At 41.6% G+C, this 72,089-nt stretch overlaps 2 pseudogenes; both read right to left on the reverse strand.

Annotated features, from left to right (window-relative positions):
- Positions 1–29,355: 29,355 nt before the first annotated feature.
- On the reverse strand, positions 29,356–30,782 carry LOC130853497 (transcription factor-like 5 protein; annotated as a pseudogene).
- A 10,659-nt stretch (positions 30,783–41,441) lies between these two features.
- On the reverse strand, positions 41,442–42,418 carry LOC130854298 (proteasome subunit beta type-3-like; annotated as a pseudogene).
- Between the last annotated feature and the right edge of the window lie 29,671 nt (positions 42,419–72,089).

Genomic DNA, 72,089 nt, shown 5'->3' on the forward strand with positions numbered 1-72,089 from the left:
GCCTGGTCTGGATATCTTGGGAAAGCTGTGTCATCAGTTGTCTTCTGCTTCAATTCTAGGAAATCTTTACTTTCAGGTCACCAGATGATGTGCAGGTTGAGTCATGTTTAGTTGCTTTCTTTAGGTGTTTCAGGTGAATCCAAGAGTCTATTCCCTGGAATTTGGTGGCATGTGGGTTGCTGAGCAGTACCTTTCTAGCAAGGTTGAAGAGGGTTCTTCTGGAGGTGTCTTTTCTAATAAACAAAATCTCCAGGTTGCAAGGTGTGATGCCTAAGGTCTTTATCTCCTGACATATTTTTAATAGAAGCAATTAGACCTTTGCAATATTAGGCTATCTCTACTCTTATCAGTTGTGGATCAAAAGAAGCAGGAGCCAAGTGCACTGGGCATCCTGTGATTATCTCAAAAGGTGAGAGTGTATGAGTTCCAAAAGGTGTGGATCTGAGATTTAGAAGCATTAATGGCATTTTTTTGGCCAAGGTATTTGGAGGGCCTTTACAGATTTTGCCAACTGCGTCTTAATAATGCCTTTAGTGTGTTTGAAAAACCAGAAGATTGAGGATGATAAGCATAATGAAAGTGTTATAAAACCAGAAAACAGTGAGACCTGTTGACGTACATGGCCAGTAAAATGGGTTCCTCAATCACTATGAAGTTGTTTTTAGAAGAGTTTCCCAGATAGGGGTAATCTTTTCCAAGAGAACTTTAGCCACAGGAGAGGCAGTAGTCTGAAGCCTTCAGTCCAGTATGAAAACATACAGACCATGACTAAAACATTATTTATATCCATTAGACAGGGGAAGTTGTGTGAAATCCATTTGCCAGACCTCTAGGCTGTTTAAAATGTTTCTGAGCAGTATGAGCAGGCTTTCCTGGTTTGTACTTCAGACAAGTGGAACAAGTAAGGTAAGCACTTTTTGTGGCCTTGTTAATATTTTCTCACTAATATTGGTTCAATAAGGCTATCACGTTGTCAGTAGACCAGTGGTTTAATGCATGTTCTGTGGTGAGGAGTGGGAATTTTAGTTGTAGGACTGGGTTGTTATTTGGTCTAAACCAGAGCTTTCCCTTTTTGTCAAACCAACAATTGTTGAATTTCCAATCTTGTTTTTGTTTTTGTTTTTTTTTTTCCTTGAGACTGATTGTTGGGCTTCTCTAAGCCCGTTTTTCTAAATTATTATTTGGGGAACTATCCCCTTGGACCATGACAGAGGTTTGGCTGTTTGGTTGGTCCCTTTAAAAGCAGCATTCATTGAGGAAATGTTATCAGCAAGGAGATTTCCCTTAGCTTCTAGAGAGTCAAGTTTAGAACGCCTTGGAATCTTAATAATAGCTAAAGCGGCAGGTAAAGGTATTGCGTTCAATAATTTCTGAATGTAGGAGCCATTTTAAATTTATTTCCACTGGAAGTAAGAAAGTTATATTGCTTCCACAGCATTCCAAAATCATGAGCTACTCCAAAAGTGTATTTACTATTGATATAAATATTGACAGTTTTGTTCTTGGTTAAAGTACAAGCTTGTGTAAGAGCAGATAATGCAACCTGTTGGGCTGGAGTAGCCACAGGTAAAGATGCTGACTCAATGACATCAAAAAGGAGTTGTAATAGCACACCCAGCACAATATTTGCTATTTCATCTTGTAAGTAAGGGACATCAGTGAACCGTTAGAAGTCAGCATTACCCAAAAGATTTTCCTGCGGATTATCATGAGGAATCAGGAAATGGCCTGTCAGTGTTAAGCAGTGGTGAGGGGCTTTGTCCATGACAGAGGGGAGAAGAGTAGCTGGGTTAAGGTTGTTACAACATAAAAGAGTTACGTGAGGAGCAGTTTACAAAAGGACTTTGTAGGAGGTGAGGCAACTGGCTGAGAAATACTGAATATGAAGAGAATTCAGGAAGACTTCTACTACATGAGGCATGAAAATGATTAAAGGGATCCCACATTTTCTCAGTGGCCTTCACCAAAAGGGCAGTGGCAGTAATGGCTCTAAGGCAACGTGTATCCCCATGTCACAGGGCCCAGTTGCTGGTCAAGTTGCTGGTCCCTGTATTCTTAGGTGAGTACCCAAAGACCATTTCCTTCCTTTTCATATGTAAAAAGGAAAAAAGGAATTTGATAATTGGAATGCCAGGGGCAGGTAAGGTTCATCAAATACTCCTTTTAGGCACTGAAGGCTGTGTCTCTGGTTCTTCCCATAAAACTGGGTCATGGTTGTTATTTCTGAGTAAAACATATAGAGGTTAGGCCATAAGAGAGAAATTTGAAATCTAATTTCAGTAATAATGAACTAGCCCATAAAACCTCCAAGCTTTACAAGTTGGCACTTAGTTTTGGGTTTTGGGAAACTTAGGACACCATGAAGTCTATCTGGATCTAGGTGTAGCCCTTGTTCTGATATCAGATGCTCTAAATTGAACCTGGGTTTGGGCAAACAGCAGTTTTCCCTTGGCGACCTTATACCCCTTTAAGGTGAGAAGCTTTATCAAGTGGATACTGTCTTCCAATGAGGAGGCTTGAAACAAATCATCTACATATTGCAACAAAGTAGAACCTGTAGGGAACTTTGTATCATCCAGATCAGCCTTCAGGATTTGCAAGAAATGACTCAGTAAAACCCTGAGGCATTACTGTCCAGGTGAATTGTTTTCCGTCCCAAATGAAGGCAAAATAAATAAATAAATATAAAATTTTAAAAATTGGCTAGCTTCATCACTGGAATACTAAAGAATGCACTGCGTAAATCAGTTACAGTAAAGAATTTGCCTCTGGTGTGAATGGATGTTAGTAGTGTATGAGGGTTAGGAACAACAGGGTGTCGAGGCATAGCAATGTTGTTTATTGAGGTCCTGGATAAACCTCCATCCTTCGCCCTTACGTTTTCTTACCAGTAAAATGAGATCTTGAGCCTTGTAGTCTTCTAGTATGGGTTTGATACCTTGAAGGTCTTTTTCACTTACAGAGTACTGATTAATTCTGGGGAGAGATTTTGAGTGGTCTGTTTGAATCTTGATGGGAGGTACATTGTGAATTTTGCCAACATCAGTTGGAGATTTTGCCCATATGGAAACTGATAACTGATTCAATAGGGTCGGATTATCAGTGTTTCTGGAATCAGCTTTAGTATCATCAGAGATTGAAGAAATAAAAGATGTCAAAGGGTCATTTAATTCACCTGGTTGGTTACTTTGATGACTGCTGTAAAATTTTGGAATTTTTTCCCCCTTTGGGAGAAAGAAATTCCAGCTTGATGCTTCTCTAAGAAGTCTCAGTCTAATAAATGGATAGGGGCAGAGGACTAAGGATAAAAGTGTGTGTATCCCTCAAAAGGCCTAGACAAAAGGAAATAGATTCAGAGACAGGAACCTCTTGAGGTTTGTTGGAGATCCCCACTATTTGAATTATTTTAGTACTCTGAGGCAAGTGCTGTTTTATAGTAGTGGGGTTGAGCACTGAGAGTGTGGCTCCACTGTCAGTTAGGACTGGAACGGATTCATCCCCAATCTGGAGAAATGTTTCTCTAAGCTGATTAAGAGGGTGAATTGGGAAGAACACCTGCAGTTCCTTGGAGGTCCATCATTGAGAATTGGGAGGATGTTGGAAAGACTGGTTAGAGGGCTGAAAGTGCCTAAAGTGCTTAAATTTGTAAAGATCTCTTTTCCAATACCCTAGATCCAATAGCAGAAACTAGGAGGGTTTAGTTTTATTTAGGAGTCTTCATTTGCTAGAGGTGAAGATTAAGAATTTTGGTGGTCTTCCTCTGAGGTCACTGATCTAGAATGCAAGAGAGCTGATCTGCCAGATTAACTAAATCTGGAGTGGAGGTGGTTTCCGGTTCCATCCTGATTCTTTCTACTAGAAAGGAAGGCCTCAGTTCCATCCATTGGTAAAAGTAGAGCAAAAGCTGGTCATGTGGACTCCACAGCTGAAGGAAGACCAGGATTTTCCTTAAAAATAATCTGAAGTTGAGTGTAGTAATTAATCATGAACATATTCATCAGGTTTTTGTGTACAAGCCTGAATTTTATTCCAATCAACAGGCTTTGGAAAAGCCCTAGGAATTACTCGATGAAGTCACCTAGCAATTGTGCAAGCCTGACCAGATAATAAGTGGGCTGGTCTCTCAGTTGTAATTCTAGTGACCTTTCAGGATTTTCTCAATTAGCAGTTTCCATCCACTGGCCTTTACCAACAAGCATACGAATTAGGTGATGTAAGTCAGAGAAACCAGGTTGGTAAATTTGAATGACTATGTTGCATTTCTCAGTGAATCTGTGAAGATCTTTGGTTACTTTGGGAAAGTCTTTGATTATGGCTTGAAGTTCAGCTTTAGCCCAGGGAGTATAAGAAATTAAGCGCTTACCCTCCTGATCCTCAGGAGGCTTAATTTTAAAGGGATAGGTTCTGAAAAGTTCAGAGGAAGAGAGAGTGGGGAGAATTTCAGAGAAAAAGGGAGTTTGGTGAGAAAATTAGTGTGGCAGAATTGAAGTTAAAAAGGAGGTGTTTTTCGGCAGTGTAGAAAGGAAGGAGGAGATGGCACTGGAGGCACAGTTGAGGTGAGAAGCAGAGGAAGAGAGGCAAGGTGGCTCTGGGGGCAGGGCCTGAGACAAAGAAGCTGAGGAGGAAGAGCCTGAGCCTTCAGGAACCACTTTATTTTTCTTAAATTGATTGTTTGCCTCAGTTAATCTTAAAATTTTATTTTGTAGAGAGGCAATTTTAGATTCCTGATAACACTGGGAAACCTCAAAATACCAATTGAAATAAGCATTCCACTCAATTCTGGACACTTTCGAGCTATTGTAGTTCAATTTGGTTTTAAGGAAATTAAGTTTGAGGATTTCAGGAAGTTCCCCATGATGGCCACTGATACTCTAGATTGCCTTTGGTCAAGTCGGCTCTTTTCATTAGAAAAGTGCATGAGGAAGCACATAAAATTGGCTGGAGTCATTGTGTGTGAGAGGGCACCCTCAAAATATTTAGGTAACTGGGGTCCCATATCTCAGGGGTTTTTCTCTAAAGTAAAAGAATAGTTTTCAAACAGTTCAAACAGCTTACAGTTCAATTCAAACAGCTTGCAAGCCTGAATACCAACCAATTCAAAGGAAACAGCTTGGTCCTGGAGGAGTAGCCAGGCTCAAGGCTTTTCCAGCCAGTTTCCAGAAGATAGCCCCTCCCTGAGGAATAGGCCAAAGGCTTAGCGGCCACAGTTTCATTTGAAGCAGCCTCCTCTGAAGGATGAGCCAAAGGCATTTTCAGTCAGCTTTGGTTGAGATAGTTTGACCTAAAGATCAGACCAAAGTGTTAAATGGGTACTTATATACAAAAGAAGACCTTAACCAGAAAGATGAAACCTTAAAATAGATCCCAAGTAAAACCTGGAAATCCTCAAATGCAAAGAGGGAGTGAATTTGGATTGAGGATAAAGATGTACTTTCAGACAGCAGGGTTGGCAAGAAAAGTAGTGAGCAACAGTGGGCTCAATTGTGGGTATTGCACCTTTTTGCTCGTTTGACCCAGAGCTGTCAGGGGTCTTCTTTGGTCCCATATGGACCACTAAAATATTGACCTGAAATAGACTGCCAGATGTTTCTCCAGCAAAGATTGGTTTATTCAGGATCAGCACAGAATTGCAATCTGGGGACTGCAACCATGGTAAGCCACATGCAGGTCCCTGCATGGCAAGGGAAGGAGAACACTTTTATAGAGGGGAAAAGGAAGTTGGGAGGGCTAGAGAAAATGAAGAGTCCATGGCTTTTCATTGTCTGAGTCCTTGCCAGGAAAGAAGAATTGTTCTTATTCTTGTTGGGTTCTGCTATTGTCGCTGGGTGTGGGAACAGTCCCTTCTGGTCTTTCAATTTTATTTAATTGAGGTTTCTGTTTATTAATTTTTTATAGCACACAATGAATAAAAAGTGTTTAATGAAGGTTAGTTATTTAGTTACTTATTTTTAGCTGAGTTGGGTCTTTGTTGCTGCACGTGGGCTTTCTCTAGTTGCGGCAAGTGGGGGCTACTCTTTGTTGCAATGCGTGGTGTTCTCATTGCAGTGGCTTCTCTTGTTGCTGAGCATGGGCTCTAGGCGCATGGGCTTCAGTAGTTGTGGCATGTGGGCTCAGTAATTGTGGCTCATGGGCTCTAGAGCACAGGCTGAGCAGTCGTGGCACACGGGCTTAGTTGCTCCATGGCATGTGGGATCTTCCAGGGCCAGGGCTTGAACCTGTGTGCCCTGCATCAGCAGGCGGATTCTTAACCACTGTGCCACCAGAGAAGTCCCTAATATTATTATTATTATTATTAGCTAGAAAGACCAGGTTTTGGATCCTGGCTCTGTGGTCATTGAGACTAGGGCATTTCTTAAACTCTGCATTTCTAATATGATAAACAGAGATAATGATGATGCTATTTGCCTTGAAGAGATGTTAGGTGTATTGAAGACTGCTGAGATGAGATGTTTAAAATGGTGCCAGCCTCTTTAACATCCAGCAACAGCCTTGGAGCAATTTTTTATTATAATAGGAAAAATCACTAGAGTGCATCTCTTAGTTGTAAAAATATAAGGCCAGTAGATATGTCTTATTCCTGGGGTAATATTATCAAGGGATTTTTGTTTATGGTCTGACAAAAGTAGCCCCTTCACCATAGCCCTTGGTATACAGAATGGGTCTTGACTAGCAGTTGGTATTTTTCCAAGTAGCCAAGGCACCCACTGGAAGGAAAGGGATAAAGTCCTTAGTCCTTCTCTTTTGAGGGTTAATGTCATTAGACATTGATGTACTGGCTGAAATTTATTGGAAAGAAAGAACACCAAGGGTCCTAGAATGCAATTCACCATGGGCATGTCTAGCTTGGATTCAGGGTCTGCATCAGGCTTTCATGAGGCCGTGGGACTGTGAGAAGGGGTGACTCTACAGCACTTGGGTGAGGCAGGACCTTTCTACATCCAGCCGGTTGGATTGTTTCATGCTTAGAGATGATGACTGAGTAGATGCATTTGACTTGAAAGGATGGGTGGAGGCTTGACTGTGGCCTGAGTGAAGCAAAGCCTTCACCATAGCAGGAATAATCAGCCACTGGACTGGGTGGGACTAGTGTCTGGTATGACCATGAGGTAGCCACCAAGCAGTGGTACTGTGACCTAGAAGAACTTTCCAGTTATTTCTCTCACCTGGCATTTGGAAGTATGATTGACTCTTTAGAACTGAGAGAGGCCCTAGGATGTTGTACTCTATAGGGATGAAAGAATGGAAAAGGCCTAGAGGAAGGAATTCCAGATTTCAAGCTGGTAAGGTATTCAGGCCTTAAGCAATTTAACTAGAAGAATAGAATAAATGAAACAGTATTTGTATTCTGAGCTTGTGAAGGATACATCCTGGTTAGTAATAATACGCTAACAATAGCTAAAATTTATTGGGCACTAACTGTATGTCTGGCATGGAGACTGATCTTTGTTCACCAAAATTTGTCCTCTCCTTCCTAGACATGACTACACTAGTTATCCCAATATCCTCTGAGTTAGATGTGGTCCTGTGACTAAATTCAGAAAAGAAACATTGTGTAGCACTTCCGGTCTTAGGCCTCAGGACGATAGGTTTTCCTCCAGTGCTCTCTTTCTCTGCTGCTGGTTGGAACCCCGGCTAGTCCAGCTTTGACTAGGAGGACGTTAGCAATGTCCTAGGGGACGACGGAGCAACGAAAAGGAAGGAACCCGCTTCCCAAATGACTGTGTGGAGTAGTCTTCCCTGCTACCCGGGACTGTTAGTCCTGAAACTGCTCTGTGAGGGAAAAGTAAGCTTTTCTTTTGTCATCTAAGCTCACGTTTCTCAAACTTTAATGGGCACAAGAATCCCCTGGAGATCTTGTTAACATGCAAATCCTGATTCAGTAGGCCTTGAATGGCGGTTTGAGTGGGGCTTGAGATTCTGCCTTTCTAACAAATTCCTAAGTGACGTTACTAATGACGGTTCAGAATCTATAATTTCAGTCCCTCCCCCAGGAATTCTGATCTAATTGATTGTAGCGGGGGTTCTGGGACAGCTGGGGAAAAAAAGCCAAAACAACAAAACCCTACCCAGGTGATTCCAATCTACAGATAGGGTTGAGACCCACTGCATGGGAGGAACATTTTCTGAGGATGAAGGAATTCTTTCCTGGTGCCCTTCAGCAGAGGAGCCAATTCCTTCTAGCTCTTCTAAACAGCCTTGTCATCCTATCTTCTTATTTATTAACCACTTATGGATAATGCTTCTGGTTGCTTGTCTGCACTGCTGGGAGTACTTATCTTCTTAAACTTCATTTCAGCCAGAAACTTCTTTTTTTGACTTCTTGTTTGACATCTTGTTTTGGATGCTGAGCTTTGTCTTTGAACAAAATAATTCAAGATAATGATATATAGAGAAGCTGATTGTTGGCTTTTCCCAGAATCTGCCTTTAGGGACCGCATATTGAACATTTGATCTTCAACACTGCAGCAGTGGTTTAACTTGAGCTTTCAGCCCTAAGACAGACAGACACTCACCATTACTGAGATGGATGATGTAATAATTAAACTACTATTTTGTGCAATCAGTTTCACTTGAAGTTTCCAAAGCCTTAAGAACATCTGGTGGCAATTTGTAGTTAACACAATATTATTTTGCATTTATTAACTGTTGATAATGCAATAGGTGTTGTACAGAATACAGTCCCTACTCAGAGGTCAGGAGAGGGCAATTGGTCCCCAAAGAAAGAATGTGAAGCTTATAATAGTTAAGGATTTTTCCTAAAAACCCCGTCTGTTTAGGTTAGTTGAAACCTTACAATTTTGGAAAAAGCTGTCATTTGTATGTTTTCTGCAGTTTATAAAATGTTTTTACATAGATTAATCTTTATTTTGGCCTCGTTGCATTGTGATTTAGTCAGTAGCAAGCAACCAAAAACCTGACTCAAACTCCATCAAACAATAAGAAAAGCTACCATTGTCATAACTCCAAATCCAGAGGTATCGTGCTCTTGGGGTTGTTCATCCAGTAGGTTGGTGTGGACTCAGGTACTGCTCTCTCTCTTTCCACACTGCCAGCTAGGGCATCAGCTCAAGCCAAGACCACTTTCCCTTATGGTAGTAAGAACTGCGTAGCAACTGGGGCTACCCATCTCATTATTCATGTCTAGCTCAAAGGGAGAAAAATCTCTCACCCAAGTCTGGGAGAGAAGTCTGTCTCTTCTCCTGATGAGTCAAGTTAGGTTATGTGTCCATGCTGTGGTTGGGGGTGGCAGGGCAACGGGGTGGGGTGGTGACCTGTAGTGACTGGTTTGGGTTCCTGGGCCAATTACTGGCTGGGAAGGGTGGGGTTACTGTGATTGGCATAGACCGGTCAGGATCCCTTCCTGAAGCTGGGCAGGGAGTCAGTTTCCCCTGGGTCCTTTGGAGGGGGTAGATGAATGAACGAAGTCAGATCTCTGTTAGGAGATAAGCAGAGGGAAATGGATGCTGGTAGCACTCAACAGGATTTACTGCCAGTATTTGGTGCTTCTTTACAGAGGAAAAACCTGAGGGTTATGGAAGTTGAATGACTGCCCAAGATCGCAAGGTTAAGTGGTGGTAGAATGGACACATTTAATTATAAATCTGTGGTCCACATTAGCAGTAGAACCAACTCAAGACAATAGTCAAAGCAGAGGTTTGTCTGCAGCACCTCCTCCTCCTCTCCTACCCTCTTTCCCTTACAATTTAGAAAAAAGTACTCACGGGCCTTGTTGTGGGGTCCCAGCCTATTGATAGTGATGCTCTCCGCTGGGAATGCCTGAGGCACTCAGCAGGCCTGGCCAGCATTACTTGTAGGGAAACCCCCACAGACATGACCCCAACCTGGGCCCATGTTGTGGCTGGACCAGCCCTTGTGGTTCTTATTATAATTGCAGGATGCACTTCAACCAAGCCTTCAGGGAACTTTGCTGAACAAGATTTATTACTCATGAGTTCTGGAGGGTACACGGCATGCCCGAAGGCTACACAACCAAGTGGAGGGGAGAGATAGAGAGATAGGGAGAGAGAGAGAGAGAGAGAGAGAGAGAGAATGAACCTAGGCCTCTGCCTTTGTTAGGGGCCAAGGGTGGGATATCTAGGGTTTTGTAGGTTAACTATTGGCTAATTTAAAGCATACAAGGGGGAATTAGGGCACAGGAAGGGAGAAGTGGAGTCACTCTAGTGGTCAGTTATCTAGGTTACCCAGGGCTTTCTGAAAGAGGGACCTTCATGGGCGAAGGCAGCCTAACTCCTTATCTCATTTTTTGCTAGTAGCCTTCTTATCTGAGTTTTTGCTAGTAGCCATGTCAGACAGCTGGCAATGTATTTATTAAAGTTGAACGTCTTTGAAATGGATGCCCCGGCAATCAAAAGCTTAATGTCAGGCACTTACATTATAGTAATAAAGATACCGTTTCTGCACTGTCCTGAAGCCTAGAACCTTGGGCACACTATTTTGTTTCTTTGGGCTTCTATTCTTAAAGGAAGGCATTAGAACTGTTGCTAAGCATTTGCTAAGAACTCTAATTTTCATGAATTTTGCAACTCTTTGCTCCTTCTCCTATTTCTCCTGGAGCCTCTGCTTATCAGTGGTTTCAAACTTTTTTGGTAAATACACATGGTAAGATGTGTATTTTATATAACAACTCAATGTACACACACACACACACACACACACACACACACACACACCCCTGTTTCATGGAACAATATTTATCCTTAGTTTAGAACGTGATGCGCTCTTTCAGTATAATCTATTGTAGCCTATATCTTATCTATCTCCATCTATCTTATTTTATTTTTTAAAATTCTGGAGAAAAAGGACTACATTGATTTCATGACCCTCACATGGATTCCAACCTTAGTAAAGCTGTCAGGGTCAACCATCAACTGACTGTTTGAGCCTTAGCTTGGCAAGTCTTCATTTTCCCAATCTCCCCATCCACTACCTGACTCCCAGTAAAATTTCTCAACCTTACATCTCATCTCCTTGGGATCCTGGCTCCTGCTTTCCCCTGTGATCGTTGTCACTTAGATATTCTGACATTTAGCTCAGCCGTGTGCTTACACTTTTTATTCTGCCCAACCCTCTCTAGCCCAAGCAATTATGAAATCGTTTAGATCTGGTGACCTCTGATTTCTGTGCAATCAGATTCTCTTCTCTTTCTACCTCTCCCTCCCCTCTCTCTCCCTCCCTCCCTTCCATCTTTTCTTCTCCTCAGACTGAGGTGCTCAAGTCTAAGACTTAGTAGTGTTTTGTCCCACTTAAATACTAAACCTCTTTACCACAAATGTTTGATGTTAGCTCTGCCTGTAGAACTGTAGCTCTGCCCAGAATCCCTGCAGAAATACTGAATTCGTGCAGGTTCACCATCAACTTTCACCCCCAGAAATCAAGTCCAGTCTAGTTATTCATAAGTACATAAATCATTTTAGGGAAGGTGAAAGTTCATCTGGCCCAATATTTCTCCTCTGTTTTTGGTTTATCTTAATCCCGTTTTGCTATTTTTTCACCACGCCCTCAATCTTCTGTCTCCAAAAGAAGCATAACTGCCCCTCCTTAACTTTTACAAATTCTGTTAGAGCCACTTTCTTCAATAACTTATTCCATATGTTGCAGACATGAACTCCATCAGGATCCTCCCTCCCCCCCGCCGCTTCCTCATTTTTGTCTGGCATCCCTTAGTGTTTGAATCATTACAAGTAAAAGGAGAAAATACTCTCCAGTCTTGCACCAGTGGGGCCTTTCTCCTTGGTGTGTTCTGTGTGTTGCATCATTTCAAAGGTTTTGTGGGAGTTTAACACAGTGAGAGAGAGCTGCTCTGCCTTTACTGTCCTTCTTCTTCCCTTGAAAGCCCCACGTGGCTTGGGTGATGCTGCCCTTCCCTGCCTGCTCAGGACACCATGCTTCGTGGGATGAAGGACAAAAAAGGCCTCCATCTTCCTTAGTGGGGTCCAATAAGAACTCTGAGTAGACAGAGGACACCTCTCTGGTTTTCCAGTTGATTTCCTCTGCAGACATGCTCTCAGATTTCAGCTGTTTTTAACTGCAGCTGGGCATAGGGCCTTTGATTTTTTAAAAATAGGTTTCTTTTCTTTCTCTGAATAACTCCACTTATCTCCATTCTAGTTCTTTTTCTGATCTGTGCCCAGATTTAACTATTCCATGAGAGATGTACTCTTTTCTTGGTTCTCTGCTCTCAGACTAATTATTTCACTTCTCACTGATAATAATTACTTTTACCTTTGTTGACCTGAAATAAATAGATGGCCAGCTGTTTCTTCAGCAAAGATGGGTTTATTCAGTATCAGTGGAGAATAGCAATTCAGGGTCTGCAACCATGGTGAGCCACGTGCAGGTCCCACATGGTGAGGGAAGGAGAACACTTTTGTAGAGGGGAAGAGGAAGCTGGGAGGGCTAGACAAAATGAAGAGTCCATGGCTTTTCATTGGCTGAGTTCTTGCCAGGAAAGACGAAGTCTTCCTCCTGTTGGGCTCTGCTATCATTACAGGGCATGGGAGCTCCCCCTTCTGGTCCTCCAACTCTAGCTGACGTTTCTGCTAATTAATATTTTTACACCTTTCAGGTGGATATAGCATTTCTTTGTAATGAGATCTTTTCTGTGCACCGACGGACTTTATCATCTTTTACCTTTTTCCACATCTCTCTGAAACAGGAGAGGGGGCCTTGCCCGCCTTGCCCTGGGGTGAGGGCCCCACAGGTGCTAGGGTCTGCAGACAGTTCACAGGGCCTGGCGGGGCTGCAGGTGGGGGGTTGCACTTCATTATTGTTGGTTTGTAAGTCTGACCTTTCTTGCAAAGGTAAGCTGCCAGGAAGCTGCTTCACAGTGTTTGCCGTGCCTCACAGCGTGGAACCTGTGCATGTGGCTGGCCTGTAGAGGCTGCGCCAACGCTCATGAGAGGGAGAGTGCTGCCTGCTGAGTATTTTTTCACAGTACCAATTTCTTCCCTTTTTCCCCCTTTTCCAGTCCTTTAAAGATGTCATTGGGTTTGCTCCACAGCTCCAAATGACCACCTCTTTGCAAGTACTGGCCTTATGTGCGCTGACAACCATTGTTGGAGGCACTTCTAAGCCAAAGGGGACTTGATTGTTTCCTTTGTCTCTCATTTGCCCCCATAGTGCATTATTTAAGGGGTTCTTTGTCTGGCCCCATCATATAGTATTCGAGTAAATAAACTGATGCCATACTGCCTGGATAAAATATTACAGCTCTGCTACCTGTTCACTGGGGGTCTTGGGAAAGTTACTTAATCTTTCTGTGCCTCAGTTTCCTTATCTGTAAAATGGAGCTGATAACACTCCTGAGAATGAAATGAATTAATGCATGGGAGTGCTTAAGAGGAGTGCCTGGCACATTGTAAGCACCCAGAATATATTGGCTTTTATTATTTGGCATTTCCATGTTCTGACTCCATTCTACAACCCCCCCACCCTAGGACCACTTCTATGAATAGCCAGTTAGGAGACATTGGTCCTTGGAACTGTATTCTCTTTTTAAATCTCTGGTTTTATTTTGCCAGCTTCTGTGATCCTAGATCTATGCATAGAGTGGACATAGGATTTTTGCATTTGGAGCTCCTCTGATGGGCACAGTGACTCTCAGCAGGGAAGACAAAAGAGGATTTCAGCCACGTCTGTGTCTCTCCAGGGAAACAGCTGTGTCACTTCCCCGGTGCCTTGAGGGAATCAGCAGGAACCAGTGCCATCCAGTTGTCCTTTCCTACCTAACTGCCTGTATTACCTGCTCTGATTTAGCTATCACTTCGGTGTTTATTAATTATGCTGTGGCTGGCCTTTAAGGTATGTCTTTTGTTTATGCAGCTGAGCCGAAATCACATTTTGGGGTAATACTAATTATAGTAATACAGGCACATGCTGTTACTTGGCATTCTAGGCTCTTTCTACACCTAATTTTTAGCCTGTATTGGTAATTTTATGAAATGAGGTAATCACTTTCTAACTCTTGTAGCTTTCCCTGGGTAAACTTCCATTTTAATTTTTTTGGCAAGTGAGCTACAGATAAAGGCTGGGATTATAGCAAAACATGTTTAAACACTTTGACTGAATTGAGCACAAAGTTAACTGAATCTTTTACTACATTGACAAGTTAATTGAACGATTGATTAATTTACTGGTTCCTTCAGTCAACTTTCTTTAATAGTGGGTCTGTTATCATATAGGTAGAGCCTGTAACAGTTTCATTCCCCCTAACCATTTGCAAACATAAGTATTAATTTTCTGTGGTTCTTTGTCAAGCAGTGCTTACTCTTAAAACCCTGCTACTGGGGGTATTTTCAGGTAACAGTACATGGACTGTCTTTGCAACTCTTCTTATTCCATGTGTGAATCAGGTCAGCAGAGTAACAGATTTGTCTGAACTCCCAGATTGCTTCTCTGCCATGAATCACTTGGTTTTGCCCTTAAAGGGTTTGTGTCCTTTCTTTATCACGAAGCAGACCAATGACCAATTCTATAGGGCCTTGGGGGCAAGGGACATCTCAGAAGCTGCATGGGTAGAAAACCAGGGAGCATTGTTGGTCCCTCTGGGCTCCAGGTTACACGGCCTTGGCCATTTTTTGGAGACACATCAGTGGAGCTGAGAGGTGATGCCTAAATCTTGCTCCATGAAGTCTTAGGTCAGTGCCAAGAGTCTGGGTCATGGTTACCAGCTCCACCCTGGGAAATAAGCAAAGAAGGAGCCAAGGTGAGATGCCAAGAGAACCGAGAACCATGTGTGATGTGTGAGAAGTCTCCAAGCAGGCTATGGGGAGGCATTCTGGAAGAATTTCCTGAGCCAGAGTCCAGTGTTTGCCATGGCTTATTATGTGTGCCTCTGGTGTGGGCATCCTGGGAAGAGTTAAAAGAGTAGCCAAAGAGGAGACTTGATTTCTAGGACTCTAGGAATCTTCATGGATCACTCTTCCTCCTTCTAGGGATGTGCTTGGAACAGCGCTTAGACAGTGACCAGAATCAGACCGCCTTCCATCTTGGGTGGATCAGAGTCACGATAACATTCTTTACTCTCAAATTACTTAAAAAAAAAACTTTCTTTTGTGTGGGAAGACATTCGGGAACCTTTTTGAAACCTTGAAAATGCTGAAGTATGTGGGCCGAGCGATGGGATTCAGAATGTCCTGCTTGAGCAGTGGAGGAGCTGAGGGTGCGGGGCGTGGAGACTAATATCACCCTGTTTGGTCCTGAAGGATGGCTGGTTAGCCAAAGACGGGTAAGATTCCTCAGAGGAGGAACAACCTAAGACAGGCACAGCTGCAGAGGGGCCAACAGGGGTGGTGCATAGAACCTTCCTTATATCACCGTGTTTGGCCCTGGAGGATGACTGGTTAGCCAGAGACGGGTAAGATTCCACAAGGGAGGAACAACCTAAGACAGGCACAGTCGCAGAGGGGCCAACACGGGTGGGGCACAGACCCCTAATATCTGAGAGAGGTCTCCTGCCCCCAGGGCTGTTTTGCTCTCCACCCCCAGCTCAAATCCACACCTGCTCAACTGGGACCCAGGAAGTAAACAAAGATAATTGCCTCAGTCATGTGAGGCCTTTGATTGTTTATGAGTGTAACCTGAGAATGTTAGCCCACGAACTCAATAAAAGCAGCCTGGGATGAGTCAGCGGGGCTCTTGATCCTAGAGGTCTTGAGTCCCCCGGTCCCATCTTTCTCTTCAGTCTGTGTCTGTGTCTTCTTCAAGCTTGCGGCACCCGTCACTCACCTCGAGTCGCCGAGCTGGTCTCGGCACTTTTGAAATAATTACAGATTCATAGGAAGCTGTAAAAATAGTACAGAGAGGTCCTTTACCCAATTTCCCCTAGTGGTACTCTTATCTAACTAGAGTATAGTATCAAACCAGGAAACTGACATTGGTACAATCCATTAGAACTTTTTCAGATTTTACCAGTTTTACATGCACTTGTGTGTGTGTGTGTGTGTGTGTGTGAATAGTTCTATGTGATTTTTTCACATATGTAGATTTGTGTGTTATAACACCATCATAATTAAGATACATAACTTTTCCATCACCATAAAGATCCTTGAATTCCTTTTTAAAGAAGAAAAATCTACTCCTGAAAGCACTATTAGCTCATGTTGCTACAATGCAATTGAGCAGGTTAGAGTTTTCTTCATATCCTTTACATTTCATTAATATTTTTGTGTGAATACATCCTATTTACCTCTAAGGACCTAATAACATTTAGTTATTTTTGACTGGATTGGGAAGTTATGTTGCTCCCATTTTCAAAATACCCTTAGGTAAGTCACCTAAGGAGGTGGGAGATTGGTCTGTCTTATTTACCACAGTCTATCTAACACCTGGAACAGGGCCTAGCACACAGAAGGCATCCAATAAGTGTTTCTGAAATGAATTAACTCATTCTATCTTGATTCTTACTAATAATGCTCTCAGCAAGGGGGCCTCCCACAACCTCCTATAGTTCTTTAAAAAAAAAATTGGAGTATAGTTGCTTTACAATGTTGTGTTAGATTCTACTGTACAGCAAAGTGAATCAGCTATACGTATAAATATATCCCCTCTTTTTTGGATTTCCTTCCCATTTAGGTCACCGCAGAGCACTGAGTAGAGTTCCCTGTGCTATACAGTAGGTTCTAATTAGTTATCTATTTCATATATAGTATCAATAGTGTATATATATTAATCCCAATCTCCCAATTCATCCCACCCTCTGTTTCCCCCATAGTATTCATATGTTTGTTCTCTACATCTATGTCTCTATTTCTGCTTTGTAAATAAGATTGTCTATACCAATTTTTTCAGGTTCCACATATATGCGTTAATATACGATATTTGTTTTTCTCTTTCTAACTTACTTCTCTTTGTATAACAGTCTCTAGGTCCATCCACATCTCTACAGATGACCCAGTTTCATTCCTTTTTTTGGCTGAGTAATGTTCTATTGTATATATGTACCACATCTTCTTTATCCATTCCTCTGTTGATGGGCATTTGGGTTGCTTCCATGTCCTGGCTATTGTAAATAGTGCTGCAAAGAACATTGTGGTACATGTATCTTTTGGGATTATGGTTTTCTCAGGGTACATGCCCAGTAGTGGGATTGCTGGGTCACATGGTAGTTCTATTTTTAGTTTTTTAAGGAACCTCCATACTGTTCTGTAGTGGTTGTATCAATTTACATTCCTACCAACAGTGCAAGAAGGTTCCCTTTTCTCCACACCCTCTCTAGCATTTACTGTTTGTAGATTTTGTGATGATGGCCATTCTGATCGGTGTGAGGTGATACCTTGTAGTTTTGATTTGCATTTCTCTAATAGTGATGTTGAGCATCTTTTCATGTGTTTGTTTCATCTGTATGTCTTTGAAGAAATATCTATGTAGATCTTCTGCCCATTTTTTGATTGGGTTGTTACTTTTTTGATATTGAGCTGCATGAGCTGTTTGTATATTTTGGAGATTAATCTTTTGTCAGTTGCTTTGTATACAAATATTTTCTTCCATTCTGAGGGTTTTGTTTATGGTTTCCTTTGCTGTGCAAAATTTGTATGGAAACACAAAAGACCTCTTTCTCCTTCTCAAGATTACTTTTGCTATTGGAGGTCTTTTATATTTCCATACAAATTGTAAAATTTTTTGTTCTAGTTTTGTGAAAAATGCCATTGGTAATTTGATGGGGATTGTATTGAATCTGTAGATTGCTTTTGGTAGTATAGTCATTTTCACAATATTGATTCTTCCAATCCAAGAACATGGTATATCTCTTCATCTATTTGTGTTGTCTTTGATTTCTTTCATCAGTATTTATAGTTTTCTGTGTACAGGTCTTTTGCCTCCTTAGGTAGGTTTATTCCTAGGTATTTTATTCTTTTTTGTTGCAGTGGTGAATGGGATTGTTTTCTTAATTTCTTTTTCTGATCTTTCATTGTTGGTGTATAGGAATGCAAGAGATTTTCTGTGTATTAATTTTGTATCTTGCGACTTTACTAAATTCATTGATTAGCTCTAGTAGTTTTCTGGTAGCATCTTTAGGGTTTTCTATGTATAGTATCATGTCACTGACAGTTTTACTTCTTCTTTGCCAATTTGGATTTCTTTTATTTCTTTTTCTTTTCTGATTGCTGTGCCTAGGACTTCCAAAACTATGTTGAATAATAGTGGCGAGAGTGGGCACCCTTGTCTTGTTACTGATTTTAGAGGAAATGCTTTGTTTTTCACCATTGAGAATGATGTTTGCTGTGGGTTTGTCATATATGGCCTTTATTATGTTGAGGTAGGTTCCCTTTGTGCCTACTTTCTGGAGAGTTTTTATCATAAATGGGTGTTGAATTTTGTCAAAAGCTTTTTCTGTGTCTATTGAGATAATCGTATGTTTTTTATCCTTTAATTTGTTAATATGGTGTATCACATTGATTGATTTATGTATACTGAAGAATCCTTGCATCCCTGGGATAAATCCCACTTGATCATGGTGTATTATCCTTTTAAAGTGTTGTTGGATTTGGTTTGCTAGTATTTTGTTAGGGATTTTTGCATCTATGTTCTTCAGTGATATTGGCCTGTAATTTTCTTTTTTTGTGATATCTTTATCTGGTTTTGGTATCAGGGTGATGATGGCCTTGTAGAATGAGTTTGGGAGTGTTCCTCCCCCTGCAATTTTTTGGAAGGGTTTGAGAAGGATGGGTGTTAGCTCTTCTCTAAATGTTTGATGGAATTTACCGGTGATGCTAGCTGGTCCTGGACTTTTGTTTGTTAGAAGACTTTTAATCACAGTTTCAATTTCTTTACTTGTGATTGGTCTGTTCGTAGTTTCTATTTCTTCCTGGTTCAGTCTTGGAAGGTTGTGCCTTTCTAAGAATTTCTCCATTTTTTTCCAGGTTGTCCATTTTATTGGCGTATATAGTTGCTTGTAGTAGTCCCTTATGATCCTTTGTATTTCTGCAGTGTCCATTGTAACTTCTTTTTCATTTCTAATTTTATTGATTTGAGTCCTCTCCTTTTTTTCTGTTGAGGAGTCTGGCTAAAGGTTTATCCATTTTGTTTATCTTCTCAAAGAACCAGCTTTTTATTGATATTTGCCATTTTTTATTTCTATTTCATTTATTTCTGCTCTGATCTTCATGATTTCTTCCTTTCTACTAATTTTGAGTTTTGTTTGTTCTTCTTTCTCTAATTGCTTTAGGTATATGGTTAGGTTGTTTGAGATTTTTCTTGTTTCTTGAAGTAGGATTTTATTGCCATAAACTTCCCTCTTAAAACTGCTTTTGCTGCATCCCATAGGTTTTGGATCATTATGTTTTCACTGTCATTTTTTATAGGTATTTTTTAATTTTCTCTTTGATTTCTTCAGTGATCTCTTCATTATTTAGTGGCATATTGTTTAGCCTCCATGTGTTAGTGTTTTTTTACAGTTTTTTTTTCCTGTAATTCATTTCTAATCTCATAACATTGTGGTTGGAAAAGACGCTTGATACAATTTCAGTTTTCTTAAATTTACTGAGGCTTGATTTGTGACCCAAGATGTGATCTATCCTGGAGAATATGTTCTGTGTGCACTTGAGAAGAAAGTGTATTCTGCTGCTGTCAGATGGAATGCCCTATAAATATCAATTAAGTCTATCTGGTCTAACATGTCATTTAAGGCTTGTGTTTCCTTATTAATTTTCTGTCTGGATGATCTCTCCATTGATATAAGTGGAGTGTTAAAATCTTCCACTATCACTGTGTTATACTGTGATTTCCCCTTTTATGGCTGTTAGCATTTGCCTTATGTATTGAGGTGCTCCAGTGTTGGATGCATAAATATTTACAATTGTTATATCTTCTTCTTGGATTGGTCCTTTGATCATTATGTAGGGTCTTTCCTTGTCTCTTGTGACAGTCTTTATTTTAAAGTCTATTTTGTCTGATATGTGTTGCAACTCCAACTTTCTTTTGATTTCCATTTGCATGGAATATCTTTTTCCATCCTCTCACTTTCTGTTTGTTTGTGTCCCTAGGTCTGAAGTGGGTCTCTTATAGACAACATATATATGAGTCTTGTTTTGTATCCATTCAGCCAGTCTGTCTTGGTTGGAACATTTAATCCATTTACATTTAAGATATTTATAGATATGCATGTTCCTATTACCATTTTCTTAATGTTTTGGGTTTGTTTTTGTGGGTCTTTGTCTTCCCTTATGTTTCCCTCCTAGAGATGTTCTTTTAACATTTGTTGCAAAGCTGGCCTGGTGGTGCTGAATTTTCTAAGCTTTTGCTTGTCTGTAAAGCTTTTGATTTCTCCATTAAATCTGAATGAGAGCCTTACTGAATAGAGTAATCTTGGTTGTAGGTTTTTCCCTTTCATCACTTTAAATATATACTGCCATTCCCTCCTGGCCTGCAGAGTTTCTGTTGAAAAATCAGCTGATAAACTTATGGGGGTTCTCTTATTATGTTATTTGTTGCTTTTCCCTTTCTGCTTTTAGTATTTTTTCTTTGTATTTGATTTTTGATAGTTTGTAATATGTATCTTGGCATGTTTCTGTATGGATTTATCCTGTATGGGACTCTCTGTGCTTCCTGGACTTGGGTTGCTATTTCCTTTCCCATGTTAGGGTAATTTTCATTTATAATCTCCAAATATTTTCTCAGACCCTTTTTCTTTCTCTTTTTTTTCTGGGACCCCTAGAATTCGAATGTTGGTGTGTTTAATGTTGTCCCAGATGTCTCTGAGACTGTCCTTAATTCTTTTTCATTCTTTTTTCTGCTCTGCAGCAGTTATTCCCACCATTCTATCATCTAGCTTATCTGTTCTTCTGCTTCAGTTATTCTTCTGTTGATTCCTTCTAGTGTATTTTTAATTTCAGTTATTGTGTTGTTCATTACTGTTTTTTTCTTTAGTTCCTCTAGGTCCTTGTTAAACATTTCTTGTATTTTCTCCATTCTATTTCTGAGATTTTGGATATCTTTACTATCATTACACTGAATTCTTTCAGGTAGATGCCTATTTCTTCATTTATTTGGTCTTGTGAGTTTTTACTTTCTTCATCTCCAACATATTTCTTCATCTTCTCATTTTGTCTAACTTACTGTATTTGGGGTCTCCTTTCTTCAGGCTGCAGGGTTGTAGTTCCTCTTGCTTTTGGTGCCTGCCCCAGTGAATGAGGTTGGTCCAGTGGCTTGTGTAGGCTTCCTGGTGAGAGGGACTGGTGCCTGTGTTCTGCTTCATGGAGCTGGACCTTTTCCCTCTGATGGGCAAGGGCAACATCAGGTGGTGTGTTTTGGGGTGTCTGTGGGCTTAGCATGACCCTAGGCAGCCTGTCTGCTGATGGGTGGGTTTGGTGTGGGGTGTTCAGTGTTGGAGCCTGCAGGCAGTTGGGTGGAGCTAGGTCTTGGAATTGAGATGAGACCTCTAGGAGAGCTCTGTCCAAATAATATTCCCTGGGGCTGGTAATTCTCTGGTTTTCCAGCATCCTGGATGTGGTGCTCCCATCCCATAGCTCAGGCCCAACTCCCGATCTGGGAACCAAGACCTTGCAAACTGCATGGCTTGGCAAAAGAGGGGAAAAAAAAAGAAAAGAAAAAAGAAAAAAAACGGGTGGGAAGAAAACAAATGAAAACAAACAAAACCCCAGACAAATGGTAAAAGCAAAATCAAACAAAAACAAAAACAAAGAAGCACAAACACATACAAAATAAGAAACAGAAACAAAAACAGAGAAAACAAAAAAACAAGAGACCAACCAGACAAACAAAAGAATCCCAAAATGAAATCAAACAATTAAAAACAGAACTAACAAAAACAAAAAATAAAAAACAAAAGCAGAATGCAAACTGAAGGGAAAAGCAAACAAAACAAAATAAACACACAAAAATGATTAAAAAAAGGTAAAAAGAGATAAATAGAACAAAGGAAAAAAGATAAAAACAATATAGAACAAAGGAAAGAAAAAAACCAAGGAAATAACACAGAACAACAAAAAAATAGCATAGAAATAGAAATATAAAAAAATAAAAAATATATAAAAATTAAAAAATAAATAAAAATAAAAAATAATAAAACAACAACAGAACAAAACAAAACATAAAAGAATAATAATAATTATATTTTCCTGGCATCTCAGCTGTCAGTGTCCTTACCCCCACCATAAGTCACAACCAATCTCTGCCTCCCCAGGAGGACCTCCAAAACCTCTAGGTGGGTCTCTGGTGTCTCTGTGGGCGCTGTGGGGGCAGCTCAGACTCTGACCTGGCCCAACTCCCACATGTACTAGTCCCCAAAGTCCACAGATGCTGGAGCTAGACGGATTTCAGTTGTGGGAACACTTGTTATCCATTCAGGTATTCCATAGAGCAGGGTTTATGAAGCTGATCACAGGGATTTAATCTGCAGTTTGTGCAGCTGCATAGAAAGACTTTTTTTCTTCTTCCTTAGTCATCCTGGGGCTCATCTGTGGTTTTAGCCCCACCTCTGCATGTGGGCCGCCCATAGGAGTCTGCTCCCAAGGCTTCCCTGGAGCACACAGGTCTGCCCTGGTGAGGACAGGGTGTGGAAGTGGCATGATTGCCTGGGTCACAGGCGCCCTGGCAGCGACAGGTGTGCAGGAAAGCTGCTGGCCATGGGTGTGAGAAATCCAGCCCTAGTGAGAGCCTTTACTAGTGCCTGGTGGCCAGTGTCAGAAGGTCAGCCCTGGTGGGCACTTTCAGACCTGGTGAGGGCTTTTCCTAGCACCTGGTGGGGCAGGGGGAAGTGCATGGGGAGAGAGAGGCTGCAATGGCAGTGCTACCCCCTGTGCGTCACTCAACAGTAGCACCTTGCTTCTGTGGCAGTCTGGGTTTCCTCCACAAGCATTCCGGGTTGTGGACTTCCTCCCTTCCATCACCTCAGGCTGTCTACTCACAGCCAACAGCAGTCCTCCCCTGCTCTCCAATCCTCATGTTCCAATTCTCAGTCCCCATGTTCACCAGCAGACACACATCCCAGTCTGGGGCGTGCAGGGCTGTGGCACAGACCATCTGTGTAGGTCTCACTCTGTCCTGTCTGCCACAGACCAACCATTTCACCCTCTTCCGACAGCCTCAGATGCTCCCCTTCTGTCACAACTGACTTCCTTGTCAGTGAAGGGGCTTCCCCAGGTGCAGGACCCTCTTCTCTGCTTCAATTCCCCCCGGGGTGCAGATCCTGTCCTGCTTCTTCTCTTCTTTTTCCCTTCTTTCTTTCATCCTATCTGTTGTGCGGGGATCTTTCTTGTCCTTTCTGGTGTCCAAGGTCTTCTCCTAGTGTTCAGCTGGTGCTCTGTGAGAGTTGTTCCATCTGTAGATGCATTCTTTGTGCATTTGTGGGGAGAGAGGAACTCCATGTCCTCCTAGTCCTCCCCTATCTTGGTTTCCTCCATACAGTTCTGAATCAGCTTCTTGAATGACCTTAATTTTGGGTCTGATTCAACCCTAGAACTTTTACTGCATTACTATTTTAATGGGTTATAGTCATCAGTGGACTACCATGCACTTTTTTTTTTTTTTTACCATGCACTTTTAACAAAGTTACAAAAATTAAAACAATTTTTTTTCAAAGTCACAGTTAAAAATTGTTTAGTTTCAAGTAAATGTGTTTGACATATGTACATGGGTAATGCTTATGCCTGCCCCCCCTCCCTCCTTCTCTGCCTGCTAGCTTGTTTCTTCTTACAGCTCTTCATTTCATTGGGCTAAAACATCTTCCAACTGAATGACATTCATGTCAACCTGCCTCCCCACCCCCCAATATAAGTTCTCATGAAAATCTCCTCAGCAGAGAGGTGGAGTAAATGACATTTTTTTTGAGTCCCAACTGTTTGAGTTTCTTTATACCTGCAGCATTGCTCTTGTTAAGGAGATGCACATCCAATCACTGGCCACATGGATCAGAGCTTGTTTTCATGACCGGACTAGGGTTATCTCTTAGTTATTGAGTGTCCCAGTAAGAGGGATTGCTGGTTGCAGAGGGAAACCTGCAGGTGAAAGGTGATAGGAGTGAAGAGGGGTGGAAGGCCAGGATGGAAAATCACTAAGAAGCTCACTAAGAGATTTTCTTTGACCACTGAGATAGATACCTGACTCTTCTCTCTGATACTGAAAATCCAGGCAATCTGTTCCTGTGCCAACAAAGTGCAGGGCTCAGATGGACATTGGTTAAACTGCTACTTGAGCTAGCTTTTCTTTCCAGTATTCTCAGTTTGGGCAGACACATTACCTTTTTCTTTTTCTGATAGTTGATATCTGGTTGAAATTCTCTTTGTTTAGTATATTAATTGCCATTGGTTCTTCCCCTGACACAGCCTTCATCTAATGTCTGGATTCTTAAAACTAAATGTCTAAATGCTGTCCTGACTTCAGAAACCTCCGCTGCCTGCTTACACCCCATCCATGCTGCCCATTGTTTTTAGTTGAACCTTTAAAAAACCCTGCTTTAATCAAGAGCCTATCGCTGCCCATTGGATCAAGTCAAGTCAGAACTCCTGTCATTCACAGCTCTCCTCTTTAACCTGACTCCCCACCTTGTGTCCTTCAAGTCTGTGTGCTCCTTTGATGGTCTCCTTCACACAATGCCTGATTCCTATTAATATATACAACAAGGAAGTGGCAGTTAAACGCATACTATTAATTTCCTAGGACTGCCCAGATTTGGCGGCTTAAACAATAGAAATGTATCCTCTCAGAGTTCTGGAGGCCAGACATCTAAAATCAAGGTGTCAGCAGGATTGCGCTCCCTCCAAAAGTTCTAGGCGAGAATCTTTCCTTACCTCTTTTGGTGGCTTCTGGAGAGGGTGGAAGACGGGTAGAAGCAAGGTTTTTAGTAAGTGAGGCAAGAAGGAGAGAAAGCAACTGGGATCAACTGGGGAAAAGAGTGTCCTGAGGACTTTCCTTGGTGGGAAAGTGGGAGGGACTACGAGAGGGCATTAATGCTCTGTCATGCGGACTCACCACCTGCATCAGTGCATCCTAGGAGAAGACAGGCGGGGCTATCTGGATGAAGTTCCAAGGGACCAAAGTCTGGAGGATGTTGCCTTCGCCCCAGGCAGTGAAAGAATCTGCAGATGGAAGGACTGCAGAGCTGGAACTGCAGGAGAAGTAAGAAGACCTTCTGATCCCTGTGGAGTGGGGGTTGGGCTCATAGGTGAAGTAAGGGGCCAGGGTTCAGAACCCTGAAGCTGAAGGTCTGAAGAAACCAGGGTCTTGCAGGACAGGGATGAGGCTTGGGAAGTGATGTGTGGGAGAACTAGAAAGTGAGCTAGTTTGGGGTTTGCTCTTTGGGGCCAACAGGAGGGAAATGCCTAGGCCCAGATTTCAGGACCCTTGATGTGGCATACAAACCTACCAGCCCAAACTCTAGCCCTTCTGAGGCTTATCTGGTACCAGAGCTGCTTTGAGGCCCCAGGCAAAGCCAGGGCTGGAACTCTTCCTGTTTTCCTAGGGTTGGTGGTGGGAGGGCAGGGTTGGAGGCAAGTACAGTGGATGCTGCCCCTTCACTTGCTGCCCTTCCCCTACCCCCGGCATTTTTAAAGTTCCAAACCTATTTCTAGGCTCCCTATCTTAGACCAAAAATGTACCTCAGCCATAAGCACATCGTGATTCTTTAGTTCTCTGATGAGAACTTGAGGTTTGTGTAATGAAGATAGAAATAGCTGTGTTTGGAGTGGTTGCCATGATGTAGGAATAGATGGGGAAAGGACTCTTGTCACGAGGCAAGGGGCTGCCCGGAAGTGAAGACTCAGAATGTGTGACATGTGAGGAGAAAAGCTGCTGTTCTATCCTGGGAGCTTGGTGCCCCAGGAAAATGGGTGAGAATTAAAGCTTCTTCCTGACTTTTAACCTTATTTATTTTCTCTGTTACTGCGTTGGACTGTTTCCACTTTCCTTCTTCCTTGTCCTTTCCTTCCTCCTCTTCCATCCTTCCTTCCTCTTGATGAAAGAGAAGGGGAATCTGGCTTATAATCTGACTTAATGAAGTCTGCCATGCTGTTTGAGAAAATGTGACCTAAATAATTAAAAATAATATATCATAATGTTAAATTAGTAAAATGGACTTGTTATGGAAACAGCATATGCTGAGATTTGTTAATGTGAACAAGCCCCTTTTCAGCTTTGAGGAAAAGCCACAGCTTGCTGTGGGTGGTGGATAAACATAGCACGTAGCACATTGTATATGCCCATGCAATGAAATGAGCCAGAGACAGGTGGGTAGGCCTTCAGAAAAGATGAAATGAATTAGAGGCCAGAGCCTGAAGAGGTAAAAGGGAACTTCTAATTGTCTTTAAGTAGTTGAAGATGATCAAGTCTCAAGAAGAGTGTTTTAGGGAATTTAAGAAGGCACAGGAAAATCAGTATTTTTAGGGGAGCCTTAAAAGGGCATGTCTTGGCTGGTGGGCTTGGCTAGTAGATTACATTTATGAATTAGTAGCTAGGAAATCAAGTACCAAATTCTTTACATCTATTGAAATTTCAAGAATTTTCTCAGAAAAGCTAGAAGCCAAGTCTTACGAATGGTACCCTGAGTCAATACCCCAGAGTCAGATAGGCCAGGCTCAAATTCACTTACTAGGGTGCTTGATCCCAGGCTAAGTTATTTCTCTGAACTTCAGTTTTCTCATCTTTGAAATGGGGATGATTATGGGCATTAAATGAGGTAATAATGTATATGAATGTGGTTTGTAAGGTGCTATTCAATACTAGTTGTTATTCTTCCCAAGTCTTATTTCTAGAATAGAAGGTTTAGTGTGACACTCAGCAGGGTCTCTCGTGTTTGCTTTTCACCTCCACTCAGAGGCTTACATGCAGTGTATTTGCATATCCTTACCCAACTGCCATGGAACCTCTGGGACCTGAGCCTGTGTTTCTCCCCCTTCTCTATTAATGATAACAAAACGAACAATCCTAGTCATTGCAGAATCTGGTTAAAGCCAGACTTTTTCCTTTCCCCAGCTTGAGCTGTTTGGGATGGGAGCTTGTATGGGGATAGTGGGAGGGCTCGGCTGGCTCCTCTGTTTCCCTGTCTTGTTCTTTTACTTCCACCCTACTCCCTCTGCTGTCCTGGGTGAGAGTGAGAGAGAGGGAGAAGGGGCTTGGAAGGTCTTATTTGACCGAACAGTTGGAACTGGCATTGGGGCACCTGAGTGGCTTGGGTGCTGCAGTGCTGATGCGGACTCTTGCAGGAGGGGTGGTTCAGGGAGTCTGGCCTTAACAGTTTCCCACCTGCAGCTCCCTTGATGTGGGTAGTGGCTCCAGCAGTTAGGCATTTGTGACGTTCTCCTCAGATCCTGGAGATCGTCCCTCTGTTGGATCACCTTGACCTTCTAGGGGATCTACTTAAAGCTAACCCCTGGTCTCTTCCATGGGGTTTATAGCTGCCCAGGGAGAAACCTATGAACATCTTTGCCCCATCAGACTTGAGAAAGACTGGCTGTTCCCTTTGTCGTCTTGCCTCTTTGCCACCAGGTAGGATGCTTCAGCCAGCTTCTTACCTTTAATATTTGGGGAACGAGTCAGGTGTCAGTCCTGCCACCACTAGGGAACAAATGACAAACTCTTCAAGTTCTTCTCTTGAAGAATCCTTCATCTGGCCTATGGTGAGTGTTGGGGAGAGGCACCATCTTCTCTCTGGTCATGGTGGGGAGAACTCTAGGGTTACCAACAAGTCTCTTCAAAGAGAATCCCAGCAACCTCCCAGCTTCTTCCTCTCAGTGAACTTGTACATTGCTTTTTACAATATATGGTCTGGAGGTGGGTGTTGGGCTCCCCTGGGAAGAAGAAAAATTTTGGTCACCCCATTGTAAATCCTGCAGGGTGGCCTTGGCATTTATTTTCTAAGCTTTAAGGCGTGGCCCACACTTAGAGATGGGAAGGGAAGGGCCCCATCTGAACACTGTTTCACCAGGGTAAGGTTAAGTATTCACAAAGATGGGGCTGTAAACAGAATTCTTTCAGGGTCCTTCTGCTACCCCTGGATATCTAGAGGCCCTTGGACCTGAGGGCCTCCCTCTGTGTAGCTGCCTCAGAATTCTTAATACAAGTCTCAAGCAATCTGTCCCAACTAATCCTGAACCAAGTTATTAGACAAAGCCAGTCTGGTTCAAGGAAATCACTTAAAGCAAATGCAAAACCAGTGCAGTTAAAAAAAAGGGAAATTCACGAAGGGAAAAAAAAAAAATCCAAGGAGAATTTCAGCATAGAGTTTTTGGCAGATGAAACCAAGATTCTGTCCTGTTGTAGCCACCTTCTCTAAGCTGAGGGTAAGGAGAGAGGCTCTCTAAAGAAGATTTGAGGCACCCTATTTCTTTCCCTGAAGGGGTTCTCTTTTCGTCCCCCCGTTCCCAGTAGTTTGAAGTACCTCTCTTCTGTTAGCACTGGGTCATCGCCAATATGATTCATGTGTATTCTCTGTAGGCTTGTAGCCAGGGCGGTATATGTACCAAAGTGATACCCAGTTTGAAAGGTATGTAGGAAAAAAACCCAACCCGACCACATAATTTTTCTGTCAGCATCATTTAGAAAGTCTCTGCCATTCCCTCCATTCCCTCAACCTCTAATATGACCAGTAGGGGGCACTGCAGGGTGAGATTCCCAGCCGTACCCCTACCTCAAGTTATTGGAACATGAAGTATGGAATATCATCCACTTATTTTAGTGACAGTAGTATGCTTTTAGCTACAATAATTCTTTTTTTTTTTTCAGTTCCAAACACAACAGTTTATTACACAGAAAGTAATGACTCTCAATATGAAAATGAGGGCATTGAAGCAATCCACTGTGACAGTATTTCAGTTGTGGACAAAAGCACCTTTAAAGGCGATCTCTGGAAAATCTCTAGCAAAAAGGTTTAAAACAGGACTGCATCTTGCAATACAGTTCTATGAAGCTAGAAGTCGTCACAAGGGGAAGCGATAAACAAATGAAAGAAAATTTCCAAACTACTTATAGTTAAGAACAATTTAACTTGTTCTAGTCGCTAAGGGGGCATATTTAAAATGTTAATAAAATAAGTAAAAAGCAATGTACCTTTTAAGACTAACGAGATTACAAAGGATGTTAATTCTTTTTAAGTTATCATGTTAAGAAAACATGATGGAATCAGACAGATAATTTAAAAAGTACTTGCAATTGTCAAGATGTCTTCATCCCCAAATGGTCTAAGAGGACATTAATGGGTAAGTATTTTGTTTCAGATAAATATTTTTACAAAATGTGCTTTCAAAGTCCCCACCGGAGTCCCATCAGCTAAGTCATGTCCCTTCAGAATTAGACTATCAGAGCAGAGTTCCAGGGTCCTAGGAAATGTTCATGGGTCACGAAGGAACGGCCGTTTACTTCCCAGGAATCCGTATTCACGTTCAGTCACTTGATCTCCATAGCCGGGCTACTCTGTAGACTCTCCGTCACCAAGGAGTCTGGTCTGGTCAGCTTTAGCCTTCTACCAGTTTTACCGCAAAATACACTCTCGAATTCCTTTTTAAGAGAATCTCCATGTCTCTCCCTGAATATACTTCAGGAAGGCCGTGGTCCACTGCAGGGTCGTTGCCTTATCGGTCTTGGCGTTGCAGAACGGGACTAAAAGATTCAACTCGTCACAACAGATGCGGATTCTGCGCCTTCTATCTCTCTCCATGCGGTTGTGCCTCTCCCTGCGCTGGGACCTGCCTCCCTGGGGCCCGCTCTGCGTCTGCTCCCCGAGGGTGGCCTGGGACGGCTCCGCCTACTGCTAAGCACCCTGCGCCGCTGTGGAGGCTTCGCCCACGTTCTGAATCTCTCCAAGGGCTCTTCGCTGTATGTGCGTGTCCAACTGACGTATCCTACTCCGATTCCTCTTATTTATTGCTTGTTTACATAGCGCTTCTTCTCCGACTTTAATCCAAACCTGCTCCGGCAAAGCTTTGTTTCTACCACCCAAAGTCTGTTTAGTGGATTCAATTTCTTGCTGATAACAGAAAGAAAATGCTCTCGGCAATCCAACATCCTGATGCTTGGCAGCTTCGAGTACAGAACATGAGTTACTAGAACTCTGTGTTTGGGAAAGATTAGAACTTCCACTAGTAGAGCAAGCACTGGTAGTGAACAGAGGGTATGTAAACTGTAAAGCGGTCGTTGCAGCAGCGGTTTTGTTTTTCACCAATGTTGCACATTTGTTTTGCTGCTGATGAAGAGGCACATTCATTAATTCGGATGGATGGCGAATAAGAGTTACCAAATTGCTGAGCGCCATGCCGGGCTCCGGGGGCTCCGCGCCGCGCGGGCCAGGCCGGGCCGGGGTGGGGGGGGCTCGGCGGGGATGCTGTTGAAGCGGTCCTCCAGGCGGACGCGCACGGCCGGCTTGGCCCGCGCCTCGGATGCGCCCTCCGCGTTCTCCTTGCCGGCGCCATCGGGCGCCCGGGGCCGGGGTGCGCCGGGGCCCGGGCCATCATCGCCCGGCGTCCGCTCGATGGCGGGGGCCGCGCCCGCCTCGCTCAGCAGCATGCTGCGCAGCTCCTGCACGTCGACGGCGCCCAGGCATGGGCTGGCGCCCGCGAAGCCGCCGTCGGCCAGCGCGGGGGGGCACAGCACCAGGTACACGGGCGGCGCGCCCCCTGCCGCCGCCGCCAGGAAGGCCGAGCTGAGGCGCGTCTCGAGCTCGCCCTCGGCCGCCGCCGCCTCCACGTGCGAGTAGAGGATGTGCTGCAGCTGCGTGTACTCCACCTCCGTCATCTCCACCAGGCTCAGGTCGGCCGTCGTAAAGCTCAGCCCCGCCTCGCCCAGCGCCGCGTCCGCGCCCTCGGGGCCCGCCGGCCCGCCCGCCTGCGGCGGCTCCCGAGGGGCCCGACATGCCGGCGCCAATGGCTGGGGGCGCGCGGCCGGCCGGCGGGCTACAATAATTCTTGCTGAGCGATTATCTGTAAATTTAAGATCTCAGTTGCTCTTGGGATGTGATTAGCTAAAGAAGGAAGTTTTAGCTTGAAGGATTTGGGATATATTCTGACTGGGTGTTAGGAGGATGTGAAGCAGTGGGCCCTAGTGATTGTCCCTGGAAGAATGGTTCAGACATGACCACTGGGGACCATGATGCATTTGGCTGGGGCACTGAGAGCAGGGTCTGGCAGCCTTAGATGAGGATTTGAGGGAGCCAGAGACGTGAAAGCTGAGTGTTTTAAAACCTCAGGAAGCAGCTATCTTCTACGCCTGACTTTATTGGATACTGTGAACTTGGGCAATTGAACTTAAAGCCAACAGCAAGTTTATTATAAAATAAATGAAGGGACAAATAGTTCTTTTTGTCAAGGAAGGGAAATTGAGGGAAGAGTGGAGACTAAAGAGAAAACAAATGATAGATTTTAAAAGAATCACAGGTACTAAAACAAAAATCCAAGGCAGATTTGGAAACTGGAGCTTTTTTATTTAAAACAAAATTATTTTTCAATCAGGGAACTTTAGGTGATTCAAATAAAAAAGTACGAAGAGGTTGATGATGGGAGGTCTTACACCCCTTTCTACGAGGCACCATTTTCCCCTCTTCATGGCTTTCTAGAGATATTTCATACGTATATACAAATGAAGCATCATCCTAGTTTCCTTTTTTAATATGACTATAACTTGGAGATAATTCCTTTTCAGTCCTAAAGTGTTTCGTCATTCTTTTTTATTGCTGTAAAATATTTCATTGTCTGTGGAGAGACATCTGGGTTATTTTCAGTCATTTCCTACTACAGATGAGGATTTGTTGAACATCCTTAAACAGGAAGCTGGAGCTCTGGGAAGAACACTAAAGTTCTGCACAGCGGCCAATTCAGGATCAGGCTGCTTTGAGGGGGCTACCAAGGAGAGGTACATTCACAGGAGGAGACAAGGCCCCAAAAAGTTCTTTATATACCTACCAACCCAAGGTTGTAAAAGTCTGTGAATCTTGACCTCACCTCTACTCCAAGGCCATTTATAGTTTTTGTGAAGTTTTACTCATACCGTGGTCTTCCTATGTAGATCCCAAGGAACTTTCTGATTTTTGTCCTGTTCCTTTGTCTCCTCTGGGCCTCAGTTTATTCATCTGTAAAATCAGAAAGGTGGATGTTAGGATGTTCTCAAACTTTTTCTTAAGCCACAGTACTTTTATTTTTTTTCGCAAGATGAAGTTTAGGAGGAACTTTAATAAACGTTCCAGATAAAAACAAGAAATGGTATGATTCCTTAATTTCTTCATTATTTCTTGGCAAATAGTTTTCTGTGGAACTCCTGAAGTACCTCTGAGAAGCTGGTGGCCTCTATGGAAGATTGGATGAAAAGAACCAGACACCAGCTTGAAAGATTTTTTGTTTATGTCTGTGATAACATTGTAATAATGGCTGGTTACCTTGATTCATAGGGGCACAAGATTCTACTGAGATTCTATCATCTACTGGCTTCTCTATAAATTGTGATATTAGATACATTGGCCAAAAGGAAAAGGCCAGAAACTTAGAACATGAAAAGTAGGTCTGGGTGGTGGTGGGGGGTGGGTGGGGGGTGGGTGGGGGGATGGGAAGGAAAGAAAGAAAAGGTAACAACTAGGGAGATAAAGAAGAAATGATGTTCACATGACCTTTAAATTAATGCATTGAGCTGTAAGTATCTTTTGTGAGCTGATTCCTGAATGTGGGAGGCTCTGAGATGGGAAGGGACCATGTATAGGAAGCAGAGAGATTGAGATGCTTACAATTTGGTTGAGATTTTAAAGATATAATGTGTAGGTATTGACATTTTTCAGCAACATAAGTAACTTCATCTCTGAATTTTAGACAGGTTGGAAAGATTCTAAACATGGTATGGTTAAATAGCTTGGGGGAAGCATATTTCAATCTTGTCTCATCTTCTGGAGGAGGAGTTATGTTGAGGGTATGTCTTTGTCATGTTGCAGGCAGGTTGAACCATCAATGCTAGGCTGGGGATTTGGCTCCATTCTCCTCTTAGGAGTGTCCTATGTGGGTCTGCGGTGTCTGGGGAAATTTCTCTGTGGCAGACAGCGTTCAGTGGAGATTTAGCCCTAAAAATCCTTTAGAGTGAATACTTGTGGCCCTGGTCCACTGAATGATAACAGAGGAAAAAAAGTGATTTGATCTGTAAGTCCCTGAGCAGCCTCATTTTCCTCCTAATCATAGCGAATTGTCCCTCACATCGAAGTTAAGAACAACTCCCAGCATTGATAAGCTGTATTTAATCCTGCTTAAAAAATGTATGACATGTGAATAAGTATAATGAAAATATAATAATATAATAATAATAATAAAATCAGGGTTCTATGGGCTTATAATTTCCACTGTTTTGCTAGCACTGAATTCGAGTTTGTATCTGAATTTAATGTAAGTCAGAAGAGGGAATGGGACGTGCAAAAGGTGTGTGTGTGTTGGGGGGGGTCGGTGTGGCTGTGGGTGTGTGGCAGGTAAAAAAAGGGTTATGGCTTCAAGCTTTATTCAGGGTGTCCTGAATTTATAAAGAGAGCAGTAACTAAGCTTGATGGTTCAGATACTGTCTCTCCTGGCCTTTAATACCACTTGGGATTATAAGAGGTGCTGGAACTCTTTTTTCCCCTGCAAATATGTGGGAAATTTTGTGGATTTTCAAAGTATGAATTAAAATCTCTGTTTTCTGTACTGTCTGATATCTGCTAAAAGCCATCCTATCTAAGACATGCTTCACAGTGCAAGACTGAAGTCTTCTGATTGAAACGAGTTTGCATAGACAAATGACAGGTTGCAGGGGAATGCAGGAGATGAACCTGTCCTGAAAGGTAATAGATTGGCCAGTCAGCCTCTGAACTTAAGTGCAGGGAACTGACAAGGCCAAGGGTAATGGTCTGATCTCCTTAGAGGCTATTAATGGGTTTGCCAACTCTAGAAAGAGATTGTTGCTACTGGTCACAGATGTGTAGGTACAGTGAGAATCTCATCATTCCTGTTGAAAGTCTGGTTCAAAATTGTTACTAATGTTGGGTCAATGATGTCATCTCTGTATAAAGAGAAAATACTACGGTCAAGGAGACACAGCTAGTCTATTTTTGGCTTATCAAATTAACTGTGTCTAATTTAAGAAGTGTCTTAGAATGATTACAATAATTTTGAACAAGCAAATTTGACCTGATACCTGTCCAACTATGTATCCTGACCATTGGCAACTGCAGGATTGGTATCCAGTTATGGCTGATAAAAGATAATAATCCACACCCCATTAAATCCTTATGAACAGAGAAGAGAGTAACTTCCTTTCTTTTCTGAGGATAGTGAAAAATCTGAATTTTTAAAAGGACTTCTTTGATAAAGAGATTGTAAGCATGTAGAAGGGTAGGTACATTACATATCTATAAATTATATATAAAATTAAAAAAAATCCCATCCTCTCCTTTCATTCCCTCAGGTATGGTTCTTTGGTCAGAGTGAACACTAGTAAGTGTAGTTGACAAAATGATCTGGCTATTGCTATTTGAAATGAGTCATCCTTAAAGATCTCAAAAGAGGCTGTGGTGATGGAGACAGTGTTATAAAGGGTATGTGGATTTTGAAAGGACATGGAGAACTTTGAGAATGTTTCTAAGAGAGGCAGAAGCATCCTGGAAATGCAAAAAAAGATCCTGATCAATTTGGTCTTGCTGAGCTATCTCTTCATCCCTCAGCTGTGTGATTGTGGGAGAGTTGCTTAAATGCTCAATGCCTTAGTTCCCTCATCTGTAAACTGGAAGAATAATGTATCTACAGGGTTGTTCCAAGGATTAAATGAGCTAACATATCAGAACTTGGAACAATGATTGGCAGTAGGAATTGCTCAACAAATGTTAACTATTACTATCACTTTCATTAAAGATCTTGGGGGAAAGGATAGATTAGCGTCGCTCCTCCCCCAAAACGTAAAATATTTGACTAACACACTTTCAATTTAACATTCTTTTAATTTAAGAGTTTTGTGAACCTTCCAGCATAGTAATTTACAACCGTGGAGTCTGTCATGCTTTCCCCTCCACTTCAGCTTCAGCTGCTTTGATTTCTCTCTGGGAGATCTGAATAGACATTTCTCCAGAGAAGATATACAGATGGCCAAAAGACACATGAAAAAATGCTCAACATCACTAATTATTAGAGAAATGCAAACCAAAACCACAACGAGTTATCACCTCACTCTGGTCAGAATGACCATCATCAAAAGGTCTACAGATAATAAATGCTGGAGGGGGTGTGTGGAGAAAACAAAACCCTTTTACGCTGTTGGTTGGAATGGAAATTAGTGTAGCCACTATGGAGAAAAATATGGAGGTTCATTAAAAAATTAAAAATAGAGCTACCATATAATTCTGCAATCCCTCTCTTGGGCATATATCGGGAGAAAACCATAATTCAAAAAGATACATGCACTCCAGTGTTCATTGCAGCACTATTTACAATAGCCCAGACATGCAAACAACCTAAATGTCCATCGACAGATGAATGGATAAGATGTGGTACATATATACAATGGAATAGTACTTAGCCGTAAAAAAATAATGAAATAATGTGATTTGCAGCAACATGGATGGGCCTAGAGATTATCATACTAAATGGAATAAGAAAGACAAATATCATATAATATTGCTTATGTGTGGAATCTACAAAAAAGATACAAATGAACTCATTTACAAAACAGAAAGAGACTCACAGACAGAAAACAAACTCATGATTACCAAAGGGGGGAGGGATAAATTAAGAGTTTGGGATTAACATATACACATTACTATATGTAAAATATATAACAAACAAGGACTTGAATCACTGTGCTGTAATCCTGAAACTAACACGACATTGTACATCAACTATACTTCAATAAAAATAAATTAATTAAAAAATACATTTGGAACTTTAACAAAATAACACTGGTAATGTAACAAGGGTGGCTTTTTATACATGCAAAAGAGTACTATCTCATTAAAATGTGTTCATCATGAGAAGCAAATGACACCCATGACACTCAAAATAATTTGGTGCTCCTTTCAGAACCATCTTCAGATTCATGGATGAAAACCCTCTCATAACTTTATATCACACTTTAAACTTTTTCATTTAAAAAACTCTTTAGTTTAAAATAATTTGATTCACAAAAAGTTGCAAAAACTGTTCAAAGAATTTCCATATACCCTTCATCCAGATTCTCCAAATATCAACATCTTGTACAACCACAGTATAATCATGAAAAGCAGGAAATATAATAGTATTATCTAATCTACATACTTTATTCAGACTTCACAAACTGTCCTACTCATGTCCTTTTTCTGGTCCAGTTCAGGACCAGAGTTGTGTTTAGTTGTATTGCCTTAATTTTCTTTCATCTGGAACATTTCCTTGGTCTTTGTCTTGTCTGATCTTGACACTTTTGAAGAGGATTGGCCAGTTATTTTATACAGTGTCCTTCAGTTGGGGTTTGTCAGGTGTTTCCTCATAATTAAATTAAAGTTGTGGATTTTTGGCAAGAATAGCATAGAACGACCCTGTGGCCTTCTCAGTACATCATATCAGTAGGCACAGGATATCAGTTTCTTATTACTGATTACCGGCCATATTAACTTTGCTTACTTGGTTGAGGTGTTGTCTGCTAGGCTTCTCCACTGTAAAGTTACTACTTTCCCTTTGTAACTAAGTCTCTTGTAGGGAGGTATTCTGGGACTATGTAAATATCCCCTTTCTCATTTGTTATCTAATTTTAGCATTGTATTAGAGTCCTGCAGAAAAACAGAAACAATAGGATATATATGTGTGTGTGTGTGTGTGTGTGTAATGTGTATTTATATATATTCATTATGAGGAATTGGCTCACATGGTTATGGAGGTTGAGAAGTCCTATGATGTGCCTTCTGCAAGTTGGAGACCCAGGAAACCGGAGGGTATGATTCCAGTCTGAGTCCAAAGGCCTGAGAAGCAGGGGAGCTGAGGATGTAAGAGAACACCAGTGTCCCACCCCAGGCAGGCAGGCAGGCAGGCCGGCAGGCAGGCAGGCAGGCAGGCAGAAAAAGGGGTGGATTCCTCCTTCCTCTGCCTTTTTGCTCTGTTCAGGCCTTGAATGGATTGAATGATATACACCCACATCTACTTTACTGAGTCCACCCATTCAAATGCTGATCTCATCTGGAAACACCCTCACAGATAAACCCAGAAATAATATTTAATCTGGAAAGCTCGTCATACAGTCACGTTGACACATAAAGTTAATCTTCACAACATCTATCTATAATTCTTGCCTGGAATAATGATTATTTAGGTGTTTGCCCAAATTATCACTTTTTTTTTTAAACTCCAAACCAGCATGTCTGGATGGGCAGTTCACTCTTACACGCTTGAGTCAGGGTGACTGTGGCTTGTTCCCTCATTCTAACCCAATGTCCATAAGTGCTATTCTTCTTTTCCTCCTCCTGTCCCTCCCTGTCCTGCTGTGTTTTATAGTGCCTACACAGAGGCTTATCAGACAGAGGAAAGCACATGTTGTTTGGAAGCAGATGGCTCTGGGTTTGAATCCTACACCCACCACATACCAATTGGGTAACCTATTCAAGTAACTTAATCTCTGAGTTCCAGGTGCCTCATAAGTGAAAAGAGTATTCCATTTCATGGGCTGCTTTAAAGAGTATATAAGCTACCCTGTATAAAATTTTCTGCATCAAGCATGATGTGAAGCTCTTTAATGAAAGTTACCTCTTTGTTGTTCTTTTTCCAATGAAAGTGATCAAATAATCATTGTAAATACAAAGGCTGAATTTTGATTTCGTGAGTTTGGACTGAAGCCAGCTTAAAAAAAAATTCTCTTCAGGTGATTCTAATGTGCACCCAGGATTGAGCACCACCCAATTAGATGCTCACTTAAGGTCTTAGTGATTTAAAATTCTACCATAAAAGAAAACTTTTGTTATTTTAGCGTGGTATCATTAAAGGTATGGACAAGAAAAATAATAAAATTTTGTATAAAGGGGAAAATTTTGTGAAAAGGGTTTCATTTTGATCTCTGGTGGCCTCGGCCTGCGGCAGCTTGAAGCAGGGTTTCAGCTCCCGGTCAGTTGTTGAGGTTGGGTAGAGGTGTTGAGAGCACCAGTCAGCAGACCAGTGGTCAATGACAAGGCCCTGGCCCTACGGCTTTGCAGAAAAGAATTCCTACAAAGACAGAAAGTAGTGAAACAAGTAAAGTATTTATTAGGGAAAAAAATGAGCAGAATACTTGTGGATAGACACAGGGGCGGGCTCAGAGAGAGCTGCACCCTTGTGGCAGTTTAAATCACTTATATGGGGCATTTCTTCTGTGTTTCCTTTGACCAATCATTTTGATTTGCCTGGTTCAAAGTCTGTATTTGGTGTATCTCAGGATTTTGCCGTGTGTGCGTGCACATCTCTTAGCCAAGATGGATTCCACCAAAGAGGCCTATGGGTAGGTTTGGCCACTTGGCATCACTCCCCTTTTGACCTCCAAGGAGAGTTTCTGCGCATGTGTGGTCAGGGGAGGTCTGCTGACTTTGAGAATGAGGAATATGTGGTCTCTTATCTTTTATCTGGGCAAAGCCCAGCCTCCTCTCCCAATTGTCCTGTTATGCCTGTCTCAGAGTATCGGTCCACAGGGAATGAACTCAGACTGTTTTCCCTGGGGGACCCATCTGTCTCCTGACTCAATTTGAGGAATTGGTTTATTCATCCACTTAGATAATCAGTGGTTTCTTGAGCCCCTATGTTCAGGCATTGTGTTGAGCACTGGACATATAAAGGTGAAATGGGCACAGTCAGGCAGTTACAGCACAGTGCAGTGTGATGCAAGCTACAGTGGAGGCAGGTACAACAGTCTAATACGTCATGAATACTATGCATGGTGTTTGCCATATGGAGTTCACTTTTTGTTTCATCAGTGTTTGACAACTTATGAAGACTACTGAGTGGGTGAGGGATCATGATTATGTTAGAAATATTACTCTGGTGTGTTTGGAATGGGTGAGCAAGGAGATAGGGTAATCAGGAGAGAGGAGGTGCAGAGGGAGGGAGAGGTGGAGAGACTGGATGCTTAATGCTGGGATATGACAGTAGGTATGGAAATGAGGGAGTGGACTTGTGAGATATGTTGTGGGGGGAATGACAGGACTTGAAGGCCAATTATGTGGGGGGCAGCTTTGATGACTTCCAGGTGCCTGTGTAGATGGTGTCATCCTTCACTGAACTAGGGGAAGAGCAAGATTGTAGATGGGGATCTAGTGATACAGTTTTGAATCTGTTAGAATCGAGGCATTTGGGAATATGTTATCTTACTAGATGGTGGCTGACATATGGATCTGGAGCTTGGGAAAGGAACGTCCATTAGCGAGAAAGATGAGGAACTATGCAGTTGGTATCTGTAGCCACAGGTATGGATGCAATTGGCCAGATAGAACATGTAGAAGAATAAGAGAAGGGTCAAGGACAGAGCTTAAGAATCATTAGTGTTAAGTGGAGGGTGGGTGGAAGAGGAGCCAGAGAGGAGAATCTGGGGAGAGGCAGAGAGCATGACGAGAACCAGAAGGGGAGCATCTCAGGGACATCAGGAGGAAGACAATTGAAGAAAGGCAAACTGGTCAGCAAAGGCGACAGAAGAATCAAATAAAGTAAGTTCTGGACTGAGCTAAAAGAATTGGTTGTGGCCTCTAGGTGGGCATAGGAGTCTATGCACTTGTCTAAGGAAATTTGTGGAGATTCTGAAAACAGGTTGAAAATGTCCCTTCCTTTCAAGAAAACTCCCATGACTAATTCCACACCGCTCTGCTCACTGAACACGTTAAGAACATTGAATACTTCTCCCTGGGCTGGAAGTCACCCTGTAGGTCATTTAACCTAGGCCTCACTGAACAGGTGAGGAAATTAAGGCCCAGAAAAGTCATTACTTGCCTGAGGTCAAGTGACAGATTTAAGACCTTAATCCAGGGTTTTTCCACAGACATTGGCATTGGTGCAATTAATTAGTACTAATTTCCTACTTGTTCATATGTTGCTTATTTACGCGCTGGTTGTTTTGTATTTATGTAGTTTGTAGGTTTTGTAGTTTTCCAAGATTGTAGAGGATATGAACTACATATATACTACTTTATTACCTTCTTTCTTCCTCACTGTTGACCTTTTGACTTTATGGACTATTTTAAAGAATAAATAAACTAAGATCTTGGGCAGAAAGATCCTACGAAGCAACCCACAGAGCCTCGGAGAAGTAGCTTGAAAAGTGTTTCTTAGAAACTGGCTCAGCAGAGTATCAAAACTTGATATTTCAGTCTGGTTTGTCTGTTCACATCCTTTTACTGCAGAAAATGAAGCTCTGGCTGTCATGTGCTTTGCTGTCCAGTGTAAGGCATCACTTAAGCAAAGCCCTGGGCTTCTGTCTCCTCCACTCTCCCGTTCCCTTGGCTAAGTGGCCTTGGGGGCTACCGAGAAGGTGGGAGGAGAGCTGAGGAAACAGCAGCCCAATTAGTTTCTGATTCTGAGACTCAGGACCTAGTGTCTGAGAAATTTCATCTAGAGAACACCTTGTCTTCTAGAAGCGTTTATGCTTTCATAACATTCTGGGTGAGTTTTTATGGCACCTGTCTCAACCACTTTTGTTCTCTTCCATTTATGCAATCTTTATCCATCTTCTCAACCTCTCTCTCCATGTCTTTTCTCTTTGTCTCTCTTTGTGTCTCTGTCCAGCTCCTTATTCACCCTATATCTATATATCTTTTTCTGTCTTTATCTTTAGGTGGGGAAAAAAAAATAAGCCCGCATGGATAAAACTCATAGCAAAAACTGTAATACATAGTAATTGTTCAATAAACATTGTAACTGTGCAGTCAGAAGGTATTTAGATATGCTGGAACCATGGAACCATTGAGTGTATGATAGCACTATGAGGGTGAGTCAAAAATTATTTGCACTCCAATTATATTAAATCACTGCCTTATCAGCACTTTCCGTTCAAGGCTACTGTCTCCCCAGTCACTGCTGTGCAGGTGTGAATGTGTTACATCAGTTCATTTGTAACTGTGGTGTGAGCAAAAATGGATGCCCCATTTGTGATTTGCACAAAAGAAGAGCAGCATGCAGTAATTTGTTTTTTGTGGTCTGAGGGTGTGCATGTCTGTACACTTCTGCCCACACTGTCGACACTATACAAAAAATTCGTTTTGAGTTGTTAAAGCATTCTCCCTATAGTCCTGATCTTGCTCCATCAGAATTTCACCTGTTTGGTCCCCTGAAAGCAGCCCTACAGCAGTGCATGCGTGGCTTGAGCTCAGCCTAAAACATTTTTTTAATGTGGAAATACGAAAGCTTGTTGACAAATGGACAGAGTGTATTCAAAAGCAAGAAGATTATGTCAAAAAATGATGTATTTGTCTTTTATAACAGTTAATTAAAATAAATTCTACAGCCAGAGTGTGGGTAATTTTTGACTCACCCTCATATATAGAAGTCAAGTTCTTTTTAGTTTTGACATTTTGTTCAAGGACCTGCAAGTACCACATAGTCCTGACTCAGGAAGTTAACTACAGGAACAGGCAGCGTATAGGCCTGGAGCTCAGAGAATTCCTGCCCTATAGCTCTACCTGTGGGCAGGTACTCCTGTAGGATTCACTATTTCTGAATCTGTAGCCACAGACATCCACCTCATGTACATGTGATATGCATGAGAGGAGAATGGTGAGCCCACCAGGAATTTGTAATGATGTAGTGGATATTAAAAATTTTTAGACTAATATCCATTCTCCCTTCCTAGAAACATCCTGATTTCCTTTTTTACTTTTCCCCAGGAGCGAAAGAAAATCTTTTATTGAAAAAAAAAAAACTGGTCTCTGGGAAGAACAGTTCGTCCATTCAGGCCTTCCATGTCCTCGTGGTGATTTTGTCCTTCTCAATGACGTGGGGGATGACTCCCATGCCCGACACAGCATCCCTGTCCGCCGCACTCAGCATGGCTTGTGAGATAGCTTCAGACAGGTGTTCTGGATCCATGTTGGGCTCCCAGAGGGACTTGTACATCCCGTACATTTGTTCCGTGCAGATACCACTGACTACAAGGGCATCCGTCATGGGGCAGCCGATAAGGTCTAGAGAGCAAATGAAGGGTTTAAAGGTCTTCGGGTCCAGTTCGGCAATGACTGGCTCCGCGTAGTAGGGCCTAAACTGTTTCTCGTACAAGAGGTTGGCCACCATGCTCATGAGGGTGTGAGGCTTGATCTGCCTACCTTCCTTCAGCGCGTACAGGTTCAGCTGGAACTTGAGGCGCTGGGCAACTGTCTGGACGTTGGTGGTGAGCCCGGCCAGGCTGATGTACAGCTGGTCGTCCATGGGAAAGATCTTCTGGAAGTCGGTGGTCACCAGCTGGGTCTGGATCCTGAAGTGCCTGTGGGCAGCGATGGACACACAATTCTTCCCCTTCATGGCCATGAGGCCTTTCTGTTATAGGACATAATAGACATGACTGCAGTGTGTTAGGACCCCTAATCGTCACAATTTCGGCAATCCTGATTTCCTTTTGAGTCAAGGCCTTGCCCTGCTGTGATGTCTTGGGATAATCCACGTCAGCAGGCTGTTATGGAAGTGGAAAGGACAAGATTCTTTTTCTCCCTATCTTGCTGTAGCGAGGATAACACACAGCCTAGGCTCAGACAATCAGGCACATCCTTTTGGAACTTGGAATTTTGAGTGAATGATGGAAAAATGAGAGAAACGGTTGTTATTTCCTTATCGCAGCAGCAGTACCCTGATCAGTGCTCAGTTCCTGATTCCTTTCTCTGGAGCTGACCTGGATCTGCCTGTTTCCAGGCTTGTTCTTCAGCCTCTGTTCAGTTCTGTGTGCCCTTCATTTCCTTTGGCTGGAGTTAACCACTGTCCTAGTCAGCTTGGGCTGCCATAACAAAATACCACAGACTGTATGGCTTAAACAACAGAAACTTATTTTTTCACAGTTCTGGAGGCTCTAAGTTCAAGAACAAGGTTCTGGCAGAGTTTGGTTTCTGGCGAGGATTTTCTTCTTGTCTTGCAAAAGGGTTGCTTTGGCCTCACATGGTCTTTCTGTACATGCATGATGGGAGAGAGTGGCCCTTATATTAGTGGTCCTTATAAGGACACTAATCCTTTTAGATCAGGGTTCCACCCTTAGGACCTCTTAACCTCGATTACATCCTTACTTTATATACAGCCACAGTTGGAGTTAGGATTTCACCACATGGATTTTAGAGGCGGCACAAACATTCAGTTCATAACACCAGCCAAAGTCAGTTTGTTTTGCTTGCAAATTAGGAACTTTAGCTGATACACCTAAATCTGAATCTGCCAGTCTTACTTTCACCTTCTGAAATCCAAACTCCAAAATGAAATTTTTGTGTTTTTTTTTTTTTTTGCATCTTGTTCTGCAAGACTGGGCTTTATTCACTTGGTTGAAATAGCAGTCTATTTAATAAAAAGTGAGGATCTTTTGAACAACATTAGTTCTCCCTCTTTTCTTGAATCTCTGGCTTCTCTGGCATCTCTTGAGCAAGTCTGTCAGTCAAGTAGGTGATTGGAGACTCTCTGATGTCATTCTCCACACTGATGTCAGATGCCAACCTTGGGTCTGGCTGGATGGAAAAATGACCAGCTTGGCTCTTAAAGTAATGGCTCCATGTTGCAAGAAGTTGGCAATTCTCTTCTTGCTTTTTTCTTTTTATTGCTTGTTCCACAGTCTGGAGAGCATACACAGCTGCCTGGCAGTTCTGCTCCTAAAGCTATGGCACTCACCATCAAAGGCGCTTACTCTAACTGCCGCTCTGGACAGGACAATGGCAAATAATGGCCCTTCCCCAAAGGGTCTCTGAGCTAGAAGTCTGCGTGGAGCTTATCAGAGGGAAATCTGCCTAAAATTGTCCCCAGGATAAGGCTTTTGTCAAACGAACAGCACATAGTGCCACATGTATATGTAAGGAACTACCAACCAAAAAAGGTGAATATAAATATGGTCCTAAAAAACTCTTGGTTCATGCTCTTTTCATTTTTTATTTTCCCCTAGTATTCCCCTTCACACCTGGAAATCACTCAGTATGAAGTAAACCACAGCACTTTCCAGAACTGTTTTGTGTTTTCTTTTCAACTGCAGATGTCCGGGAAACAGTAAACTCTTGTTTTGAAGCCTTTTAAAATCAAGTTTTTGATTCCAAGCAATTGAAAATTGTTCCTGTTTATGCTTCTTATTGGTGATAGTTTAACTAGCTGGATTTTGTTTTCTCTGGATTATGGTTTTTTATGGTTTTCCTTTAGGAGTTTACCAGTCCCTGGAGCTCACTGGTAGCAAAGGAAAAAAGTGTCCAGAGAAACTGAATTTCTTTTATGTCCACAGAAAAAGTGGCCAGTTGCCATTATGGGATAAAACTAGGGCTTTCTTCCCAGGGATTCAAGGATTAGTAAAATCTGAGCAATATTAATACCTTGTTTTTTTTTTTCTTTGCAAGGCTAGAGTATATACTTTGCAAAGTATCTATAAAACTGAGTCAAGATAGCCACTTATTTCTGGCATTTGTTATGGGATAATTATCCTAATACTTCTTCACTCTTGTAATTTAGCATAAGGGATATTTTACTTACTCTTGAGTTGTTTGGGCAAGCATGACTAATAGTTACCCAAGTGTAGATCATTTATTAAAATGTCTAAAATCCTTCTTTTTTAGTCAGTCTGATAGGTAGTTGTTACCATCCTGCACCATTTTCACCAGTTCTTCCTACCCCTGCCAACTAAAACCACCCAAGCAGTTATTGAGAATTCACTGTGTACATTCCTGGGTTCTGGGATGAAGGCTGAAGGGGGATGAAGGTGTGATAAAGGAAGTATTTAGAGATAAAGGGCATTTGTTTGTAGTTGGTCCAGACTATGGATGGTACAAAGTATGTGGAAACCAAAAGGGGGGCAGGGTAGGCTTTGCCAGGGCATGTTTTTTTTACAGGAGAGTGTAGGCTCTGCATAGATTATGTGGACAGATGGTGAGAGGTGATAATTCCAGGCTGGAAGATGACTGAGAAGTGATGTAAATGGAAAAGCCAGGTGGGTAAGAAACTAATCATTGTTGGATAGTCCTATGTGCTGGGAACTGTGTAAAGTCCTTTACTGTGTATCTTTAAAAATTTTATCTTCTTTATTGATTTACAGTGTGGTAGGAGGTTTTATATCTTTATTTTAGAGGAGGAACCTAAGACCGAGGAAGACACACAAAGAGTATATATTGGATTTGATAATAAAATTCAGGTCCATTTGACTCTAAAGAGTTAAAATGAGCAAGAGTAGCTTGGGAGAGATTTTCCTGGCTGGAAGGGAAGGTCCTCCATAGGTGGAGAAGAGATGAAGCTTGATACCTCGGGAGTGGGGCAGTGAAGGCACATTTCTATCTCATGGGAAAGAGAACTGAAGCTCCCATAGGTCCTTGAACGGGGGAAGGATGTGAAGGAAACAAGGACAGGGAAGCACTGCCTGGGTACCTTGTGCGTTCTTCACAGGTGTCCAAGAACTCTTAGTGTGAAGCCTCCACACCCTTGACTTGCAAACGTCCTAGCTTGCTCCTGGCTCTCTCCATTCTAACTGGCCCTGCTTGGCAGTGAGTATTGGCTTTCCCAAGCATTATGTGGAGCCCCTTTCCTCTCTTAGAACAGTGCTGAGACCCCCGTGGCATGCCTTCCTAATCACAACTCCCTGCCTCTTATTACCTCACTGCCTAGTCTTTTGCACCTCACCTTATACCTAAGGCACCAAATTACCTTATAATATCCTTTCCAGCTCAGCATCCATCCACCCTCCTGTTGGTACAACTTTTGTGTTCTGCTGAGTTTTTTTCTCTCTTCAGTTCAGTGAATTTGACCTTTCCTGTCAAGTCTTTCTAGATGGAATCAACTTGACATTTTAAGGGACATTTTAACAGTTTTTGTGATACAATATTAATATACCTATATTTTTATTTTATATTCTTTCATCAGCTGCACGTACGTAAACTGATTTGTAAATTTCATGTGCCTGCTCTTAGATTGTAAACTCAAGGAGGGCTGTCAAGGAACTGCTGTTTTCAGGGCCTTTTGGTATCCCCAGAATGCCTGGTCACATGTTTTGAGTCTGATGGTCACTGAATCATTGCCCAAATAAGTAGCGCACTTCTCATCAGACTTTCTCTTCTTGGTGAATATTCCTGCTTGACAGTGGCCTCATTTTCTTTAGGCCTGGATTCATATTTTTGGTTCCTGAGCCTTCTTACCCTTCTTTGCATGCCTGCTTAATCCTACAAGTAGGTCAAAGGAAGCCTGCTGGAAATAAGGTTAATGATTCTGCCATATATTGGAACAAAAAAGAATAAGAAAAATCCAAACCTCTAAATTCTACTTTTCCTTCATACCCCCTGTGCAACCCTGTGGTTCCTCTGGAGGGGCTTCTAGCTACCCTGCTCTCTAGAAGCCCCATAGGAACACGCGGAGCTCAGTTGCGTCCAGCTAGTGGAACCCAGCACAGTGCCTGGACAGCCACCTGATTAGGCCTGAGAGGAGCCCCTTTCTGGTCCCCTGGTGTCTGTGTTGTTGCCTCACCTGTACATGAGTGTCCAGCCAGGACATCTCTTCCTTGTTAAAGCCAGCTATTGCATAGCATGCTCAGTCCCACATGGTGTTTCTAGCTTTAGATCGGTGTGGCTGTCTTCTGACACAGGAATCAAGCCCCTTATGCACAACTGGGTATTTCTTCAGGCACAGCCAGAGAGACTCATTTCTTGCTTACTTTATATCAGTCATATCTTTTGGTTAAGAAAGCATTTGATCATATCTTTATGATTACAGTTGACCCTTGGACAACATGGATTTGAACTGCACAGTTCCACTTATAGGCAGATTTTTTTCAATAGTGAATACTACAGTACTACACCATCACCAGCTGATTGAACCCCCAGATACAGAGGAACTGCATATATGAAGGGCTGTATATACACGGATTTTCCACTGTGTGCAGAGTTGGGGCACTTAATCCCCACATTGTTCAAGGGTCAGCTGTACTTATTATTGTACACTTAGAGATGCTAAAATAGTTCAAACTTGGTAAAGTGAGGAGCTCTCCTATAATATCTACTAGTTAGAAGATATTTCTCCAGGAAACTGTTCTTAAAATACCTTCTGCAAGAATCCTTTCTTGACTCACTGAGAGGAGAGTTGATCTTTTCTGTTGGGTTCCCTTCTCCAGATGAACATGGTCTCCCCTCCTCTTCCCAAAGCACTAACAGAGCTTGCCTCATGGCTGACCCATCTGGAAAATGCTTTATTGATTAATATCTGTGTTTCTGAGATCTTGTAACAGCTTCTTATCTCTCTCTGAAGGAAGTAAATGGACAACAACTGTTTGGCTATCTTCTTATTAATCGTCTCTTCTCATACTTGTCTAATAGAACTGGTTGACAGTGTTTCAATAAAAAAAAAAAAGAGAGGTGATAATACAAGGTTGTATTTTTTTGCATAAATCCAGGCCTGTGTCTGATTTCTTTGAGGTTAGCTCCCCAAGATGCTGAGTGTTTTAGATTGCAAGATCTTAAGAGGTTCAAGATTGTATCTAGGGACTTCCCTAGTGGCACAGTGGTTAAGAATCTGCCTGCCAATGCAGGGGACACGGGTTCGAGCCCTGTTCCAGGAAGATCGCACATGCCGTGGAGCAACTAGGCCCGTGGGCCACAGCTACTGAGCCTGCGCTCTAGAGCCTGCGAGCCACAACTATTGAACCCACGTGCCACTACTACTGAAGCCCACATGCCTAGAGCCCATGCTCTGCAACAAGAGAAACCACTGCACTGAGAAGCCTGCGCACTGCAGTGAAAAGTAGCCCCTGCTCCCTGCTACTAGATAAAGCCTGCGCACAGCAACGAAGACCGAATGCAGCCAATAAATAAATTAAAAAAAAAAGATTGTATCGTTTTGGCTTCTTATACAACAACTAGCATTGGCCACAAATACATAGATCCTTGATGAATGCTTTGGAAAAGGACACTTAGAGTGAAGTTAGAATCTTCAGCTGAGAAATAAAAGTGAAACTAACTGACGGATACTGATGATTTCTCTTGCCTATGTGTGTGTGTTTGTGTGTTTTCACTTCAGTGATGTTCTTTGGGTCTGTAAAGCTTTAAGAATATTTTCTGTAAGTGCAAATGAGTCTACCTAGATTTGGGTTCCACCCAGGACCAGCCAGATGGTGCAGCTCATGGTGATAAAGAGGTCCTGCTTTGAGCCTTGAGTGTTGTGAATATGCTCAGGCAAAGAGGAGCGAGAAAAATGTAGCAGGGATGAGGATGAGGGCCAATGACAAAGTCAGGAGCACAAAGATGATGCTTCATATTGAAGTTTTTATATAAGAACATGGCCGGAGAGGTCTGAGCAGGGTAACAGAGGAAGAATGAGATACAGAGCAGATGTGTTTGGCAGTTTAAGAAATAGTCCTAAAGATAGTCTTATGTGAGTCACACCTTTTATGCAGAGTTTAGTGGATGCTGCCAGGGTGGAGATGACAAAGAGGTGAGAAGCACAGCATCCTTAAAGGAGCCTATGAGCCGTTGTCTGTTTTTGCACCTGTGATAATGGAACTAACCTCAAGCTATTCTGACTGTAACTTTCAGTCAAGGGGATCAGTCTCTTCTTTCCCCTTGACAGCACAGTAAGCTGGAAGTGTTATCTAGCACAGTCATATGGATAAATTGTAGTTCATTGATTTCATTAAAGATAGATTCAAACTGATAAGGAGTTTTCAGAATTGGGCCAAAGTGGCTTGGGGCCAATTTGTAACAGTCATAGAATATTTCTCAAACTGCGGCCAGTGCTTTTTTTTTATTTAATGTAGGAGATATGCATTTAAAAGTGTCCAGGGTCCCAGATTCCATCCCAGCTAGATTCCCTGGGAGCCTGGGAATCAACATTTAAATGCTCCCAATCCCCCAACCCCGTGACTGATTTGCAGGCTAAAGTCTGAGGAACAGCAGCCAGTTGATTCAGAAGAACTTGTAGACGTTAGCGCCTTCCTCGTGAACTAAGCCAGATTTCCAAGGTGGAATCCTAGAGTGGGGCCAAAGAATCTTCAGTGGTTTGTGTGAGTTAAACCATAGGGAGTGTTTCTGTTGGTCTGAATAGTTCCTATCATTTTAGACATAGCTCAAGTTCACCTTTCAGATGGAGGTCTCCAGGTCCACCCAGGCGGCCACAGAAAGTGGTCACTGTCACTTGCTTTCACAGAGTTTATTTGTACAATGTTTTTGGCAACTCGTCTTACTCTGCCTTGTGATAACTCTTGCTAAATCTTACACAGCTATAGAACCTCATTTAAAAAATTACCATATAGTTTACCTATAGTAATAGGCAGATTATTTAAATTTCATATCAATTAAATTATATTCCATGGGGAGGGTGGGGAGGGGAGATGGGGATATATGTATAAATGTAGCTGATTCACTTTGTTGTACAGCAGAAACTAACACAACATTGTAAAGCAATTATATTCCAATAAAGATGTATTAAATATTCATCAAAAAATTGCACTCCATTTTCACATGTGTATATAACCATGTAATGACCACCTGGATCTTTTCCAACACTGCAGAAAATTCCCTCGTGCCTACTGGTAATAGTTTTCTAAAGGCAGCCACTATTTAAACTTTATCATCATACAATCATTTCAGGCTGTTTTTGAACTTCAGATATATGGAATCATGTAGTATGTAGTCTTTTGTGTGGGCTTCTTCCCCTAGACATTCTGTAATATTTCTCCATGTTTTTGAGAGTGTCACTAATTTTTCTTTTTCACTGCTGTGTTATATCCTGTGGTATAAATATCCTGTAACTTATTTACTTATCTACTGTTGGTGAATATTTTGGTTGTTTCCAGTACTGGGCTAGCAACATTCTTATACAAGTCTTTTAGTGTTCGAGACCGCCCATTTTTGCTGGAGGTGTATTCAGGAGTGGAGCTGCTGGCTCATAGGCACATGTGCGCTTGGTTGCAGGAGGCATTGCTAAACAAGCATTTCCCAAGGTGCTTGTGCCCACTTACATTCTTACCAGCTGGGTGTGAGAGTTCCGATCTGTTTAGCTTTTCTATCTTGTCTCCCCGACGTGGCTTTGCACAGGAAAGCATGCTACCAGGTTCATGTGTCTTGTATTAGCCATAGACCCTGCACAGAGACTGTGGATGGTAGGGGTATGATAAACATAAAGGAATTAACAATCAGAAGCTCACCGAGAATCAGATTCTCCACACTGCAGAAAGACTACAAGAAACTGCAGGAAAATCAAGATCATCCAGCTCTTGAGAAAGGGAACAATATGATTCAAACCTTTCATGCCCTGTTTGAAAATCTTATCCCATTCCTTACCCTACAATATCAGGATATTACTCAAAGGTGAACCAAATGACTGTCTGTAGACCACTGAGCCAAAAGCCTGTTTAAATAATAGAGTCTTGTGCAAACAGCAGTTTTTTTACTTGAGAATAATAATATGGTTTTGTCATCTTAGGTGATCTAACAAATTTTCTAAGAAATAAATGTAGCTCTTTGTTCTAAACTCTTTTGTGTGTTCAAGCGAGGGCCTGAAAATAGCTTCTAGCTGGTTGTTGACCGTGGATACAACAAGCTCCTTTCTTGGAAGACAGCAGCATGATGTGGTAGAAAGCACACAATTTGAGTTTCAATCTCACCTTTGATACACCCTTGTTATGTGACTCCGATCAAGTGTTCATCTTTCTGGGCTTGTCTTCTTGCCTTGGCAATGACAATGTCTACCTCTCTCTGGGTTGTGAGGATGATGATTGTGAAAATGCAAGTCCAGACATGGCATATAGCTGGGATATAAAAAATGTTAACCTTGAAGAGGGAGGTAGAAGGGTAAGGATCAGTGATGCCATGTAAGAAAGATTTCACTGGCTGTTGCTGGTTCTGAAGATGGAAGGGATCAGGAACCACAGAATGAATGCACACTATTAAAAAAAAAGGCAGCCTCTCTTCCCTTTGATTTCTTTTCTTTAATTAAATTTTTTCTAGCTTTATTGAGATATGATTGACTTATAACATTATGTAAATTTAAGGTGTATAATGTGTTGATTTGATACACATATTTTGCAAAAAATTACCACCAGTAGTGTTAGCTAACAGCTGCATCATCGTACAATCATCATTTCTTCTTTGTGGTGAGGATATTTAAGATCTATTCTTTGGCAACTTTCAAGTATATAATACAGATTATTAACTGTAATCCCAATGCTGTACTTTAGATCCTTAGCACTTACTCATTTTATAGCTGGACGTTTGTACCCTTTGACCAACATCTCTACTTTTCCCCCACGTCCTCGCCCCCTGGTAACCACCACCCTACTCTCTGTTTCTATGAGTTTGGCTTTTTTTTAGTTTCTACATAATAAGTGATGTCATACAGCATTTGTCTTTCTCTGTCTGGCTTGTTTTCACTTAGCATAGTGCTCTCAGGGTCCATCCATGTTGTTGCAAATGGCAGGCAGCATTTTCTCCTTTCTCAAGGCTGAATGGAATACTGTTTTATATACACACCACATTTTCTTTATCCATTCATCCATTGGTGAACGCTTATGTTGTTTCTATACATTGGCTATTGTGAATAATGCTGTCATGAACATGGGGGTGCAGATATCTCTTTGAGATCCTATTTCATTTCCCAGAAGTGGAACTGCTGGATCATATCGTATTTCTATTTTTAATTTTTTGAGGAATCTCCATATTGTTTTCTATAGTTGCTTCCCTTCAATTTCTTGGCAGCAGTGTGATGGTTGGTGTTAGCATGTGATGGTTGGAGTCTGACCTAGATGGGAACCTGGAACCTGGCTCTGCCATGAATTAGCTGTTTGACTTGGACAAAGTGCTTAACTTTGAAGCCTCAGGTTCATTTGTAAGATAACAGTGATGATTTTGCCTGTTATAGGATGGTAGTAGGATTAAATGATCAAAGTAACCTATTTAATTAGAGGCTGGTGCATGTTACTAGCTCAATATACTTGTTTCTTTTCCCATTCTAAGATTTCTCCCATGAGAATTCTGACTCTTAAGATTTTGAATTTCCCAGACTCTTAGCATAAAAGGTCCAAGTGGCAAGGTGTCCAGTGATATGGAAGACTTGAAGTTTACCTGCTTATTTGAAGCAGAATGTGCAAGACTTGAATTCTGGGGGGCAGAAACTCTATCTTTTACGATGTAGAAAAAAATGATACTATTTCCCTGAGTGTTTTGGTTTTATGAATGGTCATGTAGTGGCTAATGTATAAGCACCAGCTTTTCAGTTTGTATTTGTTGTGTGGATTTAGTTAAAATAGCACCTTACCACCTGCCCCTCTCCAAAAAAGAGAATTCAGAAATCTTGCCAGTGAACCCAACTTCCATCTATTCCAGTGGATGTACACTGAAATTCAAGAGGAAAGCCTTTTTTTCTGGGTGAAGACTTTTGGATCAGTGGTTCTCATTGGGGGTATTTCTGAAATCTATGCAGGCATTCCTGTGAAGCACCATTAGCGTGTAGTAAGCAGAGCCCAAGGATGCAAGATGTCCCTGCAGCACACCTATGCTCCCCTCCCCCGTATTTCCCCTTCACCTTTCTGATGTCTTGATCTTCAAGGTAAGGTCCCCTGTTTTCCTTATTGTTGCCTCCAGATATGAAGCTGCTAGAGGTAAGCGTGTATTATAATAAATTTCAGTATGCACCAGTACCTTCTTTCATTTTCCTGTATTTCCCATACCGATTGGCTTCTGATCTTTTCTCAAAAGCAAGCATTCATAAAGAGCAAGTGTGTACACCAGACTATTTTGTTATGTTTTCTTCTGTGTTGTTCTGCACAAGCATTTGCATATTGAAACACAGTTATTTTTATTATAAATTACTTCTATCATTTATATTATAGTTAGGGTAGTGTTTCATCGTCTGAAGTAATATGCATATGTAAGTTGTATGATTTATCAGTACAGTGCAGTGATAAGCCTGACGGGATTGGATCCCTTCTTCACAAGTCCTTTGGAAATTTTTCTACTTGGTCAGTTTTCCAGTTCATACCCCTCTTCAGTGCAGCGTTTCTATGTTACGGGGAAAAGTCACACTAGTGCTAAAAAATGAGAGAAAGAAATAGGTGGGCAGAGACTCTTTGCCCTGCGCCCTGGTCCTTCTCCTGCTGTGTACTTAGGATTCTTACAGGCAGTAAAACATTTTTGCTATCAAAGGGCAGAGGCACGAAGCATCAGATTTCCAGAGGGACTGACCCTCACTTCCTTCTCTTCTGTCCTACTTGCTAATAAAGCCTGCTTGTTCTCTGATGACCTTAAATCACACCTCTTTGAAGATTTTCCTGATCTCATCCTGATCTTTTTTAGTCATACCTGCCTAGGATTTTTGTTCCACTTTCTGCTGGATTTAATGTACCCCCTCCATTTCTGGTCCTTTTCCTCACCGTTCCTTCCTCTCCCTCCGTCCACTTACCTGCTCATCTGCTAAACACGTGAAGATGTACCGTATAGGGTTTGCCAGCAGATCCCAGCAGAGTAGGCAAGAGTCAACCTACAGCAAACCACATGGCAGGGGATGACCTAGAGGGCCCCAGCTACCAGAGAGAATCCCACCAAACAGGGCTGCCCTTCTTCGGTGCTAGGTTGCTGTAAAGGCACAACTAGTCAAAGATATGGGTAGTAACAATTTGGGGCATCAAAAGAAGACTCTCCTTCCAAAGCTTGGGGATTATTTCAAAAGCCGGGTTTATTTGTACCAGTTTGAGCTCAGTGGGAAAAAAAACTTGTGTTGTGTCCTTGTTAGGGGTGAGTGCAATGTATGAATTAATCATAATGTAGAGATGGTGCAATGGTTAGAATGCAGGCTCTGGGTTCAGATTCTGGACTCACTGCTCCCTAACTGTGGCATTTGGGGCAAGTTACAAACATCTCTATGCTTCAGTTCCCTCATTTATGTAATGGGGACGATAATGTCTGCCTCAGAGTGGTATGTGAGGGCTTAGACTTCATCTGGCACATGGTAGGAGTTTATATGTTACAATTATGTAACTATAATTTATGAATTATAATTATGTAATTACAATTTTCATATCCTCTGGCCCTCTAGAGAGGCCTTATTTTGTATCATTGATTTTACAACCTAGGTTCAGGAATAATGATGTTATTTACACATCTTTTGTATCAATTATTATGTTTTGGAAAACAAGATTAAGTTTGTAGCACATCTGAGTTCATTTAATAATGTTATTCCATAGTGGAAGTCTACAACACTGGCTTTCCTCAAATTTTTACTCCATGGAGCACTATTACTGCCAGGTGTTCTCCCCAAAAAGAGTTCTATGTTACAATATAATTTGGTTGCAGCACACAGTATGCCATTCTTGCAGACTGACAATGCACATCGGCATGTCAAAGGCTTGTAAAAGTCCTGTGAAGAAACCTGTTTAACTTAAAAAAGAGATGCTATCTTAACACAAGTTTCCTAGAAAATGGAGCCTGAGCAGAAGTTTATATCCTAAGGATTTTTAAAAAATAAATTTATTTTTTTATTTATATTTTTTATTTATTGGCTGCACTGGGTCTTCGTTGCTGCGTGTGGGCTTTCTGTAGTTGCGGAGAGCGGGGGTACCCTTTGTTGCAGTGTGCTGGCTTCTTATTGCGGAGGCTTCTCTTGCAGAGCACGGGCTCTAGGCGCGTGGGCTTCAGTAGCTGTGGCTCATGGGCTCAGTAGTTGTGGCTCACAGGCTCTAGAGTGCAGGCTCAGTAGTTGTGGCACCGGGGCTTAGTTGCTTTGCAGCATTTGGAGTCTTCCCAGACCAGGGCTCAAACCCGTGTCCCTTGCATTGGCAGGCAGATTCTTAAGCATTGTACCACCAGGGAAGCCCTATCCTAAGGATTTATCAGGAGGTGCAATCCTAGGGCAGCACGATTGAGGCAAAAAGGGAAGTGAGAGGGAGAAAGGGAAAGCAAATGCTGCATGATGTGTTACCTAGCTGATCATAGCTTCATGAGAGAAAGCACCTTATGACCAGGTGAGGGCTGTTTCTTCCAGACAGGCTGTGTGTGATCACCACACTCTAATCCTCTGGAATCATTTTCCATTATTCACGGCTTACCCATGAAGTGTTAACATTACTGCACTTAGGGATTTGTTATCTGTCTTCCCTGGGTAGCTGCTAGGTTAGGCAGATCCCACGCTTCACAACATGGCCTTGGACTCTTGGTTAGATCTGGGCACTGGAGCCCCTGTGATGCCTCTGCAGAGAACACAGTGGGGCTTTGTTGAAGCCTTGTCCTCACTCCAGGAGTAAGGACTCCAGGGCTGAAGGCAGCCTTCAGTGCTGCGTTAGGAGACGAGACCATGATGGTTGTTGGCCTGGGAGGAGCGTGTGGGGACAAGCAAATCTGGAGGGGCACATAAACTGGGTCCTGTATACCTATCCTTTCACAAACTTTAACTTTGTAAAGCTCACTTCCTTCCCCTCTCCCTTTTAAAAATTACTTTTGTTATTATCCCATAAAGTTAACGTCCTGAGGCCTAAATTATGGAGATGTTGTATATAATAACTCTTGGTAATGTGATAGAGAATTGACTGAATTCCATAGCTTTTGAAGATGATTCCAGGTATGGTGATACTTGCAGTTTTAGAGCCCTGGGTTTCAATAGTCCATTTTAAATTTGGGACAACATCCATACTGAGTTAGAATCATAGTTCATCTTACACAGTGTTTCTATGCAAAAAGATGATTCCAGGTAATGTATTTGGAGCATTTGTGTTTCTTCCTAATATCAGTCTCCTCTTTTTTCCCAACCCTCAGTTTGTCATTTATCTTCTGACTTTGCTTTAGATGTTTTTTTAAAAAAAATCTTCAGATATTAAAAAGAATTTAAGGACTTCCTAAGTGGTGTAGTGGTTAAGAATCTGCCTGCTAATGCAGGGGACAAGGGTTCAATTCCTGCTCCAGGAAGATCCCACATGCTGCATAGCAACTAAGCCTGTAAGCCACAACTATTGAGCCTGTGTGCCGCAATTACTGAAGCCCACATGCCTAGAGCCCGTGCTCCACAACAAGAGAAGCCACTGCAATGAGAAGCCTGCACACCACAATGAAGAGTAGCCCCCGCTCGCAGCAACTACAGAAAGTCCAAGCGTAGTAACGAAGGCCCAACGCAGCAAATAAATAAAAAGTAAATAAATAAATAGAATTTAAGAAGCTTTTAATAAAATATTTTCCATTTTGAGACTATTTTTTTTTCTTCAGATCTTTATTGGAGTGTCATTGCTTTACAATGTTGTGCCAGTTTCCGCTGTACAACAAAGTGAATCAGCTATATTTATACCCCCTCTCTTGTGAGCCTCCCTCCCATCCTCCCTATCCCACCCCTCTAGGTCATCACCAAGCATTAAGCTGATCTCCCTGTGCTATGCAGCAGCTTCCTACTAGCCTTCCATTTTACATTTGGTAGTGTATATATGTCAATACTATCCTCTCACTTTGTCCCAGCTTTCCCTTCCTCCGCTGTGTCCTCAAGTCCATTCTGTATGTCTGCGTCTTTATTCTTGCCCTGCCACTAGGTTCATCAGTACCTTTTTTTAGATTCCATATATATGCATTAGCATGTGGTATTTGTTTTTCTTTTTATGACTTACTTCACTCTGTATGACAGACTCTACGTCCTTCAGCCTCACTACAAATAACTCAATTTCATTCCTTTTTATGGCTAATTTTGAGACTATTTTAAACTTACAGAAAAGTTGCAAAGTAGTACAAATCCATATATCCTTTATCTAGAGACCACATTCAAGTTTTACCAGTTGTCCCAATAATGTTCTCTATAGCACAAGGACCTAGGTCTGAATTGTGATTGCTTTTAGTTATCAGGTCTCTCTAGTCTCCTTCAATCTGAAAACTTCCTCAGTCTTTCCATGAATTTTATGATCTTTATATTTTTCAAGATTATAAGCTAGTCATTTTGTAAAATATCACTCACTTTGCTCTGTCCAATGTTTCCTTATGACTAGACCCAGGTTATGTATTTTTGGTTGGAATATCACTGAAGTGAGTCTGTGTTCTTTTTATTGTACCAAAGCATTGCACACGGTGTTGACTTGCCTTATTTCTGGTGGCATTAACTTTGATCATTTGGTGAAGATGGTTTCTGCCAGTTTTCTCCATTGTAAATTTCCTTCCCCCTACCCCTTTGCAATTAATAAACATTTTGTGGACAGATACTTTAAGACTGTGAAATCCATTCCTCATCCCAATTTCACCCACTAGTTTTAGAATATTTCTTGCCTCAATTATTACTATTGTGGTTGCCAAATGGTGATTTTATAGTTTCATCATTCTTTCTATTTTTATTAGCTGACATGCTACTATAAGGAAGATCTCTATTTTCTCCCTATTTATTTTTTTAAATTTGTTTATGAGTGTGTACTTCTGGATTCCAGTTTATTCAATGGATCATAACTCATTACTATCATTATTTATTTTGATACTCAAATTGTCCCAGACTTGACAAGAGGAGGCCTTTCAAACTGTCTTCTGCGTCTTTTGACATGCCCCAATCATTCTTTGAGCACTTCCTTACTTGCCCTGCAAGAGAGATATTCCAGGTTCATCTTGTTCTTTTACTGCCCTAGTCTTAGACTCAACCATTTGTCCAAGGAGCCCTGATTTTTTCTTTTTTTTTAGTAGAGAGTGATATTTATTTATTTATTTTTAAGCTCCTTATTGGAATATAATTGCTTTACACTCTTGTACCAGTTTTTGAGGTACGCCAAAGTCAATCAGCTGTATTTATATACATATCCCCATATTCCCTCCCTCCTGCGACTCTCCCCGCCACCCTCCCCGTCCCGACCCTCTAAGGCATCATCCATCATCGAGTTGATCTCCCTTTGTTATACAGCAGCTTCCCACTGGCTATCTATTTTACAGTTGGTAGTATATATATGTCTATGTTACTCTCTCATTTCGTCCCAGGGGAAGCTGGGATGAAGTGAGTGTGATATTTAGAAATATATATCTGAACAGTAGGTGTGCCCATTGTTACTGAGTTGTAACTGCACCCAGACCCTCTCAGAAGACAGAACTAGGAAACATGTGTGTATAAACATATATGTATGCATTTACATTTGTATTTATTTCTATATCTCTGTATATAAAAATAATTTACACTGCTACCTTTGATTCCAATCAAACACCACAGGAATCTAGGTTTCCCCTTCCCAAATTTGTACCCAGCTTCTCCAGTAATAAGAAATGTGATTCCCATTATCTTTCATATATTTATTTATTTAATCTCTCTGAATGTAGCTAATCTTCAGGCCATCACTTACACAGACCCCAGACTTCACCCTGTTTAGAATCCCTCCCCACAGAAGGAAGGCTTGATGGCAATCTTTAAACTTAGTTATAACCTATGTTTTCATAGTGGCTATTTCTGGTTTGGTCATTCATAAAAATTTCTAAATCCTTTAGGGCTTAATATATATTTCCCATTTCTACCACTCTTGGTGTAATGAGTTTCACAAGTCTAATCTTTACTCTGTGAAATAGTATTTCCTAAATTAAGTCTTAAATTTTAAAAGTTGGTCTTGAATCCTTACATTTCAGTATTTGGTGAACACATTCCCAGTAGTTCAAGTTCAGCCTCAAACGCAACAACCATAGGACTCAGCAGGATTTGTTCATCTCATATCCATGTGGTTCATGGTTTTATTTATTTTGGTCATGGCGTTTTCGAGTTTGTGAGCAGTGAAATCTTTATGGATAGTATTTGTCTTTTATCACTTGCTTCATTACTTTTCAAAAAATTTCCAGGTTCCATTAACATGATTGTTATCTGATTATCAGAATTTTGTATAATGTTCCTGCTGTTTTATATAGTTTTACATTAGGGCAGAACCTAATGTTTTGGTTTTGCTTGACTATTCTTGCTTCTCCTTGGGCCACTGCTGATTGTTCCTTGTTTGAGGGGAGGCTTGAATGCAGGTGGCTGGAACTTAGGAGGAATAATTATCTCAAGTGACTGGTGAGAGGAAAACCAGAGGATAAATGCCATTATTGAGTTAAGAACAAGGGAGTCCAAATAGGACGCAGGGTGAGAAAAAGAGCCCTCCAAGCAATTGCCATAAATAAGGCTGTGGAACATGACATAGTTTTGAGGGGCACTGGCCTCTTGGTTTAAAGACAAGGGTTAAGGCAGATGATAGCAGAACATGGAACCAATGTTCTGTAGGAATAAACTACAGTGAATATGTGGTGCTCTTCCTGGATCAAAGTCTGTTCTCTAGAACCCTTCATTGTATGTGCATATTTAAAATAATTTCAAGTTTTTGCTTAAAACACATTTACTCTTCTTTTGGTCACTCATTGAGACTTATAACACCAGATTTTGACCTATGTTTCCTGACTCACTGGACTGCCTCTTTACCTGACCGCTGTGGCAACTACAGTTCCAGACTCAGTCCTGATCCAGGACAGGATTTATTAGCAGCTGTGATGCCAACACTTGGCAGGACTTAAAATGAAATTCTCCTTCAAGACTTGGGAACCCATGGCTCAGTAAACACTGAGAGACACGGTAGTATAGTAGAAGGTGCTTTCAGTTTAGAGGGCAGCCTCCAGTTTTTACTTTATCACTGACTAGTTGTATGTCTGTGAAAGTTACTCAGATCAGAGCTTGTTTTCCTTCTCTGTGAAATGGAGGTAATATTCACCTAGTAGGATTAATTTGCAGTATATAAAGTGCACCTAAAGGATCTGACCCACAGATATTCAGGAAACAGTGGCTATCTTTCTAATTAGGGCTACTGCTGGACTCCATATTGCTTCTTGAGTTGCCCTATTATGAAATATTCCTGGGGTACTCCAGATGCTTGATAACTCTGAGGAATAGCAATTTCTTTCACCATTCCATGGAACTGTGTCTTGGCCTAGAGATTTTACTTAATCCCTTATTCCAGCCCACCTTTCTGTATGGCAGAGGCTGGGAAGCTTGTTCGGGTTCTAAATGAGAATCCATTTCCACGAATTAAACATACTGTGTAATATTTGGAACACGGCTTGGCTATTATCTATTGGAAAGCAAGGTAGAGGAGGCATGGCCTTTTCTGTAGCAGTGATCCTATCACTTGACCTCTTGGTGTGAAGTGAGGAGGTGACTTACAGTGACAGCTGTGGTTGTTTTGTACTGATTGCACTGACTACAGCAGCATTCCAGTGCTTACTTCCTAGCGTTGTGGGATCAGGAGGCAGTTGTGGAGGTGGTAGAAGCTTCTTGATTCCCCATCTTCTTCATTTTTGGCAGAGGAAGCTGCTTCCCTGGCAAGCTAATTTGGCAGTGTTTTGCCTGGAGTCATTCCTGGTGTCTCAGCCTCAAGCCTATTTCTCCAGGTTTCCAATGAGATTCCAGGCAAAACTTGCCTGTGTTGGATCCCTTTTTCCTAAAAATAGCTAGAATGGTTTTTTGTTTCCTTCATCTGAACCCTGCCAGATATAATTCCTATTCTCTGATTTTGTCCAGGTTTTCTTGGTCATATGCTCAGGCCTATCACTGCAAACCCTGGTACCTTGTCTTCCTCTTTTGAGACTTGCTTTCTGGGACTGTGGTCTTGATTCAAACCTGTCCTGCAGTCATGAACAGATGTTCTGATTGGCCCCTGCTAGCCTGACTGAGCTCCAGCTTTTACTGATGCTTGAGCTCCCTGCTGGGCTCTACCTCTGTGAATGGACTGCTCAGTGCAGACTGTTGCTTGAGGTATCCTGACCTTGGTGTAGCCTTTGAGCTCCATGCCTGGATCTCCTGCCTGCCTGCCTTAATAGCCACTGAGTTCTCCCAACTGCTGACTCAGGTCTTGAGCTGAGTCTTGTGGTCTGTTCTCTGTGGCCAAGAATGATTTATGGCACTGTCACCCTAGACCTGACCACAGGTTTTCCACCGGGTCTGCTCCATGGCGCTCACTCTTTATCCAGAAGATTTTAGAGTCAGCCACCAATTTGTGATACCACCTAGGTGCTCCATTTAGATTACATACAAAAATGGTAATTCTTTCAGAACACTTGGAAAAATAGTAAAAACTATTGTTTAGATGTTTCCAATTAAAGAAGGTTAAATCTGCCATTGAATTATTTCTCTATTGTAAGGAAGAAGTTGAATGGTATTGTGTTTTTAAAATGTTTCTGCTGAAGTCATTGCATATTTTTACCTATGCTGTGATTGATAAGAGAGAAAAGATCATTTTTTCCTGTCTTCAAGAAGAGCTGAATAGTTTTCATACTGGTGGAATTAATATAACAGTACAATTTAAGTCAGAACAGTAAATAGGTTAAACAGTGCTACCCTGGGGACTTCCCTGGTGGCACAGTGGTTAAGAATCTGCCTGCCAATGCAGGGGACACGGGTTTGAGCCCTGGTCCAGGAAGATCCCACATGCCACGGAGCTACTAAGCCCGTGCTCCACAACTACTGAGCCTGTGCTCTAGAGCCCATGAGCCATAACTGCTGAGCCCGAGTGCCACAACTACTGAAGCTCGAGTGCCTAGAGCCTGTGCTCTGCAACAAGAGAAGCAACTGCAATGAGAAGCCTGCACACCACAACAAAGAGTGGCCCCCGCTTGCTGCAACTAGAGAAAGCCCGCGCACAGCAACGAAGACCCAACACAGCCAATAAATAAATAAATAAATAAATAATAAAAAAAATAAAATAAAGATAAATAAATAAATATGAGGATATAATATACAGCATAGGGAATATAGCCAGTATTTAAAACAAAAACAAAAACAACAAAAAACAAAACAGTGCTACCCTCATTTTCTTATAACCAATGAGTAAATATATTTTCTTATGACAGGTAAGTAAATGCTGTAGTCTCATTGTTAAAGCTTATAGAAAACCATTATAATTAACTAGAATTCGTGGTAGAATTTCTAACAAGTAGTCCATGTTATAATGGCCAGATATAAAGTAAAGATAAATATGAAATGATAACATCTTCATCCCCATCTTAGCAAAAATTTATATCTGAAAGACTGATTATACAAATGGATAATGACCAGACAATGTATAAAAACAGAACTTTGAGCCACAACCTACAGCAACCTGTCCAGGAAACCAACCCATTATTTGTAATAATAACCAGCCCAGAAAGTCAGTGCGTTATCTATTAGACCTGAAGGAAGTCAGACTGCTATTTTTAGTAACAATGTAGGAAGCCAAACAATAACCCCCATTACAGTTGGCCCCAAATGGCCAGGACTTGATTAATAACCAGCAGCTTCCCTAATTTTTGCTCCTGCTTCCAACTTGAGACCAATGAGAGACAGCCAAGTAAATCCCCAACCAGTCACCTAGGACACCCCACTTCTAGTCAGTCTGTCTATAGCTTCCCTATGCCAACAGCCTCCAATCAGGCCATACCTGAAGCCTGCTTTTTTCCACTGTGAAGCTTCCGCACTCCTCTGCCTGCCTTTGAGTCTTTGCCAAAATGGAAGTTATGATGACTGACTCTCTTGCTATAGCAAGCTCTGAATAAATAGCATTTACATGTTCTCATTTGGTTGGTCTTGCTTCATTTCCACATATCTGTAGTGGAAATAAAGAAATCTTGTCTTGTAAAGATATTCCTCTTTTCCCTGTTGCCTATAAGTGTGCTGGTATTCTCAAAGTCCTGAGTCAGTAATTTAAATTTTCTGAATCTCTCAACTTGCCTGTTGTTGAAAATCTGTGTCCTCTGATTTGAACTTTTAATTTAGGATGAATTTGAAAATTTAATCTATAACTTAAAATTCAACACACTCTATCCACAATAAAATCGTTTTCTCCAATAGGTTGCATTATAACTAAAAATTTAACAATCTTTGGTATAAAATTGATTGGACTCATCTTGAATGTTAACTAGAATACATCCCTGAATTTACTTTTATTTGCATGCTTATGTTTCTCCCCTGACAATGCAGATAAAGCAGGTATTGAGAAAATGCAGTGCATCATTTTTCCTCACGTGTTTCATAATCTTCCTTTGTTCGACTTGGCAACACCTTCTCCTCATTGTTAATATCATAGGCTCTTAAAATTTTTAAAAATTTATTTTACTTAGTTAATTTTTTTCTTTAAAAAATTGCAGTATATTTGATGGTATCATCATCTTATTACAATTTTTATTACATTTTATTATCCCTTCTTACCTCACATTACCATAAGTCATTGTTTCCCAAAGTGTGGTCCTCAGGTCACTTGTATTACCAAAAAGCTTGTCACAATGCAGATTCTTGGGCCTCATCCAAGATCTACTGAAGCTGACTTTTGGAGTGTGTCCCAGGAATTTTCATTTCAAACATGTTGCTCAAATAATTTCTGTAAATATCATATTTATTCTATGTATTTGTCTATCTGTGTATCTGTCTGTGTATCTGTGTATCTTCATAATGCTGTCTGTCTGCCTAAAGACTAAAATTTAGGAATCACTGGTCTATTAAATGTCTGTCAAATGCCTGGCATAATGTCTTCAATCTTTAAAATGGTTGTAAATTATAATTTCTATTTTATAGTTAAGAAAACTGTGGCTGAAGAGAGTAGGTGACCTCTTCAGAGTCACACAGCTAGTAAAACCATAGAGCTGGGAGTAGAAGCCAGATCGTCCATACAGAAATAATCCTATCTGTTGAGGAAAAGAATCTTTAGCTTTTCTATGGGAACCGATTTTTTTTTTAGGTGCATTTAAAAAATTTATTTTATTGAAGTATAGTTGATTTACAATGTTGTGTTAATTTTCTGCTGTACAGCAAAGTGATTCAGTTATATATACATATATATATATCAACATTCTTTTTCTTATTCTTTACTATTATGGTTTATCACAGGATACTGAATATAGTTCCCTGTCCTATACAGTAGGACCTTGTTTTTTATCTATTCTATACTTAATAGTTTGCATCTGCTAATCCCAAACTCCCAATCCATCCCTCCCCAACCCCTTCTCCCCCTTGGCAACCACAAGTCTGTTCTCTATGTGAGTCTGATTCTGTTTCATAGATAAGTTCATTTGTGTCATATTTTAGATTCCACATATAAGCGGTATCATTGGTATTTGTCTTTTTCTGACTTACTTCACTTAGTATGATACTCTCTCAGTCCATCCATGTTGCTGCAAATGGCATTATTTCTTTATTTTTTTATGGCTGAGTAGTATTCCATTGTATATATGCACCACATCTTCTTTATCCATTCATCTGTCGATGGACATTTAGGTTGTTTCCATGTCTTGGTTATTGTGAATAGTGCTGCTATGAACATAGTGGTGTATTATCTCTTTGAATTACAGTTTTCCCCTGATGTATGCCCAATAGTGGGATCGCCGGATCATACAGCAACTCAGTTTTTAGTATTTTGAGGAACCCAAAGGGGGTTGATCTTAGTGCTCTACTGAATTAAACATCCCTTGAGCTGTAAGAGTCTCTCTGGTAGCTGGGTGTAAACATAGGCTAAATTGTGAGATATGTATTTGGTAATAAAACTTAAACATCACCCCATTTATGAGATAAGCAATGTCTCAGTGGGGGCCTTGAGCAAAGGTATAAGTGATGAGTTCCCCAGGGCAGCTACAGATAATCAGCTCTTAGATCAGCAAACAGTATAGTTTCAGCAGAGAGTCCCGTGATTGTTGAGATTGGGACAGAACTTGAACGTGGGGATCTAAGTTCATTTTCTGTTGGCAAAATGTCTCTAAGGGAAAGTCTTAAAAAGCCTTATAAAAACTTAAAAGGCCCTTGGACATCAAATGGCTCATACAAATTAATCAGAAACATAAGGATTAGATTTCTCATAAAATACATTTAGGTTTAAAATTATGGGAAAAAGCACAGGGCAAAATGTCTTTTAGGTTTGTCCAAACCAAACCCTAAATGCTTGAGAAAAGTTGGAAATACTGTAACAACAGCAGGATGACGCTGAGCACATATGTGGCATCTTCAGGTGACACAGGAAAGGAGTCCCATTCTCCTACAGTGGGGTGGAGCCTGAACTCACCTGGAAATGTGGACGGCAGCTCTGGCAGGTTTCTGTAGTGTTGGCTGGTTCCATAATGTTGGTGGGAGGAGATGGGAAGGGAGGAGGACAATTTGGAGGCAGAGAAGATAGTCTTTCATTCTACCCAGGAAGGCTGGCTAGTGGCATTCTTTCTCCACCTAGGTGCTGGCCCATTCCCACTCTTGGAAAGTCTTCTGGGAGCAACCTTGGTGTAAAGGAGGGATATCTGGCTGGGTGGAAAAAAACCCTGCATTTTAATCCTAGCTTTGCCACTTTCTGGCTGGCTGGCACCCCCACCCTAAGACAAATGATTGCCTTTCTAGATTCAGGAAGCTTACTAAGCCTGTTTGCTACTCGTAGAATGGGAGATAGCACAAACCTTGGAGTGGTGTTGGGAAGATTTAGGTAAGATGATCTACTCCACTTAAGCACAGTGCTTGGCACCTGCTAAGAGCTCAGTAATTGACTGTATTATTGTTATTCTTTGGCATGATCCTAATGTTCTTGTTCTTAGATTTCTAAGGAAAAAGGAGTCAGTTGCCGCCCAGAGTACACCAGGAGGGAGGAATGGAGGAAGGGATGTGGGAACAAAGTGTTTTCCTTGTATCTAGGAAGAAGATAAATTTTAGAATTGAATTTAAAACTAAATATTGGAATGAATGTTCCCTTGTATGGAGGGGTGAATCTGATCTATTAATTCCTCCTTTGGATGCAAACAACTTTTTGATTCTTTCCTTTAAAAAATAAGTACCACATATATATACTACCAAGTGTAAAATAGATAGTCAGTGGGAAGTTGTTGTATAACAAAGGGAGTCCAACTCGAGGATGGAAGATGCCTTAGAGGACTGGGGCAGGGAGGGTGGCGGGGACTCGAGGGGGGGAGTCAAGGAAGGGAGGGAATACGGGGATATGTGTATAAAAACAGATGATTGAACCTGGTGTACCCCCCCCCCCCAAAAAAAAGTACCAGTCATGGATCACAAATGGTTATTTAGTCTTCTAAACGTGTGTTTTGTTTGGAAATAATCTGATTTTCAAATAGTATTATATATTTTTGTATGAACGATTGTCTCAAAGAGTTTTGAAGCTATAAGGAAAAAAAAAGTCTTTTCATGGACTCAGTGCCTTTTCAATATCAAAAGAGACTGTTATTGGAAATGGATAATTGAGTGTCACAAAAACCTTCAGTCTGTTTTTTTTTTTTTTAATTTATTTATTTTATTTATTTATTGGCTGCATTGGGTCTTCGCTGCTGCACACGGGCTTTCTCTAGTTGCTGAGAGAGGGGGCTGCTCTTCATTGTGGTGCGCAGGCTCCTCATTGTAGTGGCTTCTCTTGTGGAGCACGGGCCCTAAGGTGCGTGGGCTTCAATAGTTGCAGCACATGGGCTCAATAGTTGTGGTGCACGGGCTTAGTTGCTCTGTGGCATGTGGAATCTTCCCAGGGCAGGGCTCGAACCCATGTCCCCTGCATTGTCAGGCGGATTCTTTACCACTGCGCCACCTAGGAAGTCCTTCAGTCTATTTTGATTAGTTTCTTCCCTCTTCTCTGATCTAGGCTTCCACTCTTGACACCTATCTGCCTAGAGAGCATGGTCCTCCATGGGGCAACGCAAAGCCATAAAGCTGGCCACATCTTTGGAAGTGAGCCATCTTCCCATTTTCCCCAACTCTTCTCCCCTCCTCCAGTTCCACTTCGCGGCTTACTCATAGCTCAGGGAGGCTGAATAACTGACTAAATTTGTGTATGGAGGGATCTGCCCACAGAAATGTTTTCTTGTCCTTGAAAATGTTTTGGTTGCTGTCTTGTAGTTAGTTCAAAAAAGAGCTTTAATCAAAATGCATACAACCATCCCATGATTGAGTATGTACTCTGGACATTAGTAGTAGTGTTAATTAGATAGTTGAAAAAATATATAAGCATCTGTATGTTCTGCTAATAATTTGTGTCCTTAGATCTTTTACATTCATTTTTTTTTATTTACATTCATTTTTGTGTTCATGTTTGTTTGTGACCTTGTAGCGCCACGCATCAAATAAAACACACCTGTCATATCTGGGAAAATGAATGCGAATCTCTTCTGTTATTGGTTGCCTAACCATTTTTCATTTGTGTGACTGCACACATATTTAATTACAGATTTTGAATGAAAGAGATGTTACCATGGGAATTCAATTTATTTTATTATCCTGAAATTTATGGTTAACTGTAGTTTTGCTTGTACATTATAGTGGTTACACATTTTAGGGGTATATCTACAATGGAAAAAAGCCATCCGCTGCTGAGAACGTCTTGTTAAAACTGGATTGCATAAGCTCAGAGCAGTGTGTTACATAATAAGACAATTTACAATCATCATGATAACACAGGCTGTTTTCTGGAAAGAAAAGATAGCAATATCTGTAAAACTGCACCTGCAGGGAGGCTATAATTTCTGTGTGGCTGTGACAGACAATGTGAATCATGGATTATTACCATTTTTTTTAAGGGCTCCATGCATTTCCCATTATTTATTATAGCTCCTATAGGATTTTCCCCACTATACTCACATGGATTGAGATAGATATATATTCAGACACACAGATGTGTATATAGTTATATACTTATACACATATATTATACACACACACATTATGCTTGTAATTTATGGCAAAGAAAATAAATAAGCTCGATGGCTAAAACCTTGCAAAACACCCAGACTGAGACAAAAGGAACCTTTACATCTGCCTGTTAAACTTAGGACTAAATCCCTGGAAGGATTCTCAAAGCTGCTGCCCAGATTTTCAAGGAGAAACCTCAATCTCGTTAATGAACCGTAGCCAAAGGCCAGGTTTCCCTCCGGTGTACGCGCACCCAGTGGCCTCATTTGTCATTTTGCTCTGGGCTCTGCTGAGCTGCATCCAGCCCCAAGTGCCCATGGATGTGACTGATTCCAGCAAAACCAAATGGAGCTCTTTCTTTGCACTTTCCTGTTGTCATCACAAGCTGTTTATAAGCCCCATTCTCTTGGTGCCAAATGATTCCCTGCTGCAAATGAATCACTTCTGTGAAATATTTATAGTTTAAACTATTAAATATTTAATAATTGTATACAGCAACAGTCAGGACAAAAATTAAAAGTGTGTCAAGTTTGATTTCTGTCTCTTTTTTTCTTGATAACCTTGACTACCCTCAGACATCTCTAGTCCCAACATGCTTTCTGTATCTATTACCTATTGCTACAATAATGCTGAGTAACAAATAAGTGTACAACCTCAGTGGCATAATTAGCATTTATTGTTCATTCTGGATTCAGCTGGGGGTTAGCTAGAGGGTTCTGCTGATCTTGGCTGGGCTTGTTCACCTATCTTGGGTGAGGGCAGCTAGCTCTTCAAAGGTCTAAGATGGCCTCAGCTCGGACAATTGGCTTTGCTAGCTGTCTCATCTGGCAGGTGAGTCCAAGCATGTTCTTATGATGTTGGCAGAGGTGTGAGAGAGAGAGCAAGCTCAGTTGTGAAGCACCTTTCAAATCTTTTTGCATGATATTGCTAACATCTCACTAGAACAGCAAGTCGCTTGGATGAGCCCAGGGTCAGGGCGGAGGGCATGGACAAATTACATGGCAAAAGGTGTGGATATAGAAAGGATTGAAGAACTGGACTGTGCTTTTGATGGATTATACCCTTCTTCCCGTGGAACAACCTCTCAGGAAGGGATCCAAGCTACATTTACACTGAGCTGAGATCATGGTTTTGTGCAAAGCTAACATTTTGCAATTGCCATGGCTATCTGCTTTATACATGTGAGAAAAATATGGAAGAAAAAGAATGAGGCTCTGGAGTGGAGTCAAGATGGCCCCAAATTCTTTGCCATTTTCCTGACTGAGAAAGGGTCTATTCCTCCACCCCCTTGTATCTGGGCTGGGCCAGTGGTTATATGATTCCTAGAACACAGTGGAAGTGACTCATTATCCATTCTGGGCCCAGCCTTTCAGAGGATTGGCAGCTTCCATGTGCTCCCTCTTGGAATGTTCATTCTTGGGGTATCCTCTCTCAGAACACAGTTGCCATGAGATAAGAAGCCCAGACCACACGGAGAGGCCACAAAAGGTAGCCTCAGCTGCCAGCCACTTGCATCGATGGTTCAGCCCCATGGGCTCCAAATGCCTGCAGCCCCGCCAGTGTCATGTGGATGGGAAGACCTGACTGGCTTGGCCCAGAGTTGTGAGAGACAATAAAACAGCTACAGTTTCTTGAAGCCACTAATATTTGGGATGGTTTGCTGTACAGACATAGATAACTGCAATGCACCAAGAGTGGCATTCTAGGCATTCGATCAGGGTGAAGGAGGGAGGTATTTTTGATCTGTAGGTTTTTCTAGAGCCTTTGTAAAAGGTAGTGACCCATTTTACCTAAACTCATAGGCAACTTTGCAAATAGTTCTATGACAAGGGAAGTGTAGTTTGCCAAGTATGCTAATTTCCAAGTAGAGAATCACATAAGCCTCAGAGGGCTCTTAGCCATTGTGGACTTTGCCACACCAGCACCTTGGTTTTCATTCTCTATTCTTGACTCCAGAGAGCACTGCAGAGGGCTCCTCAGAGCAGAAAAGAGGGGTTACCTTCTCTCTTGCCACTTCCAAAGACATGCAGGTATGGGTGAAAACACATACACAACACACACACTATTATTATTATTATTTTTCTCTTTAGCCTTATCCAAAACTCAGATTTATTTACACAAATTTCAGGCTTTTATGATGTATATTATAAAATAGGGTACTCTGTATGTACAAACATTCATATACCTACCTAGGTTTATTATTATTTTTAAAACTTAGATGTGCTTTCCCTGCTGCCGATTTCATTCTTCAGTGACAGCCAACATGGTTCAAGGCCCTGTGTCCCTCTGCCTATGGATGAAGACCAATCTCTGCCCATGACATTGAATTTAATTTGAAAGAGATTTGCTGTCGTGGCTGACAAGTCACATTGTGCCTTCCCAGGACAAATAGCATTTCCACGTGAATTGTCACCTCTATGAGGTGTCCAGATGTTTGCTCTCTTCCTTACTGAAGATGGTCGGAACCATCATTTAACTCAGATAGTTGTCCTATCTAGCTGCAAATTCCTATCTTGTCATTCCCTCCTCCCCCCGGCTTTATCGAGGTATAATTGACAAATATAATTGTACATGAAGTGTACATGGTTATTTGATATACATGTACACGATTTGATACACATTGACACAATCAAGTTAATTAACACATCCATCACCTCACAAAGTTACCTTTTGTGTGTGTTGAGAATGCTTAAGATCTCCTCTCTTAGCGAATTTCAAGTATACAATGCAGTATTAAGTATGATCACAGTACTGTACATTAGATCCTCAGAGCTTGTTCACCTTATAAGTGAAAATTTGTACCCTTTAGTTAACTTCTTCCCATTTGCCCTACTCCCCAGCCCCAGATAGCTACCATTCTGCTGTTTCTATGAGTTGGACTTTTTTTTTTAGATTCCACATATATGATACCATACAATATTTTTCTTTCTCTGTCTGGCTTATTTTACTTTGCGTAATGCCCCCCAGCTTCACCCGTGTTGTCAACAATTATGGGATTTCCTCCTTTTTTATAGCTGAATACTAGTCCATTATATCTATCTATGTATCTATGTATCTACTTATCTATGGTCACATTTTCTTTCTCCATCCATCCACTGATGGACACTTAGGTTGTTTCCATGTCTTAGCTATTGCATAATACTGCAGTGAACATGGAAGTACAGATATCTCTTTATTTTTTATTTATTTATTTTTAAAAATAAACTTATTTATTTATTTACTTATTGGCTGTGTTGGGTTTTCCTTGCTGTGTGTGGGCTTTCTCTAGTTGTGAAGAGTGGGGGCTACTCTTTGTTGTGGTGTGCAGGCTTCTCAGTGTGATGGCTTCTCTTGTTGTAGAGCATGGGTTCTAGGCATGCAGGCTTCAGTAGCTGTGGCATGTGGGCTCAAATAGTTGTGGCTTGTGGGCTGTAGAGCGCAGGCTCAGTAGTTGTGGCACATGGGCTTTGTTGCTCCATGGCACGTGGGATCTTCCCGGACCAGGGATCGAACCCATGTCCCCTGCATTGGCAGGCAGAATCTTAACTACTGCGCCATCAGGGAAGTCCCCAGATATCTCTTTAAGGAACTGATTTCATTTCCTTGGGATATATACCCAGAAGTGGGATTGCTGGCTTATATGGTAGTTCTGTTTTTAAATATCTCCCCCTGTTTTTAGCCCCACACATCTCTCTGCTTTGTGTTTGGTGCCACTGAACCTGGAGCCTCTGTAGCTTGGTTTCTCAGAGAACAAGGCTGTGGTGTCTGGCCGGAGCCAGGGCCAGGTCAATCCTTGTCTGGGCAGGAATAGGCAAAAAGACCTACTTGGAGAGAGATAGGTCCTCTCTCCTGTCCAGGCAGGGATTGTGGAGGTAGAATTTCACAGCTGCCTCCTGTGGGGCTTGTACCTCCAGACATGACCCTGTCAGAGGTTCTGTGCAGCGGGCTAACACAACTCTCATTGGTATTGTGACTTCTGTAGTCTCTCAAATTACAAATTTTATAATTTCTCCTGCTTCAGTAAGTCGCACATCATTCCTTCAACTCCATCTTTCCAAAATTAGTGTAAATGTTTTGCCTTCTGAAATCTCCCCATTGTCTTTATGGGTTAAAAGATTAAAAAAATTCCTTTGCTATATTTCATTTGGATTTAAGTAGGAAGAGGTGATAAACTCATGTTTTCAATGCTCCTTGTTTAACCAGAACTCTTTCTTTGAATTTGAACTGATTTAGAGTTTAGCAATATTATGATGCTAATTTAGTTATCTCTCAAGAGACTTCAGTGGAGTCCTCTAATGTCTTGCGGAACCTCCATATTGTTTTCCATAATCGTTGTACCACTTCACATTCCCACCAACAGTGTACAGGATTCCCTTTTCTCCACATCCTCACCAAAATTTATCTCTTATCTTTTTGTTAATAGCCATCCTAACAGATGTGAGGTGATAGCCCACTGTAACACTTAAGCACATAAACTACCAAAGGACCAGGGGC

Source organism: Hippopotamus amphibius, chromosome 5 (genome assembly GCF_030028045.1).
Source record: "Hippopotamus amphibius kiboko isolate mHipAmp2 chromosome 5, mHipAmp2.hap2, whole genome shotgun sequence".
NCBI classification, from domain to species: Eukaryota; Metazoa; Chordata; class Mammalia; order Artiodactyla; family Hippopotamidae; genus Hippopotamus; species Hippopotamus amphibius.